Source organism: Nicotiana tabacum, chromosome 1 (genome assembly GCF_000715075.1).
Source record: "Nicotiana tabacum cultivar K326 chromosome 1, ASM71507v2, whole genome shotgun sequence".
NCBI lineage: Eukaryota > Viridiplantae > Streptophyta > Magnoliopsida > Solanales > Solanaceae > Nicotiana > Nicotiana tabacum.
Genome location: NC_134080.1, coordinates 150487485 through 150559573, shown reverse-complemented (window position 1 = coordinate 150559573; position 72089 = coordinate 150487485).

Genomic DNA, 72089 nt, shown 5'->3' with positions numbered 1-72089 from the left:
AATCACTCTAAATTAAAATAAACTAATATAATACTAAATACTAAAAGTGAAACAAATTTTTATATTTTTAAATGTTATAATACTATAAATATAAATATACTAATTTACTTTAACCTAAAGATGAATTTTTTTTTGTAACTTTTATTTTTTGTGATAAAAATAAAGTAAAAGAGTCAAAACTATCTAGAATAGCGATACTAAACCTAAATTAAATATTTAGGCTAAAATGTGTAAAATTTGGGTTTGGGTCAAAAATTACATGTCTACAGCTGCCCCCTCTTTGACTAGAAATGCGAAGAGTTTTCAGACAAAGAACGACGAGATAGGTTTTTAAACCCGACTCTTATTTAGAGATACCAAAAACTAAGAGAAAGGAGAATGTGACCGAGCCCTGGTATCTGAACTGCCTACATATCCTTGGCTATAAAGAAATCAGGCCACATGTAGTTCAGAATTAGGAAGAGTGATGGAGTACCGAGGTGGAGAGCTGATTGAGGTACCATCCCGTTGAGGTTCCGGTCCGCGATCCCGTTATTACATCAAAATCAAAATTAAAAAGACTATCTAAGCCTATCATCTACGAGTTACAAGATTCCTATCTATGAGTCTTCTGAAGCTTGATCTTGAGTCTTGGTTGGTTCTTCGTGCAGACATTGATCTGAATCTGGATGCTTGTTAGATGCAGGTGCCGGTTCTTTCCTTTTCCAACTTCTTCGGATCACGACTGGACATGTAGCGCTCGTTACCTCAACAACGTCTTCAGCAGTTCACATCTTTTTTCTGCTTCTGCATTTTGGATTCGTTTCTTTTTTTCTTTTTTTTTGGATTGAGACTACTTTTGTTGGTCATCTCGGATTGTTGACTCGCATACTTGCCGCGAGCTTCTGCTACTTCTAACTTGAATTGAATTCTGAAATAGCTTCCCTTGTTCTCCAGGTGGGCGCCTGCTACTGTCTTGAAACTTGAAATAATTTCGAAACCAATTCCCTTGTTCTCCAGGTGGGAGCCTGCTACTACAACAAACTAGACAAAACAAAAGAATCTTTTTTGCCCCAATTTGCACTAGGAAGATTTGTGAGTTGTTAGCAGAACTATAAATTACTTACGCTATTGTTTAGAGTAAAATTGAAGACTTGACTAGGATGTGCATCTCCTGTGAGTAAAACCAAGAAAATTTCGACTAGCAAATGTGTCTGCTAAAAAAACCTAGATGACCCAGACTAGGAAGTGCGTCTCCTAGATTTAAGATTGAGTTTGCGGAAAACTATAAACTAAACTTGATTAGAGTAAAAACTGACCCTATTCTCCAGGCGGGACCCCTGATTTTACAAAAAATAAAGATTAATAACTTAAGAAAACTAAAAATTGACCCTTTTTTCAAGTCCAGACTTCCTTCTTTTTTAAAAAAATTAAATTATTATCCTAGGAGAAAATTCATCAGACTAGGTTTTCAATCTTAGGAGAAAGATTCATCAGACTAAGATTTTGATCGTAGGAGAAAGTTCATCAGACTAGGTCTTTTTTTTGGTATCTTAGGAGAAAGATTCAACAGACTAAGATTTTTATCATAGGAGAAAGTTCATCAACTAGGTCTTCTATCTTAGGAGAAAAATTCATCAGTCTAAGATTTTTATCATAGGAGAAAGTTCATCACACTAGGTCTTCTATCTTAGGAGAAAAATTCATCAGACTAAGATTTTTATCCTAGGAGAAAGTTAATCAGACTAGGTTTTCTATCTTAGGAGAAAGATTCACCAGACTAAGATTTTGATCCTAGGAGAAAGTTCATCAAACTAGGTCTTTTTTTTTGGTATCTTAGGAGAAAGATTCATCAGACTAAGATTTTTATCATAGGAGAAAGTTCATCACACTAGGTCTTCTATCTTAGGAGAAAAATTCATCAGACTAAGATTTTTATCACAGGAGAAAGTTCATCACACTAGGTCTTCTATCTTAGGAGAAAAATTCATCAGACTAAGATTTTTATCCTAGGAGAAAGTTAATCAGACTAGGTTTTCTATCTTAGGAGAAAGATTCATCAGACTAAGATTTCGATCCTAGGAGAAAATTCATCAGACTAGGTCCTTTTTATCCTAGGATAAAGTTCATCAGTCTAGGTTTTTTATCTTAGGAGAAAGATTTATCAGACTAAGATTTTGATCCTAGGTGAAAGTTTATCAGACTAGGTCTTCTATCTTAGGAGAAAGATTCATCAGACTAATATTTTCTATCCTAGGAGAAAATTCATCAGACTAGGTTTTCTATCTTAAGAGAGATTCATCAGACTATGATTTTGATCCTAGGAGAAAATTCATCAGACTAGATTTTCTATCTTAGGAGAAAGATTCATCAGACTAAGACTTCTACATCCTAGGAGAAAATTCATCAAACTAGGTTTTCTTATCTTATGAGAAAGATTCATCAGACTAAGATTTTGATCTTAGGAGAAAATTCAGCAGACTAGGTTTTCTATCTTAGGAGAAAGATTCATCAGACTAAGACTTCTATATCCTAGGAGAAAATTCATCAGACTAGGTTTTATTATCTTAGGAGAAAGATTCATCAGACTAAGATTTCTATCCTAGGAGAAAGATTCATCAGACTAGGTTTTCTTATCTTAGGAGAAAAATTCATCAGACTAAGATTTCGATCCTAGGAGAAAAATTCATCAGACTAGGACTTTTTATTCTAGGAGGAAAAATGTGAAGAGTAATGGCAAAATTTATGCACATTAGCAAGACAGATAAAGGCAAAGATTTAAGAAACTTCCCTTTGTCGGCTATTCTCTTCTCTTCTTTTTCTCTTTTTTTTCTTCTTTTTTTTTCTCTTTTTTTGAAACCAGTTTCCTTGGACTGCTTTGTTCCTGTTTCAAACAATGAAAATTTTGTCAGTTTTAAAAGTGGTGGTCGGTTTGTGGCCTTGAGTCTTGGGCACTTTGGCTTCTGCTCAATTAGCCTAAGTCGGTTTTAAGCGACTTTTGCTCTGCATCAACCCTAATTGTTTCACACCCAGTACCATTTGTATTTGTGGCTCGATCAGTCTTATCCCAATTGGAGATCTTTTCTTAGGTGACCTTTTCTGATATCTTGAATGACTTCCTATTTTTTGAGCAATTTGTCTGTCAGAGAGAATCACCAGTAATCTTTGCTTGCGCCAAGTAGGCTGACAAGAGTCTTTTGGGGGGGAGCCTTTGCATGAATCCTCAAGGCATGTTGGAAGTAACAACTGAGTGTGATGGCTAAATTTACTTTATGCAACTGAAAAGCTGGTAGCAAATTTTGAAATCTTTTCTTGTTTGTTTTGATAAGGACTGACTCAGAGTAAATGACACAATGATGCAAAGAAACAAGTATTAATAAGAAATGCCCATGTCGAGAAGGACAGTGGAAGAATTTTCTTTTTTTCTCCTCTCTTTTTTTTCAATAACTAGCCTTAATGATCATGACATGCATTTTGGACTTAACGGCTGATCTACAAAACTAATCCAATCTTCTCTTTTACCATTCTTATGACCTTTGAAGTCGGGTTTGTTCGTGACAATCCTTTGCATCAGCTTCATGACTCACTTTCGACTAGTGATGCCCCGAGGGATTTTTACCAACAAGCCTCTCTTATTTATTCATCTCTACTTATAGTCACCTTATAGTGCCCGTGAGTGTATTCACTAGCAAGACTCTCTCATTTTCTTTTATTTTTCTTTTCCTTTTTTTAATTTTCTTTTGTGAGCAACTTGACATTGTTCTATGTCGCGCAATGGTCGTTGCTCAAAGCATGTTTCTCTTGGAGTTCTCGAAGGCATGTCGGGAGGTCTTTATTTGGAATATTTTTGGATAGGGTTGGAAAGAAGGGTCAGCATGAAGGCTCAAAATAGACTCAAAATAAGGGGTTGTAGACTTACAATTCTTGGAATCAACTCTTTCAAAAAACTAAAACAAACTCATGCCCCAGTTTTAGATATTGTGGATTTTTTGGATTTTTTTTTTGAATTCTTATTTGGTTGGACCGAACCGTGAGGCTTCCTACGTATCCTTTTTTTTAAGGAATCAAGTCGAACATAGTTAAAATATCTAACCTAACTATTTTCCATCTTTCTTTATGTTTATTTTTTTTTCTTTTTCTTTTGTTTTCAAAACAAGTCGCCCCGGCTTTTATTTTTTAGGGGCATGAACTTTTGACTATTCTTTTCTTCTTTTTTTTTCACTTGAACTTTCTAAGAACTGTCCTAGTTTGTACTCTTGTGGCATGGACCTTTATTGTTATTATTTTTTCAATTTTGTTTTTGACTTTTCACTCTAACCCTAATTCCAAAAGAGGGTGGTCAAAGAAAATAACACAGGCTCAAAAGGGGTAACAAAGGGTATAAAGTGTTTGGGTAGCAAAAAAAGGGCCTCCCAACCTCGAGAATGCTAATTATAGTATCCTTTCGCAATCATGGCATTGATGAACATGTTTATCTTCTTGGTGTATCGTGGTAACAAGACACTTTTCATCCCTTAATGTCAAACTTTCCAACAGACTTCAATTGATTCTTCCTTAACTCGATCTTCACAATGTTTTTGAAGGTAAAGATTCTTAACCTCCACGGGTCTGACTATTCTAGTTCCACTTGAATTTTACTCGGGCTTAATTCCAAGGTATTTCAACTGTTTTTCATCCTCAAAAGTGCCTTTTCCTCAGTTGTCCAATTCAAGCTTAAATCAATTTTCTAAGATCTAGCCAAAAATTCTGCATGCATGTCATGTCACTAAAACTAGCGTGAAAAGAATTATGCACAAAATGGACACAAAATGACTGACTGCTTTTTATTGAATAAAGGATAGCAGGGTCCGATAACAGCAAAAGAAGAAGAAAAAGCGACAAAATAAGTTACCATGGCTAAAGGAGGAGTGACATTCTAGTTACTAAGCGACATCTTAGCCACATATTCGCACATCAGCATTACTACGGAATTTGACCATTTTAATTGCTTTGGATTCAACACTCAAATTGACAATCGTCCCGAGCAGCCCATGTCCTATTGCTCAAATCGGGTAAAGTCAATCCCACATTTGTCTCCATTTTTTATTTTTCACCGCCAACTTGCCTGCTTGCCTTTTTATGACCTTGGATCAACAACAATGGTGCTTGTTCCATTGGTTGAGAAGATGCATTTATTTCCGAGAAATCTTGGATTGCTTTTGTGACATGCCATTGCAAACCAACAAACCGACCACCCTTGACTACCTTTTCTTCCAAAACAACAAGCATGTTAGAATAAACACTCCCTTTCTTTTTTTCCTTTTCTCTTTTTTCTTTTTCTTTCTTTTCTCTGTTTTTTTTAACCATTCGAACGAACCGGATGTGGGTTGCCTACGTATCATATGGGAACATGAATCAGATCTTGCGTAGTTCGGGAAGATTGGGAATAAAGTAAATAACCTAACTCTTTTTTATGATTTTTTTAAATTTCCAAAAGAAATACTTATAAAGAAGAAATAAAATATTTTTGGATTTAGATTTGTTTGTTTTTTTTTAGAATTTTTTAAAAGAAGGACTTCTAAAGAAGAAATTGTTTTATTTTTATATTTCGACTCTTTTTTTTAGAATTTCAAAAGAAAAACTTCAAAGGAAATATTTTTTGGATTTTTGGACTTTTATTTTAAATTTATGAAGGAAAGACTTCTAAAGAGAAAAGAAATTATTTTTGAATCTTGAATTTTTCTTTTCAATTTTCAAAAGGTGAACTTCTAAAGAAGAATGGAATTATTTGGATATTTGGAAGAAATTCAAAGAAAATTTTTTTGGATTTTTTTTAAAAAAATTGGGGTCTAAAAGAAAGACTTTCTAAAGAAGGAAGTAAAAGAAAATATTTTTGGATTTTTGAAAATTGTGGGCCAGAAGCGATGAGGTTTGCCTACGTATCTCACATCCGGTGAGAATCAGACCCGCGTAGTTCGTCAGTTTTGACGCAACAGGAAAATATGACTTATTTTGAAATGACTTTTCCTCTTCTTCTTTTCTCAAAATTTCGGCAGAGTTTCAGGATAATACAAATACCTACCTCTCACTCTATTTTCTTTTTTCTTCTTTCTTTTTTTTTTTGATTTTCTTTTTTTTCTCTTTTTTTCATTTTCTTTCCCTATTCTAGAAGCCAGTCAACATGCAAGTCGAAATAGACAGATATGCAAGTAGCACGTAAGATGCATTAGGATGGTCTTTTAATTTGGGTACACCTGTCCTAGACGGACCCAACCCCTATGTTGAGTCCCCAAAGTCAAATGCACGTGATGCAAACAAGCGTTCCTACTAGGGATCCGGCATGACGCTATGTTATTCTAGGTTTAAAACCTGGGTGTATCGTTCTAGATCTGGCTTACCAGAGCGTATAACTCGAGCCAGGGGGGGCAGCATACAGTAATCAAAAGATCATCCAGCTTTGCAACTTGTCCGAACTTCGTTCTAAATTAGGGTATGACAATAATAGAAAAGAAGTCAAGCCAGCGTGCACTTCCCAGAAGATTAGAAGAGAAGGGTTTCGCATCATTTTATATACAGTTCAAATAATATCAAAGCGGTAAAAAGTGACATTTAATACATTAGGCCCAAACATGTAAAAGTCAGATAATAAATAAAGCCAAGTATAACAGTTATTCTAATCTCAAATTCTTGAACTCTGAACCAAAAGTTCTGGGTTCTTTGTCCCCAGCAGAGTCGCCAGAGCTGTCACATCTCCTTTTCACCAAGGGGGTTAAGGAGTTTTTCCAATTTAAGTGACATTATTTGATATGGGATTATTTATTTAATCAGAGTCGCCACTTGGGATATTTAGTATTGTGTCCCAAGTCACCGGCTTATTTTAAAAATCCCAAATCAAGGAAAATTTGACTTTATTTAAAAGTCTGCGAAACCAGAAAACTAGGTAAGGAATTTTTGTGACGACCCGCCCGGTTGTCTTAAGAATTTACGCAGCGATTCCCTATTAACTACTTTCCCCGTGTTTATTTATACTATTTTGATTTGTCGGGATGTTCGGTTTTGAGTTTCAGAGAGTTTTAGGACACTTAGTCCCTTAATGAGAGCTTAAGTTTGGGAAAATTGACCGTAGTCGGACCAGTGTGATGACGGCCTCAAAATAGATATATGATGGTTCTGTTAGCTCCATTGAGTGATTTTGGACTTAGGGGCATGATCAGATTGTGGTTTGGGGGTCTATAGCTAATTTAGCTTTGAAATGCCGAAAGTTGAATTTTTGAAGTTTCCGGTTCGATAGTGACATTTTGATACGAGGGTCGGAATGGAATTTCAGAAGTTAGAGTAGCTCTGTAGTGTTGAATGTGATGTGTGTACAAAATTTCAAGTCATGCGAATGAGGTTTGATAGACTTTTTGATCGAAAGCGTATTTTGAGAGTTTTTAAAGTTCTTAGGATTGAATCCGATGCTAAATTGGTATTTTGATGTTGTTTTGAGCGTTTCGAAGGCTGGAACAAGTTTGAATAATATTATGGGATATTTTTGTAGGTTTGGTTGAGGTTCCGAGGGCATCGGGTGTGTTTCGGATGCTCAACGGGCCATTTTTGGAACTTAGGAAATTGCAGAAAATGTTGCAGTAATCAGTTCTAGTTTCGTTCTTCGCGTTTGTGAGTGGGGTCTCGTGTTCGCAAAGTGGAGTTGGGGCTGGTGAGGAATTTATGCTTCGCGTTCGCGAAGTGTCTCCCGCATTCGCGAAGCTGGGTGTTCTATACTTATACGTTCGCATTGGTCTTCCCGCGTTCGCGTTGGAGGAGAAAGTTTTGAATCGCGTTCGCAGTGAAGAAATCTGGGCCCAAGTGAAATTGTGCTTCGCGAACATGAGGGGCCTTCCGCGTTCGCGAAGAAGGAATATCTGGGCAGTATTTAAATAGCGCAGCCGCGATTCTTCTTCATTTTTCACCATTTTTGAACGGGATTTAAGCTTTTGAGGGTGATTTTTAATTGTAGAATCAGTTACTTAAAGTGTTATTTACATTATGGTGTTGAATTGAATAGATTTGGGCCATTTGGAGTCGATTACTCGTGGCAAAGACGTGGTTTTGGGTTGATTTTGAGCTAGTTTGAGGTAAGTGTCTTGCCTAACCTTGTGTGGGGGACTTTCCTCTTAGGATTTATATTGTGATAATTGAAATGCCTTGTACCTGAGGTGATGAGTGCGTACTTGTGCTAATTGTTAAAAATCATATTTTCATTAAGCAACATTAGTTGTGTTTTCCTTCCTATTTATTCTACTTGCACTTTTAAACCTGCTGATAGCTTAGAGAAGCATGTCTAATTGGCTTAATTGCTTTATTTGCTTTAACTGTCTTATATGTATTACGTGAAGCATGCTAGGTTAGAATTGCCTATGTTACTTTGGTATGAAGTTGAGTTTATTTGAGTATTTTTTGTGCCATTGTTGTGTGTTTTACTTTGGGACTATGGGACGACATTCTGGGAGATCCCCTGTATGCATTTATGATTTGAGCTTAAGTGTGGGATACCGAGAGATCCCCAGCACGTATATTGAGGATACCAAGAGATCCTCGGGATACCAAGAGATCCCTAGCATACATTGAGGATACCAAGAGATCCCTAGCCTACATTGAGGATACCAAGAGATCCTCGGGATACTAAGATATCCCTAGCATACATTGAGGATACCAAAAGATCCTCAGGATACCAAGAGATCCTCAGGATACCAAGAGATCCCTGGCATATATTGAGGGTAGTAAGAGATCCTCAGGAAACTGAGAGATCCCCGGTTATTATCTTTGTGAAGAGTGATATATCCTTGTGATTGTTTTGTCTCTGTTTCAGTTGTTGTTGTCCTTATTATCCTGTATTAATTCTTACTATTAGTTTTAACTGTACTGCTTCTCTTATTCCGTTATACATGATATTTCATTTAATCTCAGTAGGGCCCTGACCTTCCTCGTCACTACCCGACCGAGATTAGGCTTGGCACTTACTGATTACCGCTTTGGTGTACTCATGCCCTTTCTGCGCATGTTTTTGATGTGTAGATCTAGGTACCTCCATTCAGACTTATCACTCGTGAGACGAGGCGCTTGTAGAGACTCCAAGGTATATCTGCCACGTTCGCAGACCGAAGAGTTTCTTTCTACTCCACCTTTTTAGTATTTAGCTCTTCTGTATTTTCCTTTCTTTTGTTAGATATTCTGGAGTTATATACTTGTAGACATTCAAAGTCTTGTGATCATGAGATTTCGAGTTTTGGGAAATGTTCTTAGTTTTCAAAAGTTATTATTGTGTATGCCAAGCGGCACTTTAAATTAATATTTTATTTCACTTCTTCATTTTAAATTATTTCTTCCGCAAATTGGTTTATTTTTTCGCATTGTTAGGCTTACCTAGTCGTAGAAACTAGGTGCTGTCAAGGTGGTTCACGGAGGGAGAATCGGGGTCGTGACAATTTTGTTAACCCGGGAGAAGGTGTTGGGCATTCCCGGTTCCGTGGTTCTAGCATGGTCGCTTAACTATTAATAATTGGCCTAACTATCTGGTTATTACATATTTAAAACCTATGTGCATTTTATTCCTTTTCACTGCTTTTACCATTATTTACGAAATTTGTTTGAACATGTCGCGATGTCGCGCACTTGTTTGTTTTGTACACATTTCGAATTGCGTCACAAGAACCGTATACACAGTCTACAACATGTTTAATTTTATTATTATTCAAAATTATGGTCAGGTTACATGAAATGCACACCCGAATTTGAATTTATGTATCATGGTCATGCCACGGGAACCAATACTCATAGCCACGATGATTTTATTATTTATCGCACCTAAAGCAACTAGCGCATTTGAATTATTCTCCTAATCTCTGAGGTTGTTGTGATGCCAAATTTATGAACAAAATATTATTGGGGAGAAAATATGCTAGCTAACATGATTTATTACTTGGCCAGATTTCTTATGGCTCAAGACTCACCTTATGGCCCATTATTATTCCTTGCCAAGAAAGAAACAACTCCATTTTTTCATCTACCCAATTAAAAATATTTATTCAAAAGCCAAGACTACATACATCGCAATCGAAATAAAAACTAATTCAAACAATTTAAATGCAAAAACTAAAACATGCTACTCAAACAACGTAGAATCACAAATCAACCAACACACGCACCAAGCTATTGTAATAAAATGAAATGAGAATGAAAATTGAGAAATGGACCTTTTATTGATGAACAAAACTGAAAATTGCAAATCAACCGGGCAAAACAAGGCAACAATCCTGTGATTGAAACACCGAAATTACAAACCGAAACCTCAAATCGACATCGGAGAGCTCGAAACCCAAATCGACCTCAGATAAACTAGAACCTCCAAATATCTGACAAAGCAAACCATCCCTCGACATTTGTGCTCTTTAAAATTCTGTCTTCGGGGTGAAAACATGGATGGATTATACCATTCATATCAAGGTATAGATTATCATATTCAATTTTCTTCGGATTAGGTTTACTTGTATCCACTAGAATTTTCACGCATTCAATATTAGCGGCCTCTTTTTCTATCACATCCACAATAACCATTTGATATTTCTCACCTAACCATCGGTAAAATGCTGGAACTCCCATTGCTATGGGAATCTCAAATTCCCTTCAATTTACTTCACAATTAGAAGTCTTAAATTTAATGAAACTAAAATCAAGAACTGAACGAAATGAGAAGCAATTTAAGAAGCCAAACCCTAACCCTAGATAGGAGTAGGATGTGACGACCCAGCCGGTCATCTTAAGAATTAACGACCTGATCCCCTATTAGCTGCTTTCCCCATGTTTGTTTCTGCTATTGTGAGTTGCCGAGAGGAATTATTTGGAATTTCGGAGAGTTTTGGGATACTTAGTCACTAAATGATAAATTAAGGTTTGGAAATTTGACCGTAGTTGGAACCGTGTGAAGAAGGCCTCGGAATGGAATTATGATGGTTCTATTAGCTCCGTTGGGTGATTTCAGGATTAGGGCGTGTTCGGATTGTGTTTTGGAGGTCCGTAGCTAATATAGGCTTGAAATGCCGAAAGTCGAATTTTTATGTTTCTGGTTCGATAGTGAAATTTTGATCTGAGGGGCAGAATGGAATTTCAGAAGTTGGAGTAGTTCTGTAATGTTGAATGTGACGTGTGTGCAAAATTTCAGGTCATTCGAACAAGGTTTGATAGACTGTATGATCGAAAGCGTAAATTTTGAGTTTTTGATTTCGTAGGCTTGAATCCACAGATGTAGTGAGGGCACCGCAAAAGCGGCACCATATTAGCGATATGGTATTCGCAGGTGCGAATGTTCCCCTTTAAATGGGAAGTCGCATATGCGACCTTGGCTCCGCAGAAGCAAGACCGCAGGTGCAATCCTATGACTGCAGAAGCGGATTAGCTGGGCATAACATATAAATAGTTGCCTTCATGAATTTGAGTTATTTTCACCTCTTTTCAAACGGGAAGAAGCCTTGGGGAGTATTTTCAAGGGAGATTTTCAGAGGAATTCATTGGGGTAAGGTATTTTGTCCCTAAACTCATTGTTGAGGTGATTTTTATCATTATAAGCATGAAAAATTAAGGAAAATCAGTGGTAATTTGGGGGTTAGGGCTTGACTAATTAGAGACCTTTGAGTGATGATTTGAGGGACCAATTGAGGTCCAATTTTGGTACGTTTGGTATGACTGAACTCGTGAGAGTGTGAGGATTCTAGAAATGTAAATTTTACCCGATTCCGAGACGTGGGCCCGAGGGGCGTTTTGTTCTTTTTACCCAATTTCACTTATTAGCTTAGAATTTCTTTGTAGAATCAGTTACATGAAGTGTTATTTACATTATGAAATTGAATTGAATAGATTTAGGCCATTTGGAGTCGAGTACTCGTGGCAAGAGCATGGTTTCGGATTGATTTGAGCTGGTTCGAGGTAAGTGGCTTGTCTAACCTTGTGTGGGGGATATTCCCCTTAGGATTTGGTATTGTAGTAATTGAAATGTCTTATAAGTGAGGTGACGAGTGCGTACTTGTGCTAATTGTTGAAAATCCGGTTTTCACTTAAGTAGCTTTAATTGTGTTTTCCTTTCCTACTTACTCTACTTGAAATTTAAATCTGCTGTTAGCTTAGAAAAGCATGTTTAACTTACTTAATTGTTTTATTGCTTAAACTGCCATAAGTGTATTATGTGAAGCATGTTAGGTTAGAATTACTTGTTACGAAATTTAGCTTAATTGAGTATTGCTTGTGTTGTTGCTGTGTGTTTTACTTTGGGACTACAGGACGGCATCCCGGGAGATCCCATGTACATATTTATGATTTGAGTTGAGGTGCGGGATACCGAGAGATCCCTAGAATGTATATTGAGGATAATAAGATATCCTCGGGATACCAATAGATCTCTAGAATATATTAAGGATACCAAGAGATCCCCGGGATACCAAGTGATCCATGGCATATATTGAGGGTACTAAGAGATCCTCGGGATACTAGGAGATCCCCGGTTATTGTCTTTGAAAAGAGTAGTATTCCTGGTGATTGTTTCAACTGTACTGCTTTATCTTATACTGTCACACCTCATATTTCATTTAATCTCAGTAGGGCCCTGACTCTCCTCGTCACTCCTCGATCGAGGTTAGGCTTGGCACTTACTTAGTACCGTTGTGGTGTACTCATGACCTTTCTGCACATATTTATTATGTGCAGATCCAGGTACCTCCACTCAGACTTATCACGCTTGAGACAAGGCATTCATAGAGACTCCGAGGTATACCTACCGCGTCCGCAGACCGAAGAGTCCCTTTCTACTCTCCCTTTTCGTATAAGCCCATTCGTACTTTCGTTTCTTTGTTAGACATTCTGGAATTAGATACTTGTAGACATTCAAAGGCTTATGATCATGAGATTCTAGGTTTTGGGAAATGTATTTTTTTTCGAGAGTTGATTTTTTGTATGTCGAGCGACACTTTTAAATGCTGTTTTATTTCACTATTTCGGTTTTTATTATTTCTTCTGCAAGTTTGTTTATTTTCTGCATTGTTAGGCTTACCTTGTCGTAAAGACTAGGTGCCGTCACGATGGTTAACGGAGGGCAAACCGGGGTTGTGACAAGTTGGTATTAGAGCTCTAGGTTCATAGGAGTAATGAATCACAAGGCGGTTTATTAGAGTATCGTGGATCGCTAAGGAGACATCTATACTTATCTACGAGAGGCTATGTAACTGTTAGGAAAATTCCACTTCATTTGATTTCCTTGTTGTGCGAGATTTGATGTCATAATTCTAATCTTCTTTTTTCTATTCTCTCATAGATGGTGAGTACACGCGCTACCCGAGATAGTCAGGCACCCGTGCCCCTACTACAGCCATCAGAGTCTGAGGCCGGGTTAGAGGCCGAGGACGCGCACGTGGTACAGCAAGAGTACTTGTGTAAGCTGCCACCGAGGTACCACCAGCAGCTCCAGCCGGAGTCCATGCACTTGATACGCCTACTGCTACTAGTACTCTAGCACCTCAGGAGACTCTGGCGCAGTTCATGAGCATGTACACCACTTTGGCTCAGGCAAGGTTGATTTTCCTTGTTGCAGATACATCTCGGGCTGGGGAGGCGCACAGACTCCCGCCCCCCGCACTCCTGAGCAGCGAGTGCATGTCAAGCAGGTTCTCAAGATTATTCATGTACCTTCTGCAGTCTAAGGACAGGGCAGTGGTTTCCGTGGATGAGCAGCTAAGGCTTGAGAGGTTCAAGAAGTACAAGCCTCATATATTTAGTGGTCTAACATCGGATAATGCTCTGAGATTTCTAGATGAGTGTTACCATATTCTCCGTACCATGGGTATATTAGGATCGAGCGAGGTTTCCTTAACTACTTTCCAGCTTTGAGGAGCCGCCTATGAGTGGTGGCACACCTATGAGTTAGACAGTCCGGATGAGGCTGCATCACTGACTTGGACTCAATTTTTAGATCTGTTCCTGAGAGAGTATGTTCCTTAGAGCCTCAGGGACGCATGGTGCGCAAACTTTGAGCATTTGCACCAGAGTGCTATGACTGTCTCAGAGTATGATGTATGTTACACTAGTTTGGCTAGACATGCACCAGCCTTGGTCTCTACTGTTTGTGAGAGGGTTTGCCGGTTTATTAAGGGTATTATTCCTAGAATCAGGTCTAGTATGGCTCGTAAGTTGGAGATGGATATTTCTTATCAGCAGGTGGTGAGCATTGCTAGGAGGATTGAGGGTATGCATGCTAGGGAGAGAGAGGAGAGGGAGGCCAAGAGGTCTCGAGAGTCGGGCAATTATTGTGGTGCTCGTGCCCTAGCTGCAGGTCGTCATGGTAGGGGTTATATGATTCGCCTTGTTCATTCAGCTCTTCCAGCAGCCAGTGGTATTCTAGCTCCTCCTAGGCCTCTAGAGCCCTATTATGCACCTCTGATATCTAGCACGCCTCCTGCGCAGGGTGCTTTCAGAGGTCAGTCCATCAGATCTAGCCCGAGCCAGTCATAGCCGCCACATCCTCCTAGAGCTTGTTTTGAGTATGGTGACACATGCCATATGGTGAGGGATTACCCTAGACTTGGGAGGAGTGCGCTTCCATAAACGTTTCAGACACAGAGTTCTTAGGCTATGGTTACAACTCCAGTTACTACCCCACCTGCTTAGCCAGTTAGAGGTGGAGGTAGAAGTCGCCCTAAATGGGGAGGCCAGGCCCGATACTATGCCCTTCCTGCCCGTACCCAGGTTGTTACCTCTGATTCTGTCATCACAAGTATTATACTGGTTTGTCACATAGATACATTGGTTCTATTTGATCCAGGCTCCACTTACTCTTATGTGTCTTCTTATTTTGTTCCGCATTTGGGTGTACCTCAGGATTCTTTGAGTTCCCCTATTTATGTTTCTACTTCTGTGGGAGATTCTGTCATTGTGGACCGCATTTATCGGTTGTGTTTGGTTGCTCTTAGTGGTTTTGAGACCAGAGCCGATTTATTGTTGCTCAGCATAGTAGATTTTGATATTATCTTGGGCATGGACTGGTTGTCACCCCATTATGTTATTCTTGATTGTCACGCCAAAACCGTGATACTGGCTATGCCGAGTGTAATGCATGTTGAGTTGAGGGGTACTTTAGATCACACTCCTAGTAGAGTTATTTCTTTCCTTAAGGCTTAGCGAATGGTTTAGAAAGGGTGTGTCGCGTATCTAGCTTATGTGAGAGATGTCATTATTGATACCCCTTCAGTTGATTCAGTCCCAGTAGTACGGGATTTTCCTAATGTGTTTCCAGCTGAACTTCTGGGCATGCCGCCTGATAGAGATATTAATTTTTGCATTGATCTGTTGTCGGGCACTCAGCCCATTTCTATTCCTCCGTATCATATGGCTCCTCCTGAGTTGAAGGAGTTGAAGGATCAGTTACAGTAATTGCTTGATAAGAATTTTATTCGGCCTAGTTTATCACCGTGGGGTGCTCCTATCTTGTTTGTGAAGAAGAAGGATGGTTCTATGCGTATGTGCATTGATTATCGCCAGTTGAACAAAGTTACAGTGAAGAAACATTATCCTTTGCCTCGTATTGATGATTTGTTAGACAAGCTACAGGGTGCACGAGTGTTTTCTAAGATTGACTTGCGTTCAGGGTACCATCAGTTGAAGATTCAGGAGCCAGATATCCCAAAAACGGCTTTCAAGACTCAGTATGGTCATTATGAGTTCCTTGTTATGTCATTTGGGCGGATCAATGCCCCAGCCTTTATGCATTTGATGCATAGTGTGTTCCGACCATATCTTGACTCATTTTTCATTTTTTTATTGATGATATTCTGGTGTATTTCCGTAGTCGGGAAGATCATGAGCAGCACATAGGTTTTATTGATGATGTTCTCGAAATGAGTGTTTTGGTTGGATTCAATGGAATTCTTAGGCCATGTGGTATCGAGTGAGGGTATTCAGGTGGATTCGAAGAAAGTAGAGGCAGTGCAGAGTTGGCCAAGACCATCCTCAGCTATAGAGATACGTAGTTTTCTTGGCTTGGCAGATTACTACCGTCGTTTTGTGGAAAGGTTTTCATCGATTGCAACCCCTATGGCCAGCCTAACCCAGAAGGGTGCTCCGTTTCAGCAGACGGAAGAGAGTGAGGTGAGCTTTCAGAAGCTCAAGACAGCTTTGACTACAGCTCCAGTTTTGATATTGCCTACAGGTTCGGGGTCTTATACTATCTATTGTGATGCCTCGAGGATTGGCCTTGGAGTGGTTTTGATGAAGGACAGGAGGGTGATTACCTACCGTCCAGATAGTTGAAGGTTCACGAGAAGAATTATTTTATACAGGGTTCCCTGTGAGATTTATACTGATCATCGGAGCTTGCAATAGTTGTTCAAGCAAAAGGATCTAAATTTGTGCCAGAGGAGGTGGTTAGAGTTGCTGAAGGACTATGATATCACTATTTTGTATCACCCGGGCAAGGCCAATATGGTGGCCGATGCCTTGAGTCACCGGGCAGAGAGTTTGGGGAGTTTGGTTTATTTACCAGTAGCAGAGAGACCTATGGCGATGGATGTTCAGGCCTTAGCCAGCCAGTTTGTGAGATTGGATCTTTCGAAGCCCAGTCGGGTTCTAGCTTGCGTGGTTTCTCGGTCTTCCTTATTTGATCGTATTAGGGAGCGTCAGTATGATAACCCTCATTTGCTTGTCCTCAAGGACAGGGTTCAGCATGGTGATGCCAGAGATGTGACTATTGGTGATGATGGGGTATTAAGGATGCAAGTTCGAATTTGTGTACCCAATGTTGATGGGATACGAGAGTTGATTATAGAGGAGGCCCATAGTTTGCGGTATTCCATTCATCCGGGTGCCGCGAAGATGTATTAGGATTTGAGGCAGCACGATTGGTGGAGGCGGATAAAAAAAGATATAGTTGGATTTGTCATTTAGGTGGAGGCGGAGTTTGCCTACAACAACAGATATTAGTCCAACATTCAGATGGCACCATATGAGGCTTTATATAGTAGGTAGTATAGATCCCCAGTGGGTTGATTTGAGTAGGGTAAGGTCAGATTATTGGGCACAGACTTGTTTCAGGATGCTTTGGAGAAGGTTAAGGTAATTTAGGATAGACTCCGTACAACCTAGTCCAGACAGAACAGTTACGCGGACCGGAAGGTTCGTGAGGTTTCCTATATGGTTGAAGAGCGGGTTCTGCCTCGGGTATTGCCTATGAAAGGCGTTATGATATTCGGGAAGAAAGGATAGTTGAGTTCGAGGTTTATTGGTCCTATTAAGATATTGCGGCGTGTTGGGGAGGTTGCTTATGAGCTTGCCCTACCTCCCAGCTTGGTAGGAGTTCATCCAGTATTTCATGTTTCGATGCTCCGGAGATATCACGGCGATCCGTCGCACCTGATGGATTTCAGTTCAGTCTAGTTGGACAAGGATCTATCCTATATTGAGGAGCTAGTGGCAATATTGGACAGGCAGGTTAGAAAGCTGAGGTCAAAGAACAATGCGTCAATGAAGGTTCAGTGGCGGGGTCAGCCGGTCGACGAGGCGACCTGGGAGACCAAGCAGGATATGCGCAGCCATTAACCTCATCTTTTCACTACTTCAGGTATGTCTCTATGCTCGTTCGAGGACGAACGAATGTTTAAGTATAGAAGGATGTGATGACCCGGCCAGTTGCCTTAAGAATTAATGCCCTGATCCCATATTAGCTACTTTCCCCATGTTTGTTTCTGCTATTATGAGTTGCCGGGAGGAATTATTTGGAATTTCGCAAAGTTTTGGGACACTTAGTCCCTAAATGAGAGATTAAGTTTTGGAAATTTGACCGTAGTCAGAACCGTATGAAGACGGCCTCAAAATGAAATTCTGATGGTTTTGTTAGCTACGTTGGGTGATTTTGGTCTTAGGGGCGTGTTCGGATTGTATTTTGGAGGTCCGTAGCTAATTTAGGCTTGAAATGCCGAAAGTCGAATTTTTAAGTTTTCGGTTCAATAGCGAGTTTTGATCCGAGATTCAGAATAGAATTCTGGAAGTTGGAGTAGCTCCGTAGTGTTGAATGTGATGTGTGTGCAAAATTTCAGGTCATTCGGACGAGATTTGATAGACTTTTTGATCGAAAGTGTAAATTTAGAGTTTTGGAGTTCTTAGGCTTGAATTCGTGGTTGATTCATCGTTTCGAAGTTGTTTTAGATGTTCTAAGGATGGGTATAAGTTGGGATAGTGGTATATGACTTGTTCGTTTTTTTGGTTCAGGTCCCAGGGGCCTCGGGATGATTTCGGATGTTTGACGGAACGGTTTGGAGATATAAGTTGCAGCTGAATCTTTAAGTCTGCTGTCATAATCGCACATGTGGCTTGGGGACCGTAGTTGCGAGGCCACAAAAGTGGTCTAGCAACCGCAGAAGCGTTTGATGCAAAAAGGGAGTTGATCGAAGATGCGGTCAGGGCACCGCAGAAGCGGCACCGCATTTGCTGTAAGGTAGTTGCAGGTGTGGATGTTCCCCTTTAAATGAGAAGTTGCAGATGCGACCTTGGCTCCGCAGAAGCGGGACCGCAGGTGTGGTCCTTTGACCTCAGAAGCGGATTAGCTAGGCAGAACATATAAATGTTGCCTTCGTGAATTTGAGTTATTTTCACCTCTTTTCCAACGGGAAGAATCCTTGGGGAGCATTTTCAAGGGAGATTTTCGGAGGAATTCATTGGGGTAAGGTCTTTGGTCCATAAACTCGTTGTTGAAGTGATTTTTATCATTATAAGCATGAGAAATTAAGGAATATCAGTGGTAATTTGGAGGTTAGGGCTTGATTAATTAGAGACCTTTGAGTGATGATTTGAGGGACCAATTGAGGTTCGATTTAGGTACTTTTGTATGACTGAACTCGTGAGAGTGTGAGGATTCTGGAAATGTAAATTTTACCCGATTCCGAGACGTGGGCCTGAGGGGCGATTTGGTCTATTTATCTAATTTCATGTACTATTTTAGAATTTCTTTGTATAATCAGTTACTTGAAGTGTTAACATTATGAAATTGAATTGAATCGATTCGGGCCATTTGCAGTCGAGTACTCATGGCAGGAGCGTGGTTTCGGATTGATTTGAGCTGGTTTGAGGTAAGTGGCTTGCCTAACCTTTTGTGGGGGACATTCCCCTTAGGATTTGGTATTGTGGTAATTGATATGCCTTGTACATGAGGTGACGAGTGCATACTTGTGCTAATTGTTAAAAATCCGATTTTCACTTATGTAGCTTTAATTGTGTTTTCCTTTCCTGCTTACTCTACTTTAAATTTAAATTTGTTGTTAGCTTAGACAAGCATGTTTAACTTACTTAATTGCTTTGTTTCTTAAACTGTCGTAAGTGTTTTATGTGAAGCATGTTACGTTAGAATTACCTGCTTTTACATGGTACGAAATTTAGCATAAATGAGTATTCCTTATGTTGTTGTTGTGTGTTTTACTTTGGGACTATGAGACGGCATCCCGGGAGATCCCCTGTACGTATTTATGATTTAAGTTGAGGTGCGGGATACTGAGAGATCCCTAGCACGTATATTGAGGATACCAAGAGATCCTCGGGACACCAAGAAACCCTTAGCATATATTGAGGATACTAAGAGATCCCTGGCATGTATTGAGGGTACTAAGAGATCCTCGGGATACTGAGAGATCCCCGGTTATTGTCTTTGAAAAGAGTAGTATTCCTGGTGATTGTTTCTGTTTCTGTTTTGGTTGTATTTATCCTAATTATCCTATATTGATTCTTATTATTATCTTTCAACTGCACTCATTTATCTTATATTGTCGCACCTCATATTTCATTTAGTCTCAGTAGGGCCCTGACCTTCCTCGTCACTACCCGACCGAGTTTAGGCCTGGCACTTAATGAGTACCGTTGTGGTGTACTCATGCCCTTTCTGTGCATGTTTTTCATGTGCAGATCCAGGTACCTCTACTCAAACTTATCACGCTTGAGGCGAGGCGTTCGTAGAGACTCTAAAGTATATCTACCGCGTCCGCAGACCGAAGAGTACCTTTCTACTCTCCCATTTTTATTAGCTCTTGTATACTTTCATTTCTTTGTTAGACATTCTTGAATTAGATACTTGTAGACATTCAAAGGTTTGTGACCATGAGATTCCGGGTTTTGGGAAATGTATTTAGTTTTCAAGAGTTGATATTGTGTATGTCGTGCTGCACTTTTAAACCCTATTTTATTTCACTATTTCGGTTTTTATTATTTCTTCCGCAAGTTGGTTTATTTTCCGCATTGTTAGGCTTACCTAGTCGTAGAGACTAGGTGCTGTCACGATGGTTAACGGAGGGTGAACCGGCGTCGTGACAAGTTGGTATCAGAGATCTAGGTTAATAGGAGTCATGAATCACAAGCCGATTTATTAGAGTCTCGTGGATCGGTACGGAGACATCTGTACTTATCCGCGAGAGGCTATGTAACTGTTAGGAAAATTCCACTTTATTTGATTTCCTTGTCGTGCGAGATTTGATGTCACAATTCTAAACTTCTATTTTCTATTCTCTCATATATGGTGAGGACACACGCTACCCTAGATGATCAGCCACTCGCGCCCCCTGCTACAGCCGTCAGAGGCTAGGGCCGAGGTAGAGGCCGAGGACACGCATGTTGTGCAGCCAGAGCACCTATGCGAGCTGCCACCGATGTGCCACCTACAGTTCCATCTGGAGTCCATGCACCTGATACGCCTACTGCTACTACTACTCCAGCACTTCAGGAGACTCTGGCGCAGTTCATGAGCATGTACACCACTTTGGCTCAGGCATGGTTGTTTCCCCTTGCTGCAGCTACATCTCAGGCCGGGGGAGGAACACAGACTCCCACCGCCCGCACTCTGAGCAACGAGTGCATGTCGAGCAGGTTCCCGAGATTATTCTTGTACCGCCTGTAGCCCGAGATCAGCCCGAGGAAAGGGCAGCGGTTTTTTGAGGATGAGCAGCTGAGGCTTGAGAGCTTCAAGAAGTACAAGCCTCCTATATTCAGTGGTCTAGCCTCGGATGATGCTCTGGGTTTTTTAGATGAGTGTTACCATATTCTCCGTACCATGGGTATATCAGGATCGAGCGGGGTTTCCTTCACATTTGAGCTGCCGCCTATGAGTGATGGCACACCTATGAGTTAGACAGTCCGGATGAGGCTGCTTCTCTGACTTGGACTCAGTTTTTAGATCTGTTCCAGAGAGATTATGTTCCTCAGAGACTTAGGGATGCATGGCACGCAGAGTTTGAGCATTTGTACCAGGGTGCTATGACTATCTCAGAGCATGCTGTCTGTTACACTACTTTGGCTAGACATGCACCAGCCTTGGTTTCTATTGTTTGCGAGAGGGTTCTCTGGTTTATTGAGGGGCTTTTTCCTAGCATTAGTTCTAGCATGGCTCGTGAGTTGGAGATGGATATTTCTTATCAGCGGGTGGTGAGCATTGCTAGTATGATTAAGGGTATGCATGCTAGGGAGAGAGAGGAGAGGGAGGCAAAAAGGTCTTGAGAGTCGGGCCATTATTCTTGTGCCTGTGCCCTAGCTGTAAGTCGGCATGGTAGGGGTTATATGAGTCACCCTGTTCATTCAGCTCTTCTAGTAGCCAGTGGTATTCCAGCTCCTCCTAGGCCTCAGGAGCCTTATTATGCACCTCCAATATCTAGCACGCCTCCTGCGTGGGGTGCTTTCAGAGGTCAGCCCAGCAGACCTGGACAGAACTAGTCACAGCTGTCACGTCTTCCTAGAGCTTTTTTTGAGTATGATGACACACACCATATGGGGAAGGATTTCCCTAAACCTGGGAGGAGTGCACCTCCACATACTTCTCAACCACAGCGCGCACCGCAAAGTTCTCAGGATATGGTTATAGCTCCAGTTGCTACCCCACCTGCTCAGCCAGTTAGAGGTGGAGGTCGGGGACGTAGAGTTCGCTCTAGAGGGGGAGGCCAGGCCTGATACTATTCCTTTCCTGCCCGTAACGATGTTGTTGCCTCTTATTCTGTCATCACATGTATTATACTGGTTTGTCACAGAGATGCCTCGGTTATATTCGATCAAGGCTCCACTTACTCTTATGTGTCTTCTTATTTTGCTCTGCATTTGTGTGTACCTCGAGATTCTTTGAGTTCCCATGTTTATGTTTCTACTCCTGTGGGAGATTCTGTTGTTGTGGACCGCATTTATCGGTCGTGTTTGGTTGCTCTTAGTGGTTTTGAGACCAGAGCCAATTTATTGTTGCTCAGCATGGTAGATTTTGATATTATCTTGGGCATGGACTGGTTGTTGGCCCATTATGCTATTCTTGATTCTCACACCAAAACCGTGAAGCTGGTTATGCCAGGTGTACCGTATGTTAAGTGGAGGGGTACTTTAGATCACACTCCTAGTAGAGTTATTTATTTCCATAAGGCTTAGCGAATAGTTGAGAAGGGGTATGACGTGTATCTATCTTATGTGAGAGATGTCAGTATTGATACCCCTTCAGTTGATTCAGTCCTAGTAGTACAGGATTTTCCTAATGTGTTTCCAGCTTATCTTCTAGGCCTCCTGATAGAGAAACACTCAGCCCATTTCTATTCCTCTGTATCGTATGGCTCCTCTTGAGTTGAAGGAGTTGAAGGATCAGTTACAGGAATTGCTTGATAAGGGTTTTATTCGGCCTAGTGTATCACCGTGGGGTGCTCTTATCTTGTTTGTGAAGAAGAAGAAGGATGGTTCTATGCGTATGTGCATTGATTATCACCAGTTGAACAAAGTTACAGTGAAGAACCGTTATCCTTTGCCTCGTATTGATGATTTGTTTGACCAGCTACATGGTGCACGAGTGTTTTATAAGATTGACTTGCTTTCAAGGTACCATCAGTTGAAGATTCGGGAGCCAGATATCCCGAAGACTGCTTTCAGGACTCGGTATCGTCATTACGAGTTATTTGTTATGTCATTTGGGCTGACCAATGCCCCAGCAGCTATTATGCATTTGATACACAGTGTGTTCCGACCATATCTTAACTCATTTGTCATTATTTTTATTGATGATATTCTGGTGTATTCCCGAAGTCGGTAAGATCATGAGAAGCACCTGAGGACAGTGCTTCAGACCTTGAGAGAAAATAAGTTATATGATATGTTCTCGAAATGTGAGTGTTGGTTGGATTTCGTGGCATTCTTAGGCTACGTGGTATCGAGTGAGGGTATTCAAGTGGATCTGAAGAAAGTAGAGGCAGTGCAGAGTTGGCCCAGACAATCCTCGGCTATAGAGATCCGCAATTGTCTTGGCTTCGCGGGTTACTACTGTCATTTTGTGGAGGGGTTTTAATCGACCGCAACCCCTATGACTAGCCTGACCCAAAAGGGTACTCCGTTCCAGTGGATGGAAGAGTGTGAGGTGATCTTTCAGAACCTCAAGAAAGCTTTGACTACAGCCCCAGTTTTGATATTGCCTATAAGTTCGGGGTCTTAAACTGTCTATTCTAACGCCTCGAGGATTGGCCTTGGAGTGGTTTTGATGCAGGCCAGTAGGTTGATTGCCTACGCGTCCATAAAGTTGAAGGTTCACGAGAAAAATTATCCTATCCATGACCTTGAGTTAGCTGCCATTGTTCACGCCCTGAAGATCTGGCGTCATTATTTGTACGGGGTTCCTTGTAAGATTTATACTGATCATCGGAGCTTGCAGCACCTGTTCAAGCAAAAAGATCTAAATTTGCGCCAGAGGAGGTGGTTAGATTTGCTGAAGGACTATGATATCACTATTTTGTATCACTGGGCAAGGATAATGTCGTGGTCAATGCCTTGAGTCACCGAGCAGAGGGTTTGGGGAATTTGGCTTATTTACTAGCATCGGAGAGGCCTATGGCGATGGATGTTCAGGCCTTAGCTAGCCAGTTTGTGAGATTGGATCTTTTAGAGCCTAGTTGGGTTCTAGCTTGCGTGGTTTCTTGGTCTTCCTTATTTGATTGTATCAGGGAGTGTCAGTATGATGACCCCCTTTTGGTTGTCCTCAAGGACAAGGTTCAGCATGGTGATTCCAGTGATGTGACTATTGGTGATGATAGGGTATTGAGGATGCAGGGTCGGATTTGTGTACCCAATGTTGATGGGCTTCGGGAGTTGATTCTAGAGCAGGCCCATAGTTCGCGGTATTCCATTCATTCGGGTGCCGCGAAGATGTATCAGGATTTGAGGCAGCACTATTGGTGGAGGCGGGTGAATAAAGATATAGTTGGATTTGTAGCTCGGTGCCTCAATTGTCAGTAAGTGAAGTATGAGAACCAGAAACCGGGAGGGTTGCTTCAGTAGATAGAGATTCCGAAGACTTTGTAGTTGGGCTCCCACGGACTTTGAGGAAGTTTGATTCCATTTGGGTGATTGTGGATCAGCTGACCAAGTCTGCACACTTCATTCCTGTGTGTACTACCTATTCTTTGGAGCGGTCGGCGGAGATTAATATTTGGGAGATTGTACGTCTCCATGGTATTCCAGTTTCTATCATTTTAGATAGAGGTACTCAGTTCACTTCACAATTCTGGAGGGCCGTTCAGCATGAGTTGGGTACTCGGGTGGAGTTGAGTATAGCATTTCACCCTCAGACGGACTTACAGTCCGAGCGCACTATTCTGATTCCTGGGGATATGCTCTGTGCGTGTGTGATTGAGTTTGGAGGGTCTTGGGATTAGTTTTTGTCATTGGCAGAGTTTGCCTACAACAACAGCTATCAGTCCAGCATTTAGAGGCACCGTATAAGGCTTTATATGGTAGGCAGTGTAGATCCCCGGTGGGTTGGTTTGAGTTGGGTGAGGCCAGATTATTGGACACAGACTTGGTTCAGGATACTTTGGAGAAATTTAAGGTGATTCAGGATAGCCTATGTACAGCCCAGTACAGATGGAAGAGTTACACAGACCGGAAGGTTCGTAATGTTTCCTATATGGTTGGAGAGTGGGTTCTGCTTCGGGTATCGCCTATGAAAGGCATTATGAGATTTGGGAAGAAAGGAAAGTTGAGTCCGAGTTTTATTGGTCCTTTTGAGATATTGCAGCGTGTTGGGGAGGTTACTTATGAGCTTGCTCTACCTCCCAACTTGGCAGGAGTTCATCCGGTATTTTATGTTTCGATGCTCCGGAGGTATCATGGGTGATCCATCTCACGTGTTGGATTTCAGTTCAGTCCAACTAGACAAGGATCTATCCATGTTGAGGAGCCAGTGACAATATTGGATAGGCAGGTTAGAAAGTTGAGTTCAAAGAACATTGCATCAGTGAAGGTTCAGTGGTGGGGTCAGCCGGTCGAGGAGGCGACCTGGGAGACTTTCCCCGTGTTTGTTTCTGCTATTGTGAGTTGTCGGGAGGAATTATTTGGAATTTTGGGGAGTTTTGGGACACTTAGTCCCTAAATGAGAGCTTAAGTTTTGGAAATTTGATCGTAGTCGGAATCACGTTAAGACGGCTTCGGAAAGGAATTCTGATGGTTCTGTTAGCTTTGTTGGGTGATTTCGGGCGTAAGGGCATGTTCGTATTGTGTTTTAGAGGTCCGTAACTAATTTAGGCTTGAAATGCCAAAAGTCAAATTTTGAAGTTTCCGGTTCAACAATGAGATTTTTATCCAAGGGTCGGAATGGAATTCCTTGAGTTGGAGTAGCTTCGTAGTGCTGAATTCTGATGTGTGTACAAAATTTCAGGCCATTCGGACGAGGGTTGATATACTTTTTGATCAAAAGCATAAATTAGAGTTTTGGAGATATTAGGATTGAATCCGTGGTTGATTCGTCATTTCGATGTTGTTTTAGGTGTTCTAAGGATTGGTATAAGTTTGGATAGTGGTATATGACTTGTTCGTGCTTTTGGTTGAGGTCCTAGGGGCCTCGGGATGATTTTGGTTGGTTGACGGAAAGGTTTGGAGTTGAAAGTTGCAGCTGAAGCTTAAAGTCTGCTATCATAACCACACATGCAGCTTGGGGACCGTAGGTGCGAGGCCGCAGAAGTAGTTTAAGGCAAAAAGGGAGTTGATTGCAGATGCGGTCAGAGCACCGCAGAAGCGACACCGCATTTACGGTAAGGTAGTCGCATGTGCAGATGTTCCCCTTTAAATGAGAAGCTGCAGATGCGACCTTGGCTCCGATGAAGCGGGACCGCAGGTGTGGTCCCATGACCACAGAAGCGGATTGGCTGGGCAGAACATATAAATAGTTGCCTTCGTGAATTTGAGTTATTTTCACCTCTTTTCAAACGGGAAGAAGCCTCGGGGAGCATTTTCAAGGGAAATTTTCAGAGGATTTCATTGGGGTAAGGTCTTTGGCCCCTAAACGCGTTGTTGAGGTGATTTTTATCATTATAAGCATTAAAATTTAAGAAAAATCAGGGGTAATTTGGGGGTTAGGGTTTGATTAATTAGAAACCTTTGAGTGATGATTTGAAGGACCAATTGAGGTCCGATTTTGGTACTTGTGGTATGACTGAACTCGTGAGAGTGTGAGGATTCTAGAAATGTAAATTTTACCCGATTCTGAGATGTGGGCTTGAGGGGCGTTTTGGTCTTTTTACCTAATTTCGCATATTATTTTAGAATTTTTTTGTAGAATCAGTTACTTGAAGTGTTATCTACATTATGAAATTGAATTGAATTGATTTGGGACATTTGGAGTCGAGTACTCGTGGCAAGAGCGTGGTTTCGGATTGATTTGAGCTGGTTCGAGGTATGTGGCTTGCCTAACCTCGTGTGGGGAACATTCCTCTTAGGATTTGGTATTGTGGTAATTGAAATGCCTTGTATATAAGGTGATGAATGCGTATTTGTGCTAATTGTTGAAAATCTAATTTTTACTTAAGTAGCTTTAATTGTGTTTTCCTTTCTTGCTTACTCTACTTGAAATTTAAATCTGTTGTTAGCTTAGAAAAGCATGTTTAACTTACTTAATTGTTTTATTGCTTAAACTGTCGTAAGTGTATTATGTGAAGCATGTTCGGTTAGAATTACCTGTTTTTACTTGGTATGAAATTTAGCTTAATTGAGTATTCCTTGTGTTGTTGCTGTGTGTTTTACTTTGGGACTACGGGACGGCATCCCGGGAGATCCATGTACGTATTTATGATTTGAGTTGAGGTGTAGGATACCGAGAGATCCCAACACGTATATTGAGGATACCAAGAGATTATCGGGACACCAAGACATCCCTAGCATATATTGAGGATACAAAGAAATCCTCGGGATACCAAGAGATCCCTGGCATGTATTGAAGGTACTAAGAGATCCTCGGGATACTGAGAGATCACCTATTATTGTCTTTGAAAAGAGTAGTATTCCTGGTGATTGTTTTTATTTCTGTTTCGGTTGTAGTTATCCCGATTATCCTATATTGATTCTTATTATTATCTTTCAACTGCACTGCTTTATCTTATACTGTCGCAACTTATATTTTTTTTAATCTCAATAAGGCCCTGACCTTCCTCGTCACTACCCGACCGAGGTTAGGCTTGGCACTTACTGAGTACTGCTCTGGTGTACTCATGCCCATTTTGTGCATATTTTTCATGTGCAGATCCAGGTACCTCCACTCAGACTTATCACGCTTGAGATGAGGCGTTCGTAGAGACTCCGAGGTATATCTGCCGCGTCCGCAGACCGAAGAGTCCCTTTCTACTCTCCCTTTTGTATTAGCCCTTCTGTACTTTCGTTTCTTTGTTAGACATTCTTGATTAGATACTTGTAGACATTCAAAGGCTTGTGATCATGAGATTCCAAGTTTTGGGAAATGTATTTAGTTTTCGAGAGTTGATATTGTGTATGCCGAGCGGCACTTTTAAATACTATTTTACATCACTATTTCGGTTTTTATTATTTCTTCCGCAAGTTGGTTTATTTTTCGCATTGTTAGGCTTACCTAGTTGTAGAGACTAGGTGCCGTCACGATGGTTCACGGAGGGCGTACCAGGGTCGTGACAAGTTGGTTTTAGAGCTCTAGGTTCATAGGAGTCATGAATCACAAGCCAGTTTATTAGAGTCTTATGGATCGCTACGGAGATGTCTTGTCACGACCTGGATTTCCCACCCTCGGGAGTCGTGATGGCGCCTACTCGTGAAAGCTAGGCAAGCCGCGTATTATAGGATCACTAAATAATTTACTAGCTCTTTTCAACAATTTAATCTAACATGTGATTAACAATGAAATATTAACGATAAATAACTACAGGCGGAAGACTTAATCTGATAAATTAACCATAACAGTACGACAATGCCAACATACATCTCTACCCAGAATCCGGTGTCACAAGTTCACGGACTGTCTACGAATACTACATACAAATGTCTGAAAAGAAAGTACAATATGTCTCGAAGCAAATGAAAACAGAATACATATAAAGATAGAAGAGAACGCCAGGCCTACGGACGCCTGCAGGACTACCTTGGGATCTCTAGCTGGACTGAAGGTAGCCACCCAATGCTAAGGTCCAAAAGATGCCGCTCCGGGATCTGCACATAGTGCAGAGTGTAGTAGCAACACAACCGACCCCACATGCCTAACCCCGGCGAAGTAGTGACGAGGCTAGGACCGGACTACCAAATAAACTTGTGTAGTTATATAAAATGCAACGGAAAAAAATAGGAATAAACAAGTAAAGATGGGAGGGGGTACATGTTTTGGGGGAATATCAGTACAATTAGTAAATTAAGAGAAAAGCATAAGAACAATTTAGAATTTATAGCAAAACAATAAGGAACTCGTAACCAATCTATAACACTTCGTATTATCAATTGTTGCGGAGCGCAACCTGATCCCAAAATATAATAACTTTTTTGCAGCGTGCAACCCGATCCATATCATTTATCACTGTGGCGTGCAACCCGATCCAATTATATTATTTTTGTGGCATGCAACCTGATCCAAATATAATATTGTTGCAGCGTACAACCCGATCCAAATATAATATTATTGCGGCGTGCAACTCGATCCACATTTACATTTCAACACCAATCACAACAAGAGTCCCGGCAAGAGATCAAAAAAGAAGCAACACCATCCCGGTAAGGGAATCGATAGTATAAGTAAATACGTCCCGGTAGGGAAAAATCAGCTATAACCAAACTTGTTCCAACATCTAACTACCTAAACTAGAACCAATACTCAATCATAAGTAATTTCCACAAGGATAATCATAATCCTTATTCAACTTAGAGAATCCACAACTTAGGCATTCGTAGTATTTATTCAGAACACAACAATTTCAATTTAAGACTCACGGTCATGCTTGACACCAACGTATAGATACTCGTCACCACGCCTATACGTCGTACTCAACAAGTAACATGTAGCAAATAGGACTCAACTCTTAATCCCTCAAGCTAAGGTTAGACCAAACACTTACCTCGATGCCACGAACACAATTCAAGTCTCTAATATCGCTTTACCTCTTGATTCTACCACCAATTCACTTGTATCTAGCCACGAGTTACTTAATTACGTCAATAAATGTTAAATAAATCAATTCTAATGCATGAAAATGAGTTTTCTAAAGTTTTACCCAAAAAGTCAAAAATCACCCCCGGGCCCACATGGTCAAAACCCGAGGTTCGAACCAAAACCCGATCACTCATTCTCCCACGAACCCAAATATATAATTTGTTTTGAAATCGGACCTCAAATTGAGGTCCAAATCCCCAATTTTTGGAAAAAACTAGGTTTTACCCAAAACACCCAATTTCCCCTATGAAAATCCTTGATTTTGAGTTGAAATTATGTGAAAAAATGTTAATGATTGAAGAAAATGAATTAAAATTGACTTACAATCAATTTGGAAAAGATGTTGCCTTTGAAAAATCGCCCAAGAGTGTTTTGGTTATGAAAGAGTGTGAAAAATGAATGATTTTCGGCTAAATTATAAAATTGCAGGTCAATTGCGAACCCAGACTTCTGCTAAGTTCGCATTTGCGAAGAAGTTCTCGCATTTGCGAGTTGGGAATTGCGAACAACTTGTCGCATTTGCGATGACTGGCTAAAACTGGGGGGATTGCATTTGCGATAGAATCCTTGCAATTGTGAGGTAGACTGGCCTGGGCTACATTTTGCAATTGCGACATGGCCCTCGCATTTGCGAGCCATGTGAAGCCTGCAGGCCAGTTCTCCAAGTCTAAAATCCACCCCGTAGCCTATCCAAAACTCATCGGAGCCCTCGGGGCTCCAAACCAAATATGCACACCAACCTAAAAACATCATACGGACTCGCTCGTGCATTCAAATCACTAAAATAACATCAACAACTATGAATTTAGCATAAAAATCATGAAATTTCTTAAGAACTTCAAATTTTCCAATTTTCTCAAATACGATTCGATTCACTTCATCTCAAGTCCGTTTATTACCAAATTTCACAGACTTATCTTAAATCACATATAAGACCTGTACCGGGCGCCGAAACCAAAAGCCTGATACCATCAAGTTCTAAACACGTATCATTTCCAAAAACTCAATAATATTCCAGAAAATAATTTTCTTTAAAAATTCATTTCTCGGACTTGGGACCTCGGAATTCGATTCTAGGCATACGCCCAAGTCCCATATTTTCCTACGGACCCTCCGGGACCGTCAAATCATGGGTCCAGGTCTGTTTACCCAAAATGTTGACCTAAGTCAACTTAAATCCATTTTATAGTCAAAATTTATCATTTTTCACAGATTTTAACATAATGGCTTTCCGGATACACGCCCGGACTATGCATGCAAATCGAGGTGATGTCGAAAGAGATTTTTAAGGCCTCGGAATGCAAAATTCTTTTTACAACAAGTGATGACCTTTTGGGTCATCACATTCTCCACGTCTAAAACAACTGTTTGTCCTCGAACGGACATAAGAAGGAAGTACCTGAGTCGGGGAAAAGATCGGGATAACGGCTCCACATATTGGACTCGGATTCCCAGGTAGATACCTTAGCAGGCTGCCCTCTCCACTGAACACAAACAGAAGGAAAACTCTTCGATCTCAACTGACGAACCTGCCGGTCTAGAATAGCTACCAGCTCCTCCTCATAAGACAAGTCCTTGTCCAACTGGATAGTGCTGAAATCTAACACTTGGGATGGATTGTCGTGATATTTCCAAAGCATGGACACATGAAACACTGGATGCACGGCTGATAAGCTCGGTGGCAACGCAAGTCTGTAAGCCACCTCTCCCACTCGATCAAGAATCTCAAACGGGCCAATGAACCTAGGGCTAAGCTTGCCCTTCTTCCCAAATATCATTACGTCCTTCATAGGCGACACTCGAAGCAATACCCGCTCACCGACCATGAAATCAAAATCTCGAACCTTGTAGTCGGCATAGCTCTTTTGCTTGGACTGAGCTGTATGAAGCCTATCCTGAATAATCCTGACCTTGTCCAAGGCATCCTGAACCAGATCTATACCCAACAACTAAGCCTCCCCCGGCTCAAACCATACAACCAGTGACCGACACCGCCTACCATACAAAGCGTCATAAGGAGCCATTTGGATACTCGACTGGTAGTTGTTGTTGTAGGCAAACTCTGCTTAGGGCAAAAACTGATCCCACGAGCCTCCAAAGTCAATGACACAAGCTCGGAGCATATTCTCCAAAATCTGAATGGTCCGCTCGAACTGCCCATCTATCTAAGGATGAAACGTTGTGCTCAACTCAACCTGTGTGCCCAACTCTCACTGAACTGCTCTCTAGAAATGGGAGGTAAACTACGTACCTCGATCCGAAATTATAGACTTGGGCACACCATGAAGACGAACAATATCCCTAATATAGATCTCAACTAACCTCTCGGAAGAATAGGAGACTGCCACAGGAATGAAATGTGCTGACTTGGTCAACCTATCAACAATAACCCACACTACGTCGAACTTCCTCTGAGTCTATGGGAGCCCAACAACGAAGTCCATAGTGATTCGCTCCCACTTCCACTCGGGAAGCTCAATCTTCTGAAACAAACCACCAGGCCTATAATGCTCGTACTTAAACTACTGACAGTTCAAACACCGAGCCACATATGCAACAATGTCCTTCTTCATTCTCCGTGACCAATAATGTTGCCGCAAATCCTAATACATCTTAGCAGCTCACGGATGAATAGAGTACCGGGAGCTATGGGCCTCTTCTAAAATCAACTCTCGGAGTCCATCCACATTAGGCACACAAATTCGACCCTGTAATCTCAAAATTCCATCATCACCTAAGCTAACTTGCTTGGCACCTCCATGTTGCACCGTGTCTCTAAGGACACACAAATGGAGATCATCATACTACCGATCATGGATACGCTCCAATAAAGAAGACCGAGCGACCATGCAAGCTAGCATACGGCTGGGCTCAGAAACATCCAACCTCACGAACTGATTGGCCAAATCCTAAACATCCAAAGCAAACGGTCTCTCACTGACTGGAATATAAGCAAGACTTTCCATACTGGCTGACTTCTTACTCAAAGTATCGGCCACCACATTGGCCTTTCTTGGATGATATAAGATGGTGATATCATAGTCTTTCAACAGCTCCAACCACCTTCTCTGCCTCAAATTCAACTCCTTCTACTTGAACAAGTACTGCAGACTCTTGTGATCCGTGAACACCACATAGGCCATACCATACAGATAATGCCTCCAAATATTTAAAGCGTGAACAATGGCTGCTAACTCCAAATCATGAATCGGATAGTTCTTCTCGTGAATCTTTAACTGCCGTGAAGCATAGGCAATGACCTTGCCATCCTGCATCAACACCACACCAAGTCCAATACGAGATGCATCACAATAAACTGTATATGGCCCTGAACCTGTGGCAAACCCAACATTGGTGCCGTAGTCAAAGTTGTCTTGAGCTTCTTAAAGCTCGCCTCATACTCATCTGATCATCTGAACTGGGCAACCTTCTGGGTCAACTGGGTCATCAAGGCTGCAATAGATGAAAACCCCTCGACAAACCGACGATAGTAGCCTACCAAACCCAAGAAACTCCGGATCTCTGTAGCTGATACTGGTCTAGGCCAGTTCTTGACTGCCTCAATCTTCTTCGGATCAACCTGAATACCCTCTACGGATACAACATGCCCCGGGAATGCAACTGAACTCAACCAGAACTCACACTTTGAAAACTTGGCATACAACTGACTATCCCTCAGAGTCTAAAGATCCACTCTAAGATGTTGCTCGTGCTCCTCCCGGCTGCGGGAGTAGATCAAAATATCATCAATAAAGACTATCACGAACGAATCCAAGTAAGGCCTGAACACTCGGTTCATCAAATCCATAAAAGCTGCTTGGGCATTTGTCAACCCGAATGACATCACCAAGAACTCATAATGCCCGTACTGAGTGCGGAAAGCTGTCTTAGGGATATCGGATACCCTAATCCTCAATTGAGTGTAGCCTGATTTCAAGTCAATCTTCAAAAATACCTTGGCACCCTAAAGATGATCAAACAAATCATCAATCCTCGGTAATGGATACTTATTCTTGATTGTAACCTTGTTCAACTGACGGTAATCAATACACATTCTCATCGATCCATCCTTCTTCTTAACAAACAACATCGGCGCACCCCAAGGCAAAACACTAGGTCTAATGAACCCTTTTTCAAGCAAGTCTTGCAGCTGCTCCTTCAACTCTTCCAACTCAGGCGGGGCCATATGATACGGCGGGATAGAAATGGGCTAAGCTTTCAACTCAGGTAGGGACATACAGTACGACGGGATAGAAATGGGCTGAGTGCCCAGAGCCACATAGAAGGAAACTCACGAACAATAGGCATAGAATCAATAGAAGGAACCTCGGCACTAGAATCACGAACATATGCCAAATATGCCAAACACCCTTTCTCGACCATACGCCGAGCCTTTATATAGGAGATAACACTACGGGTAGAATGACCAGGAGTCCCCCTCCACTCTAAACGAGGAAAACCCGGCAAAGCTAAGGTCACAGTCTTGGCATGACAGTCCAAGATCACGTGGTAAGGTGATAACCAGTCCATCCCCACTATGACATCAAAATCAACCATGTCTAGAAGAAGCAAATCTACACGAGTCTCAAGACCCCTAATCACAACTATACATGAACGATGGACTCGATCTACCATAATAGAATCACCCACCGGTGTAGACACATAAATGGGAGCACTCAAGGAATCACTAGGCATGACCAAATACAATGCAAAATAAGATGACACATAGGAGTATGTAGACCCTAGATCAAATAAAACTAAAGCATCTCTGCCACAACCTAGTACAGTACCTGTGATAACTACATCGGAAGCCTCGGCCTCGGTCCTGGCTAGAAGAGCATAACATCGGGGATGGGCCCAACCACCCTGGACTACATCTTTAGGAAGGCCTGCAACTGGCTGGTCTCCACCTCTAACGGTCTGAGCTCCACCTCTAACACCTCTACCTCCACCTCTAGCACCTCTACCCCCACCCCTAACTGGTAGAGCAAGCGGTGTAACACCTGGTGCCTGAACCATAGCACAGGAACACTACTGCTGCGACTGAGTACCCACTAATCTCAGACAAGCCCTCCGGATATGACCATACTCGCCGCACATATAGCACCCACCTGAATGTTGCGGCTGAGGAAACTGAGGCTGACCCTGGTAACCTAAACGACCACCCCGAAAACTCTGGAGCAGCGGTGCACTGATAGAAGTTGGTGGTGCATTGTAGGGCTGTTGATCAGAATACTGCATGTGAGAACCATGGCCACTTGAAGCACTATGAGAAACCTGAATAGCTAACTGAAAAGGCCTAGGAGGATGGCCTCTACCATACGAATCTCTGCCTCCAGACGAGGTACCACCGAATCGGCCTGAATGACGAGGCCTCTTGTCAGACCCCTGACCACCTCCCTACGATAGAACCATCTCAACTCTCCTGGCCACATTGGCCGCTTGTTGGAATGAAATCTCACTCCATGTCTCCCTAGCCATCTGAAGTCAAATCGGATGAATAAGTCCCTTAATAAACCTCCTCACCCTCTCTCTCTCTCTCTCTCTCGGTGGGAAGTATGATAAGAGCATGACGATCCAAGTCGATGAATCTGGTCTCATACTGGGTAACAATCATAGAACCCTGCTGGAGATGCTCAAACTGCCTCCGATAGGCCTCTCTCTGAGTGATAGGGAGAAACTTCTTCGGAAATAGCTGAGTAAACTGTTCCCAAGTCAAAGCTGGTGATCCGGCTAGTCTAACCAAGCAATAATCTCTCCACCAAGTCTTGGCGAACCCAGATAATCAAAAAGTAGCAAAATCGACCCCATTGGTCTCCATTATCCCCATGTTCCTGTGAACCTCATGATAGCTGTCTAGATAATCCTAGGGATCCTCAGAAGATGCACCACTAAAAGTAGTAGGGAAGAGCTTGGTGAACCTGTTCAATCTCCACAAAGCATCGGCAGACATTGTTGCTCCCTCACCGGTTTGAGCTACCACACTCAGCTGAACTGCTCCAACTGGCTGAGTTGCTGGAGTTTGAAACAAGGGATCCATCTGCTCTGGAGTGCGAGTAGCTAGAGTCTGCCAAGGTGACACTCTCCGTAAGGCCCACTAGACTGACCAGAGCATCCTGGAGTACTGGGGTAGCAATAAATCCCTCTGGGACCTGAGCTGGGCCCACCAAAACTGTCTGGGCCGGAACCTCATCATCAAAGTCAACCTGAGACTCCGCCGCTAGTGCTGCTACTCTGGGCAAGGTGACACTCTCTGTAAGGCCCACTAGACGGACCAGAGCATCCTAGAGTGTTGGGGTAGCAATAAACCCCTCTAGGACCTGAGCTAGGCCTACCGAAACTGTCTGGGCCGGAACCTCATCATCAAAGTCAACCTGAGACTCTGCCGCTAGTTCTGCTGCTCTGGGCTGAGCTCTGCCCCTACCTCATCCTCTAGCACGGCCTCGCCTCGCTCTCTGCCCCTCGTGGGAGCTGCTGTTGGGGGCTCGGGCTGCTAATCGGTGGATGAGAAAGCACGTGTTCTCGCCATCTGCAAAAGAATAGAGTAGAAATTCAATTAGCATTGAGAAACCAAATCACACGACAAGAATGAATAAATGTGAAGTTTTCCTAACTCTATAGCCTCTGTGGGATAAATACAGACGTCTTCATACCGATCCCTCAAACTCTACTAAGCTTGTCCGTGAATTGTGAGACCTATGTAACCTACAGCTCTGATACCAACTTGTCACGACCCGAATTTCCCACCCTCGGGAGTCGTGATGGTGCCTCCTCGTGAAAGCCAGGAAAGCCGCGTATTATAGGATCACTAAATCACTTACTAGCCCTTTTCAACAATTTAAACTAACATGTGATTAACAATGAAATATTAACGATAAATAACTACAGGTGGAAGACTTAATCTGATAAATTAACCATAAATAGTACGACAATGCCAACATATATCTCTACCCAGAATCCGGTGTCACAATATCACGGACTGTCTACGAATACTACATACAAATGTCTGAAAAGAAAGTACAATCTGTCTCGGAAGCAAATGAAAACAGAATACATATAAAGATAGAAGAGAACGTTGGGCATGTGAATGCCTGCAGGACTACCTCGAGATTTCTAGCTAGACTGAAGGCAGCCACCCAATGCTACGGTCCAAAAGCTGCCGCTCCAAGATCGGCACATAGTGTAGAGTGTAGTATCAGCACAACCGACCCCATGTGCTCGTAAGTGCCTGGCCTAACCCCGGCAAAGTAGTGACGAGGCTAAGACCAGACTACCAAATAAACATGTGCAGTTATATAATATGCAGCGGAAAATAAAATAGGAATAAACAAGTAAAGATGGAAGGGGGTACATGTTATGGGGGAATATCAGTACCAACAGTAAATTAAGAGAAAAGCATAAGAACAATTTAGAATTTACAGCAAACCAATAAGGAACTCATAACCAATCTATAACACTTCGTATTATCAATTGTTTCGGCGCGGAACCCAATCCCAAAACATAATAACTCTGTTGCGGCGTGCAACCCGATCCATATCATTTATCACTGTTGCGGCATGCAACCCGATCCAATTATATTATTGTTGCGGCATGCAACCCAATCCAAATATAATATTGTTTTGGCATGCAACCCGATCCAAATATAATATTGTTGCAACGTGCAACCCAATATAAATATAATATTGTTGCGGCGTGCAACACGATCCAAATATAATATTGTTGCGGCGCGCAACCATAGCCACATATAAATTTCAACACCAATCATAACAAGAGTCCCGGCAAGGGAACAATAAAGAAACAACACCATCTCGGCAAAGGAATCGATAGTATAAGTAAATACGTCCCGACAAGGGAAAATCAGCTATAACCAAACTTGTTCCAACATCTAACTACCTCAACTAACACCAATACTTAATCATGAGTAATTTGCACGAGGATAATCATAATCCTTGTTCAACTCAGAGAATCCACAACTTAGGCATTAGTAGTATTTATTCAGAACACAACAATTTCAATTTAAGACTCACGGTCATGCTTGACACCAACGTATAGATACTTGTCACCATGCCTATACGTCGTACTCAACAAGTAACATGTAGCAAATAGGACTCAACCCCTAATCCCTCAAGCTAAGGTTAGACCAAACACTTATGTCGATGCCACGAACACAATTCAAGTCTCTACTATCGCTTTACCTCTTGATTCCACCACCAATTCTCTCGTATCTAGCCACAAGTTACTTAATTATGTCAATAAATGCTAAATGAATCAATTCTAATGCATGAAAATGAGTTTTCTAAAGTTTTACCCGAAAAGTCAAAAATTGCCCCCGGGCCCACATGGTCAAAACCCGAGGTTCGAACCAAAACCCGATCACCCATTCTCCCACGAACCCAAATATATAATTTGTTTTGAAATTGGACCTCAAATAGAGGTCCAAATCCCCAATTTTTGAAAAAACCTAGGTTCAACCGAAAACACCCAATTTCCCCCATGAAAATCATTGATTTTGAGTTGAAATCATGTGAAAAGATGTTAATCATTGAAGAAAATGAGTTAAAATTGACTAACAATCGATTTGGAGAAGAAGTTGCCTTTGAAAAATCGCCCAAGAGTATTTTGGTTTTGAAAGAGTATGAAAAATGAAAGATTTTCGGCTAAGTTATAAAATTGCAGGTTGCAGATGTCGCATTTGTGACCAGGGTTTGCAATTGCGAACCCAGACATCTGCTAAGTTCATATTTGTGAAGAATTTCTCGCATTTGCGAGTTAGGAATTGCGAACAACTTGTCGCATTTGCGACGACTAGCTAAAATTGGGGGGATCGCATTTGCGATAGAATCCTCGCAATTGCGAGGTAGGCTGGCCTAGAATACATTTCGCAATTATGACATGGCCCTCACATTTGCGAACTCGCATTTGCGAGCCAAGCTTCCCAAGGCCTGCACTGAAACAACTGAAAACCTGCAATTCTCCAAGTTCAAGATCCACCCCGTGGCCTATCCAAATCTCACCCGAGGCCTCGGGGCTCCAAACCAAATATGCACACCAACCTAAAAACATCATACGGACTCGCTCGTGCATTCAAATCACTGAAATAACATCAATAACTATGAATTTAGCATAAAAATCATGAAATTTCTTAAGAACTTCAAATTTTTCAATTTTCGCAAATACGATTCAATTCACGTCATCTCTAGTCCGTTTATTACCAAATTACAGAAACTTATCTTAAATCACATATAAGACATATACCGTGCACCAGAACCAAAATACAGGCCCTATACCATCAAGTTCTAAACATGTATCATTTCCAAAAACTCAATAATATTCCAGAAAATAATTTTCTTCAAAAATTCATTTCTCGGGTTTGGGAGCTCGGAATTCGATTCCAGGCATACGCCCAAGTACCATATTTTCCTTTGGACCTTTCGGGACCGTCAAATCACGGGTCCGGGTCTATTTACCCAAAATGTTGACCGAAGTCAACTTAAATCCATTTTACAATCAAAATTCTTCATTTTTCATAGATTTTCACATAATGGCTTTCCGGATACGTACCCGAAATGCGCACACAAATTGAGGTGATGCCAAAAAAGGTTTTTAAGGCCTCGGAATGCAGAATTCATTTTAAAACAAGTGATGACCTTTTGGGTCATCACACGTATGTACTTATCTGCGAGAGGCTATGTAACTGTTAGGAAAATTCCACTTCATTTGATTTCCTTGTCGTGTGAGATTTAATGTCCCAATTCTAAGCTTCTATTTTCTACTCTCTTATAAATGGAGAGGACACGCTCTACCCGAGATGATCAGGCACCCGCTCCCCCTACTGCAGCCGTCAGAGACCAAGGACGGGGTAGAGGCCGAGGACGTGCGCGTGGTGTAGCTAGGGAACTTATGCGAACTGCCACTGAGGTACCACCAGCAGCTCCAGCTGGAGTCCAGGCACCTGATACGCCTACTGCTACTACTACTCCAGCACTTCAGGAGACTCTGGCGCAGTTTATGAGCATGTACACCACTTTGGCTTAGGCAGGGTTGCTTCCCCTTGCTGCAGCTACATCTCAGGTCAGGGGTGGAGCACAGACTCCCGCCGCCCGCTCTCCTGAGCAACGAGTGCATTTCAAGAAGGTTCCCAAGATTATTCATGTACCTCCTACAGCCCGAGATCAGCACGAGGATAGGGAAGCGGTTTCCAAGGATGAACAGCTAAGGCTTGAGAGGTTCAAGAAGTACAAGCCTCCTGTATTCAGTGATCTAGCATCGGATGATGCTTTGGGATTTCATGATAAGTGTTACCGTATTCTCCGTACCATGGGTATATCAGGATCGAGCGAGGTTTCCTTCACTACTTTCTAGCTTCGAGGAGCCACCTATAAGTGGTGGTACACCTATGAGTTAGACAGTCTGGATGAGGCTGCCTCACTGACTTGGACTCAGTTTTCAGATCTGTTCCTCAGAGAGTATGTTCCTCAGAGCCTCAGGGACGCATGGCGCGCAGAGTTTGAGCATTTGCACTAGGGTGCTATGACTGTCTCAGAGTATGTTGTTCGTTACACTAGTTTGTCTAGACATGCACCGGCCTTGGTTTCTACTATTTGCGAGAGGGTTCGCCGGTTTATTAAGGGGCTTATTCCTAGCATCAGGTCTAGCATGGCTCGTGAGTTGGATATGGATATTTCTTATTAGTAGGTGGTGAGAATTACTAGGAGGATTGAGGGTATGCATGCTAAGGGGAGAGAGGAGAGGGAGGCCAAGAGGTCTCGAGAGTCGGGCTATTATTCTGGTGTTGGTGCCCCAGCTGCAGGTCGTCATGGTAGTGGTTATTGAGTCGCCCTGTTCATTTAGCTCTTCCAATAGCCAGTGGTATTCCAGCTCCTCATAGGCCTTAGGAGCCTTATTATGAACCTCTAATATCTAGCATGCCTCCTACGCGGGGTGCTTTCAGAGGTCAGTCCAGCAGACCTGGCCTAGACTTGGGAGGAATGCGCCTTCACAGACTTCTCAGCCATAGCGCGCCCCGCAGAGTTCTCAGGCTATGGTTATAGCTCTAGTTTCTACCCCACCTACTCAGCCAGTTAGAGGTGGAGGTCAGGGAGGTAGAGGTCTCCCTAGAGGGGGAGGCCAATCCCTATACTATGCTCTTCCTGCCCGTACCGAGGTTGTTACCTCCGATTCTATCATCACAGGTATTATACTCGTTTCTCACAAAGATGCATCGGTTCTATTCGATCTAGGCTCCACTTACTCTTATGTGTCTTCTTATTTTGCTCCGCATTTGGGTGTACCTCGGGATTCTTTGAGTTCCACTGTTTATGTTTCTACTCTTGTGGAAGATTCTCTTGTTGTGGACAATATTTATCAGTCGTGTTTGGTTGCTCTTAGTGGTTTTGAGACCAGAGCCAATTTATTATTGCTCAGTATGGTAGATTTTGATATTATCTTGGGCATTGACTGGTTGTCGCTCCATTATGCTAGTCTTGATTGTCACACCAAAACCGTAACGCTAGTTATGCCAGGTGTACTGCATGTTGAGTGGAGGGGTACTTTAGATCACACTCCTAATTGAGTTATTTCTTTCCTTAAGGCTCAGTGAATGGTTGAGAAGGGGTGTGACGTGTATCTAGCTTATGTGAGAGATGTCAGCATTGATACCTCTTCAGTTGATTCAGTCCCAGTAGTACAGGATTTTCCTTATGTGTTTCCAGCTGATCTTCCGGGCATGCCGCCTGATAGAGATATTGATTTTGGCATTGATATATTGTTGGGCACTCAGCCAATTTCTATTCCTCAGTATCGTATGGCTCCTCTTGAGTTGAAGGAGTTGAAAGAGTTGAAGGATTAGTTACAGGAATAGTTTGATAAGGGTTTCATTCGGCCTAGTGTATCACCGTGGGGTGCTCATGTCTTGTTTGTGAAGAAGAAGGATGGTTACATGCGTATGTGCATTGATTATCGCTAGTTGAACAAAGTTACAGTGAAAAACCATTATCCTTTGCCTCGTATTGATGATTTGTTTGACAAGCTACAGGTGCACGAGTGTTTTCTAAGATTGACTTGCATTCAGGGTATCATCAGTTGAAGATTCGGGAGTTAGATATCCCGAAGACTGCTTTCAGAACTCAGTATGGTCATTACGAGTTCCTTGTTATGTCATTTGGGCTGACCAATGCCCCAGCAGCCTTTATGCATTTGATACACAGTGTGTTCCGACCATATCTTGACTCATTTGTCATTGTTTTTATTGATGATATTCTGGTGTATTCCCTTAGTCAAGAAGATCATGATCAGCACCTGAAGACAGTGCTTCAGACCTTGAGATAAAAGAAGTTATATGCTATGTTCTAGAAATATGAGTTTTGGTTGGATTTCATGTCATTCTTAGGCCACGTGGTATCGAGTAAGGGTATTCAGGTGGATCCAAAGAAAGTAGAGACAGTGTAGAGTTGGCCCAGACCATCCTCAGCTATAGAGATCCATAGTTTTCTAGGCTTGGCAGGTTAATACCGTCATTTTGTGGAGGGGTTTTCATAGATTGTAACCCCTATGACCAGCCTGACCCAAAAGGGTGCTCCGTTCCAGTGGACGGAATAGTGTAAGGCGAGCTTTAAGAAGCTTAAGACAGCTTTGACTACAGCCCCAGTTTTGATATTGCCTACAGGTTCAAGGTCTTATACTATCTATTTTGATGCCTCGAGGATTGGCCTTGGAGCGGTTTTGATGTAGGATGGAAGGGTGATTGCCTATGCATCCAGACAGTTGAAGGTCCATGAGAAGAATTATCCTATCCACGACCTTGAGTTAGCTGCCATTGTTCATGCCCTGAAGATCTTGCGTCATTATTTGTACGGGGTTCCTTGTAAGATTTATACTAATCATTGGAGCTTGCAGCACCTGTTCAAGCAAAAGGATCTAAATTTGCGCCAGAGGAGGTGGTTAGAGTTGCTGAAGGATTATGATATCACTATTTTGTATCACCTGGGCAAGACCAATGTGGTGTCTGATGCCTTGAGTTGTCGGGCATAGAGTTTGGGGAGTTTGGCTTATTTACCAACATCGGAGAGGCCTATGGCGATGGATGTTCAGGCCTTAGCCAGCCAGTTTGTGACATTGGATCTTTCGGAGCCCAGTCGGGTTCTAGCTTACGTGGTTTCTCGGTCTTCCTTATTTGATCGTATCAGGAAGCGTCAATATGATGACCCTCATTTGCTTGTTCTCAAGGACAAGGTTCAACATGGTGATGCCAGAGATGTGACTATTGGTGATGACGGGGTATTGAGGATGCAGGATCGACTTTGTGTACCCAATGTTGATGGGCTTCGGGAGTTGATTCCAGAAGAGGCCCATAGTTCACGGTATTCCATTCATCTGGGTGCCGTGAAGATGTATCAGGATTTGAGGCAGCACTTGGTGGAGGCGGATGAAGAAAGATATAGTTGGATTTGTAGCTCGGTACCTCAATTGTCAGCAGGTGAAGTATGAGCACCAGAGACCTGGAGGGTTGCTTCAGCAAATAGAGATTCCGGAGTGGAAGTGGGAGCGGATCACTATGGACTTTGTAGTTAGGCTCCCATGTACTTTGAGGAAGTTCGATGACATTTGGTTGATTGTGGATCGGCTGACCAAGTACGCACACTTTATTCCTGTGTGTACACCATATTCTTCGGAGCGATTGGCGGAGATTTATATCCGGGAGATTGTTCGTCTACATGGTATTCCAGTTTCCATCATTTTAGATAGAGGTACTCAATTCACTTCACGATTCTGGAGGGTCGTTCAGCATGAGTTAGGTACTCGGGTGGAGTTGAGTACAGCATTTCACCCTCAGACGGACGGACAGTCCGAGCGCACTATCAGATTCTTGAGGATATGCTTCGTGCATATGTGATTGAGTTTGGAGGGTCTTGGGATCAGTTTTTGCCATTGGCGGAGTTTGCCTACAACAACAGCTATCAGTCCAGCATTCAGATGGCACCGTATGAGGCTTTATATGGTAGGCAGTGTAGATCCCCGGTGGGTTGGTTTGAGCCAAGTGAGGCCAGATTATTGGGCACAGACTTGGTTCAGGATGCTTTGGAGAAGATTAAGGTGATTCAGGATAGACTCCGTACAGTCCAGACAAAAGAGTTACGCGAACCGGAAGGTTCGTGATGTTTCCTGTATGGTTGGAGAGCGGGTTCTGCTTCAGGTATCGCCTATAAAGGGCGTTATGAGATTCGGGAAGAAAGGAAAGTTGAGTCCGAGGTTTATTGGTCCTTTTGAGATATTGCGGCGTGTTGGGGAGGTTGCTTATGAGCTTGCCCTACCTCCTAGCTTGGCAGGAGTTCGTCTGGTATTTCATGTTTCAATGCTCCAGAGGTATCACGGAGATCCGTCGCACATGTTGGATTTCAGTTCAGTCCAGTTGGACAAGGATTTATCCTATGTTGAGGAGCTAGTGGCAATATTGGACAGGTACCGTGCAGGATATGTGCAGCCGTTACCCTCATCTTTTCACTACTTCAGGTATGTCTCTATGCTCGTTCGAGGACGAATGAATGTTTAAGTATAGGAGGATATGACGACCTGGCCGGTCGTCTTAAAAATTAAAACCCCAATCTCCTATTCGCTGCTTTCCCCTTGTTTGTTTCTGCTATTGTGAGTTGTCGGGAGGAATTATTTTGAATTTCGGAGTGTTTTGGGACACTTAGTCCCTAAATGAGAGTTTAAGTTTTGGAAATTTGACCGTAGTTGGAACCGTGCGTAGACGGACTCGGAATGGAATTCCGATGGTTCCATTAGCTCCGTTGGGTGATTTCGGGCTTAGGGGCGTGTTCGAATTGTGTTTTGGAGGTCCGTAGCTAATTTAGACTTGAAATGCCGAAAGTCGAATTTTGAAGTTTGCGGTTCAATAGTGATCCGAGGGTCGGAATGGAATTCCGGAAGTTGGAGTAGCTCCGTAGTGTTGAAGCGGCACCACATTTGCGGTAAGGTAGTCGCAGGTGTGGATGTACCCCTTTAAATGAGAAGTCGTAAATACAACCTTGGCTCCACAGAAGCGGGACCTGACCGCAGAAGCGGATTAGCTGGGCAGAACATATAAATAGTTGCCTTCGTGAATTTGAGTTATTTTCACCTCTTTTCAAACGGGACGAAGCCTTAGGGAGCATTTTCAAGGGAGATTTTCAGAGTAATTCATTGGGTTAAGGTCTTTGGTCCCTAAACGCGTTGTTGAGGTGATTTTTATCATTATAAGCATGAAAAATTAAGGAAAATCGTGGTAATTTAGGGGTTAGGGCGTCATTAATTAGAGACCTTTGAGTGATGATTTGAGGGACCAATTGAGGTCCGATTTTGGTACTTTTGATATGAATAAACTCGTGAGAGTGTGAGAATTCTAAAAATGTAAATTTTACCCGATTCCGAGACGTGGGCCCGAGGGGCATTTTGGTCTTTTTACCTAATTTCGTGTATTATTTTAGAATTTCTTTGTAGAATCAGTTACTTGAAGTGTTATTTACATTATAAAATTAAATTGAATAGATTTGAGCTATTTGAAGTCGAGTACTCATGGCAAGAGCGTGGTTTCAGATTGATTTGAGCTGGTTCGAGGTAAGTGGCTTGCCTAACCTTGTGTGGGGAACATTCCCCTTAGGATTTTGTATTGTGGTAATTGAAATGCCTTGTATATGAGGTGATGCATACGTACTTACGCTAATTGTTGAAAATCCAGTTTTCACTTAAGTAGCTTTAATTGTGTTTTCCTTTCCTGCTTACTCTACTTGAAATTTAAATCTGTTGTTAGCTTAGAAAAGCATGTTTAACTTACTTAATTGCTTTATTGGTTAAACTACCTTAAGTGTATTATGTGAAGCATGTTATGTTAGAATTACCTGTTTTTACTTGGTAAGAAATTTAGCTTAATTGAGTATTCCTTGTGTTGTTGCTGTGTGTTTTACTTTAGGACTACGGGACGGCATCCCAGAAGATATATAAAAATACGTATTTATGATTTGAGTTGAGGTGCAAGATATTGAGAGATCTATAGCACGTATATTGAGGATACCAAGAGATCTTCGGGATGCCAAGAGATCCCTATCATATATTGAGGATACCAAGAGATCCTCGGGATACCAAGAGATCCCTGGCATGTATTGAGGGTACTAAGAGATCCTCGGGATACTGAGAGATCCCCGGTTATTGTCTTTGAAAAGAGTAGTATTCCTGGTGATTTTTTGTGTTTCTGTTTCGGTTGTAGTTATGGTGATTATCCTGTATTGATTCTTATTATTATCATTCAACTGTACTGCTTTATCTTATAATGTCGCACCTCATATTTCATTTAATCTCAGTAGGGGTCTGACCTTCCTCGTCACTACCCGACCGAGGTTAGGCTTGGCACTTACTTAGTACCGTTGTGGTTTACTCATGCCCTTTCTGTGCATGTTTTTCATGTTCAGATCCAGGTACCTCCACTGAGACTTCTCACGCTTGAGATGAGGCGTTCGTAGAGACTCCGAGGTATATCTGCCACGTCCGCAGACCGAAAAGTCCCTTTCTACTCTCCCTTTTGTATTAGCCCTTCTGTACTTTCATTTCTTTGTTAGACATTCTGGATTTAGATACTTGTAGACATTCAAAGGCTTGTGATCATGATATTCCGGGTTTTGGGAAATGTATTTAGTTTTCGAGAGTTGATATTGTGTATGTCGAGCGGCACTTTTAAACATTGTTTTATTTCACTATTTTGGTTTTTATTATTTCTTCCGCAAGTTGGTTTATTTTCCGCATTGTTAGGCTTACCTAGTTAGAGACTAGGTGCTTCCATGATGGTTCACGGAGGGCGAACTGGGGTTGTAACATAGGAGAGGCGTTAAGGGAAAAGAATATGCGAATAAAGATGGGGCTTCCGATTTTTTGGGGATTTTTCTCAACTTTTTTTTGATAAGTAATTTGTTTGAGTGAAGAACGTAGATGGGATTGTATTGCAGGATCAAACAGTTGCAGCTCTCTTTTTTTTTGTGTAGGGATTTTTCTTAGCTAGGTCTAGCTTGTCAAGAAGAAGAAGGGTCCTTTTAAAGTGTTAGGGTTTTATGGGTATTGGGCTTGGATCTATGGGTTAAGGGTAATTAGGTTTGGATTTAGGGAATTGAGTTGGACTATGTCTTTTTGGGTTTGAATCTAGGCTAGGAAGAACAAATAGTACAATGTATCTATAAAATTTAAAAATCACTCTAAATTAAAATAAACTAATATAAAACTAAATACTAAAAGTAAAACTTATTTTTGTATTTTTAAATGTTATAATACTATAAATATAAATATACTAATTGACTTTAACCTAAAGATGAAAATATTATTTTTTTGTAATTTTTTATTTTTTGTGTTTAAAATAAAGTAAAAGAGTCAAAACTATTTAGAATAGCGATACTAAACCTAAATTAAATATTTACGCTAAAATGTGTAAAATCTTAGGGATGGTCAAAAATTACATGTCTACACTTATGACGATGCCCTACCAAGAGAAGATCCTTCTTCAAAACGTACGACCCTTTTATAACAACTCCATCGGTTTCAATTGCCGTTGGATCCAGAACTACACATCGCCTGATTTTCTTAATACCAGGGATATGTAGGCAACTCATGAACCAGGGTTCGGCCCCCATTTTTAAAATACTTCATCCTCGTCGACAATTCTTTCATCATTTCCGGGTAAAGAGGGGTAGCTGTTGTTACCCAATTTTGCCTTCATATTTTATAAAGTGCCTCATATAAATATAAAATATCATTTTTCAATATTACCCAACTTATGCGGGTCATATAAGTAATTTCTATAGTTTTCAAAGCTTTTTAATTTGATTTCTAGCATTTTTAATTATTCAATATTTATTAATTATTCCCAAAATTATTTTGAGTAATTTAAATTAATTATTTATATCCACAAGCATATTTTATAATATTTTACTTTATTTTATATGATTATATTTGTATTCTTATTCTTATTTACAATATTTGCAACAATAGCCTATACTATACAATTTATTGAGTTTATTATTTATTCGGGGTCAAAATAATATTTTTATGTTCTTAAAATCATCAGTTATTATTTTAAAAATATTAAGTTGCATAAATAGTATTTTTATATTTATTTAATTATTTTATTAGTTTATTTTTTCCTTACTTTCATTTATTTAAAATCCGATCCAAACCATGCCAATTTTCGGGCCAGCTACCAGGCCTTGATCCCCCAAATCCTAGCCTTCATTTGAGATCGATATGAAAATCTTTCATATTTTCTTTCCCTTTATATACACACAACGATTCTTTCCATCTCCTCAATATTATTGTGCATTTTGTACCGAGTTATTTATGGAAGCTAATCAATGGGCATTTGTTCGACTCCGATTCGGTATGATCGCCATGTTGTTGACTTGATACATTCATAACAAGGCCATATGGGTTTGATTCAATGAGATGTTTAACCATTTTTAGTCTTTCGTCTGGAATTAGGGTTTGTTCGATTGAGCCTTAATCCGATTCAAAATCGATTTGTATGAGATTCTTTCCTTATTTTAGTAATTCAACTGATGTTTTCCTTTTAAATCTAGGTAATTCAAACACTATATAAAGCCCTCACCAATTCCCCTAAAACAGACCTTAATGACTACCTATCTCTCTCACTCTCAATCACTCGATATTGTTCTAAAACGATTGGTTCTTGGCCGGCTGAAAGCCAATGCCGCAGAAATTTGCTTTATCAACCTCCCCAATTTGAGCACTGCTAAAATTTGATACGCTCAAATTACACTTTAATAAATAGCGTAAGGTAGTCGGTGTCAAATATAATAACCCAACAAGGTTGGGGTCGAATCCCATGGGGAATAGGTGTGAAATGGTTACTCAAATAGTGTGTTACTTGACTAAAGTCGTAATTCTATTTAGTTAATGGTAACAAGAGTATGAAATGATTTTGGTTTGAAGTAATAGCTAATTTTCGAGTTGAGAATGTAAATAATTTGATTAAAGAAACCAAGGTTGTGTCCCCTTTAATGAAGTGTAATGCTATCAGTGTTAATATAATATATTTCTAATGGAAGGTCCTTTTGATATGCAAATGATGTCTAAATGACTACCCAATATTTTCCAATAGTTGGGTAGTATTTCCTCTTTATGATTTTTCCAAATATAAAAGAGTTGCAATTAAGAACAATCAATATATGCCAAATAAAACTCACTTATTCCTAAGCGATTCTATTAAACAAGATTTAAAGCCTTGAGTCTTTGATATTTACTTCTACCAAATTCTAACCCACTTTCCCAAGCAAAGCAAGAATTTAATGGCACTTGTTAATGTTTGCAACCACCAACAATAAATGAAGAATGAGAAGTAAATAAATATCAATCAACCATTATATATATATTCAATGTTAAACACCCATTAACATAACATCCATTTAGGGTCCACAACCTTAGTACTTAAAGTTAGCTACACATGCAAAAATACAAAAGGAAGAGAGTATTTAATGTCATAAAGCTTACAAAGTGAAAGATTCATGACCCAAAAGCTTCCAAAAGAGAGGAATATTAAAGCCTTTTATTGTAGTTGCAAAGTTAGACAAGATGAGCCCATAAAATCACAATAAATCTATTTATAGAGGGCCAAAAGTCGAGACAGAAAATGGACAAAAATGCCCTTTCAAGTCAAATATGCGACCGCATTTCTGTCGCATAACAGATATGCGGTCCGCATTCTCTTCATGCCCATCGCACTTTAGAACCCTAGTTTCCACGTTATCGTCGCATTGTGGATTTGTGGTCCGCATTCCAGATATGCGATCGCATTCTGCATCGCATTTTCCACCATTAGCATTTCTCTCCATGAGTTTGCGATCCATTGTGCGGTCCGCAAACCTGTTATGTGATCGCATTCTGGACCGCATTTCTTGCACTGGACTTCGGCCAACATTCTATTTTGGTTTGCGATCCTTTGCACATTATGCGGCTCGTATTAGGATTTGTGATCGCATCATCTTTCACCGCATTTCTACATGTGTGCTGCATTTTGCTCTTTTCTTGTCTTTTTGTGGCCTTTTGCTTTCAATTCCATGATCTTGGGTCCTTAAGCCTCATGTACTGCAAAAACACTAAAATTACATAAGTAAAGGAGATAAATGCATTCAAAACAAGCTAAAATCTGAGCAGTTTGTATTGAAATGTGCCGAAATTCTCCGACACATCAGCACCCCCAACTTAAACTCTTGTTTGTCCTCAAGCAACTAAAACAACACTATCCTATTCAAGACTCCATCTAAAAGACATGAAACAATAGTGACCTTGGATGGTGTTTGTTGTTAGTACTTCAACCATGCATCTTCGATTGTTTTACCCTTCCTGAACCATCAATAAATACAAGGAAAACTAATCAACTTGTGAAACTTTGAGCCTCGACCAATTTGACAAAATGTTACCCTCAGCTGAGTGCACTTACATTTGATTCAAAAACTCAACTTCTGTCCAACATCACAGTTCATGTGCCCTCACTAGAAATAAAGTCCCAAAATCACAATATTTACAATGACAACAAGAAGGGACGAATTCACAAATACACTCACTCTCAAAAAGAGTTTCAAGTGTTGCAACACACCATACCATAGGCTTGCCCATATTTTAATTCGTCGCTTAATTCTAAGAACGCTCGGTTGGAGATCCCACAAGGATTTTTTAAGCTTGTAATGTAGGTTTAGGGAATGGTCGGATAAGCATTTAGGTACAAGTGACTACACCCTCCTTGAACACTAATCACATTTTCTTTCGTGTTGCTCTTTGCTTCTTTTCTAACCATATAGCCTTCATTAGCTTCAACTTTTCCACCATTTAGCCGCCTCAACTACCTCTTATACCCACAACTCTTATATATTTTTTTTCTTCTTTTTCTCTTTTTTTTATATAATGCTTTTGGAGCATGAGTAGTTTCACATTTTGAGGTTCACTTTCCTACGCTCATTGTACAATCTTGCCGATTTCCGACTTTACACCACACCCCCAACTTAGGATTTTAGCCTCATTCACAATGCTCAAGAAGGGACAAGTTCAAAAGAGGGAATTATTTCACAATAAGGGAAAGGTTTGTAATGAGGTAGCCAAAGAAAAGGTTCAACGCTCAAATGGGGTGACTAGTGATACTATCTGTACAATGGGTGGCTTGAAAGGCTAACTGGTTTTCCAAAAATCACAGTCTACCTAAGGTCATTTCTCCAACCAAATGTAATTATTATAAGCATCGAAAAACCAACAAGGAAAGTTTTAGATGGCAGAAGCAAACATAAGAATTATTTATACAAAGAACTCACACACATGGCACACGAACTATTTGGCTCACATAGTTTGAAGCCCTCGAGTCAACACTTGGCAACTCACAGCTTTCATTATATATACATGTATAACTCTAGGTAGACATAGAGTCACGTAGCGAGCCTCAAGTTCACACAGTTGATCTCTTTTTTTATTATTATTAATGGAAGGGTATAGGCTATATACAGACACACATGCTTGAGACTAGACAATTGCACCAAACTGGTCAACATGTTTCATTCTATTGTCCTGGTTCTATTATAACACCCTTGGAAAAGAACCTGGTGAAGAAAAACCAAGGGAATTCATTTCTAATTACTAAAGATAGACAACTATCTACTTGTTTTTGTTGTTTTGTTGTGTTTTTTTAATATGCATAAGGATAACATAACTTATGTATGGAGATCACAAAATACTAATATATACACAATCACGGATTACACAACACAACCTATGTACGGAAATCACAACATTGATATATATAGAACCACAAGATACACATGGATACATAAGTCTATTTGTAGCAAAAAAAAAGAAAAAACATCAATACGTACAACAATTGTCAATGTCATTCAAGTCTAGTATTCACAACCAAAAGTATATACAAGGCTACCACCCCCAATTAAAAAGCATGCATTGTCCCCAACGCATAAGAACATAGAGTAGAGTTTAAGGGGATCCTTGAGGTGCACTAAGCGCTATGGGAGTCGGCAACCAGCTGAGTGATGGTAGGGTCACCCTATGATACTGAAGCTGGGATCGATGAGATCTCAGCCTGATGAGTGACTTCCCCTGATGAAGGAGGGATCTCTGGCTGGCCCAGTACTGGAGCTAGGGCTTGTGAGCTACTAGCCTCGCCCGCCGATGGCTGAGTGGCCGATGGATCTGCAGGGGCGGCCATATCTGCTAGCGAATGTTGTATTGCCATCTGAATGTTTGCTTGCTCCTCGTCCACAGCTGTAGGAGCAGCAATCTACTTGCCCTTCTCTTGAGGGCCATCATCATCTGTGGACCATGAATCCTCCTTATCCTCGCCCTCATCAGCCTCCTCACCCTCGGACTCAGTAGAGCGTCCAAAAACCTCTTAATCAGTAATATCAATACGTACAGGAGGAGCTAGAGGATGGGAAGCCTCGGCAGTTGGAGGTGTGAAGTCTGTCATCAAAGTGGTGAAATCAAGACCCAAATCAGGTGTTGTTGTGTCTGCTCCCTGCTCACCTTCCTTGGGCAGGAGGGATGATATATCGAACTCCAAAGTCTGCATCTTATAGAGCTCAGTCTTTATAGTGGCAACCTCCTCCCGTAGCTTAGGCAAATCACTCACGTTACCTCGCTCAATTTTCTCAACCCTCACTTCAAGCTATTGCAGGCGATCCCCATACGTTGCTTGTTATTGTTGGAGTGTTGTCACTGTGGATTGTATAGGAGTCAGGGCTTGTTTGATGAGGTCGGGCAAGGTCTTCAAAAGCTGGTCTACCTTAGCATTGGCATGTTGAGCAATGAGAACAAGCCTCGAGATAGCTGGCAATGCATTAGGAGGCTGAATAGTGGTAGACTGAGAAGCGGGCTGTGCAGTGGAAGTGGATGCAACCGGAGCCTGAGGGGACACAGGAGCCTGGGTCTCTAAGGGCTCTACATCAACTGACATTGGAGTCTGAACCTCTGGGGCAGTAACATCATCACTGATGCGCGTGATTTCAATATCTTTCAGCACGTTCCTTGTCTTGTCAGAGTGGGACATAAGTGGGACGTTCACAGCCTTGCAGAGGGCTGTGATCAAACAGGGGAATGGCAGTGAAGTGGCTGTTTGCCTTGCTCGGATCCCTAACTCTTGGAAGATAAGCACACCCACATCGATTTTGATTTCCGTTATAATGCAGGTAATGAGAAGAGCCTTCTCCATGCTGATGTCAGTTTCATTTGTTGAAGATATCAGTTGAGAGGTGATGAAACTGAGCCAAAATTGACCCTGATTCTACAGAAAACCAAAGCCTAAAATGTGATCACAAATTCCACTGCAAAGTAGGAAATGTGATTGCAAAATGGTCGCAAAAATCATGTTGTGAAACTGGGTGCACTATCTCAGTATGCGGTGAGTTTGTGGTCCGCATATCAATTATGCGATTGCAAACTCACCGCATTTTAGCATCTTCCTCAGCCAATCTAGGGTTCAATTGTGCGGCAAAAATGCGGACCGCATTTTGATTTTGCGAGCCGCAAAGTTTATCATCCCAAACGATTAAACTAACCCTCAATAATGGCGGTCCAAATTCGTACTACCCAGTACCCCAGACACATTTCTACCCAAAAACTACCACGATATGGGAAAATAACTACTAAAAATAACACAATCAAAAATAAAGAAAGAAAATAAAGAAAGAAAATAAAGAAGAAACACATGAGAGACAACGTGAAATTGAAAATAGAAAATTAGGGCAAGGACACATACCAGTGAAGATGAGTACGAACACTATGGAGATTGTGAATTGGTGTTCGTCCTTTGTAAGATTCCACTAGCCGTTGTTTTTGCCCCTTTTTCGGCCGTTGTTTGCCTCTCTTTTCTTTTCGTTCTTTTTTTTTTTTTTGTTTTCTTCTGTTAGAAAATTTTCTTGTTTTTATTTTGTTTTAAGTGTGTGAGAGACGTACTTGACCATTTTGCGGTGGGTAAGTTACCACATAACATACTATGCGACCGCATAAGTGTTATGCGGTAGGTTCAAGTGACTTGCTGAAGGGCAAAGAATGCGGTGCACAATGAGATCGCATAGTTGAAATGTGGTCCGCAAAGTGCACCACCTTGTCGCATTCTGACCAACAATATTAGCCAAACTCACTGTTTTTGATTTGCAACCAAAATGCGATCCGCATTGCAAAAATGCGACCGCAGATTTGCAGCAAACTTCACACGGTGATTTTTCTTCCCTTTCTTATGCATTCCTACCCAATGTTATGATCGTTTGAATCCGCTGCACTCTAACACACACTTTAAATTTCTCAAGTAAATCTATCTATCAAAGATTAAAAATTTAAAGAACAAAAAGGGTGTTAACACATGGGTTGCCTCCCATGAAGCGCTTGATTTAACGTCGCGGCATGATGAAGTTGGCGTTTCTTTTCACTCATTTGTCAGGCATGGACCATCTTGGAGAGCCAACTGTTCAACTGAATGTTTTTCTCCATCTGTTCCCAAGTAGTGCTTGATTTGTTGGCCATTGACTTTGAATGTCCGGAGCCCATCTGCCGATGCTAGTTCCACAGCTCCAAAAGGAGAGACATTGACCACTTTGAATGGACTGGACCATTTTGATTTGAGCTTGCCCGGAAACAATTTGAGCCTTGAGTTAAAGAGCAAAACCAAGTCACCCGACTTGAACTCCCTCTTCAAGATCTTTTTGTCATGGATGAACTTCATCCTTTCTTTATACACAGCTGCACTCTCATATGCATGGAAACAGAATTCCTCCATTTCATTGAGTTGTGTTAACCTCAAATTTGTAGCTTCAGCCCAATCCAAGTTCAACCTCTTCAAAGCCCACATGGCCTTGTGCTCCAGTTCCGCAGGTAGATGACAAGCTTTGCCAAAGACTAACCGATAAGGAGAAGTACCAATAGGAGTCTTGTATGTTGTGCGGTATGCACACAATGCATCATCTAGCTTCCTTGACCAATCGGTCCTATTTGCATTAACAGTCTTTGCTAGAATGTTGTTGATCTTCCGGTTGGACACCTCAACTTGACCACTAGATTGGGGATGATAAGATGTGGCCACCTTGTGCTTGACACCATACTTCTCTAGCAGTCCCGTGAAATCCTTGTTGCAGAAATGAGACCCACGTCACTAAGAATGGCCCTAGTAGTGCCAAATCGAGTGAATATGTTTTTCTTCAAGAGTGCGGTCACACTTCTTGCTTCGTTGTTTGGTAATGAAATTGCTTCCACCCATTAGGACACATAGTCCACAGCTACCAAGATATATTTCATCCCACAAGAGCTCACAAAGGGACCCATAAAATCAATTCCCCACACGTCGAAGATTTCTATCTCCATCACAAAGTGCATTGGCATCTCATGCCTCTTGGAGATTGATCCTCGCCTTTGACATTGCTCACAAGCCTTCACTATTTGATTGGCATCATGATAGATTAACGGCCAATAGTAACCACATTCAGGCACCTTAGCCGTCGTTCGATTTCTTCCATGATGACCTCCAACCGGTGAGTCATGGCATGCCTTTAGAATTGGCATAATCTCTTCTTCTGGAATGCACCTTCTGATAATATTGTCAGCACAAACACGGAACAAGAATGGTTTGTCACGCCCCAACCTCGGGAGGCGCGACCGGCGTTCAATCTAGTAAACCCAGTTGAGCAAGCCTTATCAAATACTTCCTACCCAACTCGATACGAATAAGGAAACCATGCTTTCATTCATTTGCTTAGATGAGGAAGGATAGTGCATTCTACAGAGTTAGTTCATTTTAAATCACAACATTAATCTGTAATTAAGTTCCCAAGATTACATACAATTACACTTTAGCAGAATGAGAATTTTAATTACATCATAGTTCATAGACCCATCTAACGCCCGTACATAACCTACACATATGTCTACGGAGCCTCTAAGGATACCCAAGACAGCGATAACAACTCCGGCGACAAGGCCCCGGCTATACCTCAAAAAAGACATCTATAACAAAAGGCAGGTCACAAAACCCCTAGAAGGAGGAAGGGTCTCAATAAGAGTTTGAGAAGAGGATGCTCCGCTACACACGATCGGCACTATCCGCTATGGAGCCACCTACATTCATAAAAAAAATGTAGCGCCCCCAGCAAAAAGGACGTTAGTGCTATCGAATAGCACTAGTATGTATAACTAAACACCATCAAATTAGAAAGAACTTTCATGCAAGAATAATAAATCACAAGTATAACTCAAAACTTTAAACGATCACCACATTATCAAATAAAAGAATCATACAACTTCCACATCATTTTCCCATAGCTTTTAGTTAGGGCATTTCACAGTATTCATTATTTGTTCACAATACCACCGCTATCTTGAGCGGAGTCCGATCTCGACCTGATCGGCTAGGTTGCCTCATTTGAGACATATGCTTCAATCACAATCTCATTTTCCTTCTTTCCTAGAATTCATTCACAATACCTTTCCAATACCACCGGTATCTTGAGTGGAGTTCGATCTGGACCCGATCGGCTAGGTCGCCTCATCAAGGCATTCTTCCCTTCTCATAAATCAATTCATTTCTCATATATCATTTCATAGGCACTTGGGGCCACGACTTATCAAATCATTCTTGGCACTAGGCCGCATTTTACATCGTTCCCAATTTTCAATATTAGCTCTGCCAATTAGGACCGTAGGTGCACGCAAGAGCAATTTAAACAGTAAACATAGATAAGATTTCACGTAGATAGCACAATATATTCAGCTACAATCTCAATTTAAGGTCTAAACATTTCCAATACATAATTCATACATTTGCCCCTTTCAAGCTGTTAAGATAGCACGTTGATTATGTTGGGACACATTTTTCACACACATAGGGTTACAACACCAACTCATGTAAAACAATAAGCAATGCAACAATTCAACTTTAATCTTGCCATGCCCACACAAATACCGATGAAGCTCAATTTCTAAAAGATGGGGTTTTAGCCATACATACCTCAATAAAGCTTTCCTTATTCCTTACAAAATTCCGGAACTTTTAGCACTTCGATCTATTGTGTAAGAATTACAAATTAAATCGAGAATTAGAGACGAGATTGAGATTCTAGCTTGTTTTGAGCATACTATCAAACACTAAAGGTGCATTGTGATCTTAGGCCCTTTTGAGAGAAATTTCTATCATTTTATACCCCTCTTGCTTTCTTTTTAGTTCGCTACCTCCCAATATTCTATGGTGCGATATGCATGCAAGAAATTCATTCTTATACCCATGAATTACTTCACTAGTGATCCCTTATTGCTAAGCATAGGAACAAGAGCTGAGGTAATGAAATCTTACCTCTTGGGATGAAAATTTAGGTGCCCTCACTTGATTATCTTCAAAGATTTGGCAAGGTTTCATAGACTAATTTGATAGGAAGAACTTCCCTCTCTAAGACCCTCTCTCTCTCTCTAAAATCATCAAGAAATATGCTCAAAATAAGCTATAATACAGAATATGTCGATAAGGGGTCGGGTTTAAAATTTAGAAAATTGGAGTCCCGAATCAGGTCTGCGATCGCATTTGCAATCGCAAAGTGGAAATGCGGCCCGCAGAATGGACCGCAAAAGTGCTCCTAAAATCTGAACACACTGCCTGGGTATGCGGCAGAAATGCGGTACGCATACCCGTTCTGCAGTCGCATAATGCACTGCAGAACTGCCCCTCACAAAAATCCCATGGGAAATGTGCGACGACTATACGGTCCGCATATCGGTTATGCGATCGCATACTTGACCGCATAGTTGACCTCAAATTTGACCAACACACTGACTCACTTTGCAGCGATTATGCAGTCCTCATACCTGATATGCGACCGCATTCTCGACCACAGAATCGTATTTTCTGGAAAACATTATTTCTAGACTTTTTATATCATAGATCAGTCCAAAAAGGTTCGAACCGCGGATGCATCTCTAATGCATGATCCTAACTTGGCACCACGGGATTCGGGGTTCTGAGTAGGAAATTCACGGGGCCTTACATCCTCCCCCAAAAAGGGGACAATTTTACATAGATCAAGTCTAAAGATAAGAGTTCATAGGAGCTAAATGCATAAAAGCTGTTACATGACTATTCAAACAAATGTGGATACTTCCTTTTCATTTCATCCTCAGCTTCCCAAGTGGCTTCCTCAACTTGCTGGTTCCGCCATAATACTTTTACGGATGCAATTTTCTTATTTCTCAATTTCCGAACCTGCCTATCAATAATGGCAACTAGAACTCTTCATATGACAGTTCTTCATTTACCTCAATAGTTTCAACTGGCACAATAGTGGACGGATCTCCCACTACCTTCCTCAACATGGGCACTTGAATGACCGGTGTACTAATGATATTTCGGGTGGCAGCTCGAGCTTGTATGCCACCTGACCAATCCTCTGAATGATTCCGTATGGTCCTACATACCTTGGACTCAATTTTTCCTTCTTTCCAAATCGCATGATACCCTTCATAGGGGAAACCTTCAAAAATACCCAATCATCTTCTTTGAACTCCAAATCTCTGCGACGAACATCTAAGTAAGACTTTTGGCGACTCTGAGTAGTTTTCAACCTCTCCTTAATAATCTTGACTTTCTCCATGGCCTGATGCACGAGGTCCGGCCCTATCAATTCTGCTTCTCCAACCTCGAACCACCCAATGGGAGACCTACATCTCCTACCATACAGTGCCTCGAATGGTGCCATTTGGATACTAGCATGGAAGTTGTTGTTGTAAGCAAACTCTATGAGTGGAAAATGGTCATCCCAACTACCCTTGAAATCAAGAGTACAAGCGTGAAACATGTCTTTAAGCGTCTGAATAGTCCGCTCTACTTGACCATCAGTTTGTGGATGAAAAGTTGTGCTAAGATTTACCTGCGTACCCAAACCTTGCTGAAACTTCTTCCAAAAGTTGGTTGTGAACTGAGCCCCTCGATCTAAAATAATTAAGACTAGAGTGCCATGTAACATGACTATTTCTTTGATATACAACTGAGCATACCGTTCCGCTGTGTCAGTAGATTTGACTGGCAGGAAGTGCGCTGACTTTGTGAGTCGATCAACAATCACCCAAATTGATTCGAACTTGCGAGGAGTGTGTGGTAACCCTACCACAAAATCCATGTTGATCATCTCCCATTTCCGTATTGGAATTTCTATGCTTTGAGCCAATCCACTGGGCCTTTGGTGTTCGGCCTTTACTTGCTGAGAATTTGGACATTTTGCCACAAAGTCTGCCACATCTTTCTTCATGTTATTCCACCAATAAATTTCTTTGAGATCATGATAAATTTTCGTGGAACTTGGGTGCAAGGAATACCTGGAAGTGTGAGCTTCTGCCATGATCCTTTCCCGAAGACCGTTAGTATCAGGAACACATAAGCGGTCTTGGTACCATAGGGTACCATCATTCATGCCAAAGGAAAAAGTTGTGGTTTTGTGTTTGAGAATCCCCTCTTTTAGTTGTGCTAACAACAGATCCACGAATTGCTTCTCTTTCACCTCTGCCAGAAGCGATGATTCAGCCCTATTCTGCACAATTACCCTTCCTTCATTAGAGTCCGCAAGGCGAACTCCCAAACTAGCCAACTGGTGAACCTCCCTGGCCAACGGCCTCTGATGGGCCTCCAAATGAGCTAAACTTCCCATGGATTTTCGACTAAGTGCATCTGCTACAACATTAGCCTTTCCCGGGTGATAGAGAATATCAATGTCATAGTCCTTGAGTAACTCTAGCCATCTTCTTTGCCTCAGATTCAACTCTTTCTGCTTGAAAATATATTGAAGGCTCTTATGATCCGTAAATACATCCACATGGACCCCATACAAATAATATCGCCAAATCTTTAGCGCAAACACTACTGCTGCCAGCTCTAAGTCATGGGTTGGATAGTTTTTCTCATGATTCTTGAGTTGCCTAGAAGCATAGGCTATAACCTTGTTGTGTTGCATTAACACACACCCAAGCCCGACTCTCGAAGCATCGCAATACACTACAAACCCCTCTGTACCCTCTGGCAGGGCTAACACCGATGTTGTTGTCAATCTTGACTTCGATTCTTGGAAACTCTTTTCACAAGCATCGGACCACTGGAATTTAACTACTTTCTACGTCAATTTAGTCAATAGAGAGGCAAGAGTAGAAAACCCCTCCACAAACCTCCTGTAGTACCCAGCCAAGCCTAAGAAACTGCGAATCTCAGTTGGAGTGGTAGGTCTAGGCCAATTCTTCACTGCTTCAATCTTTTGAGGATCGACCAGAACTCCTTCCCTGGAAATGACATGGCCCAAGAATGCGACATATTCAAGCTAGAATTCACATTTTGAAAATTTTGCATACAATTGATGTTGCTGAAGAGTCTGTAAAACTGCCCTGAGATGGGCAGCATGGTCCTCCCGACTTTGGGAATACACGAGGATATCATCAATAAACACTATCACAAAGGAGTCTAGAAAGGGCTTGAAGACTCGATTCATAAGATCCATGAAAGTTGTTGGGGCATTTGTTAGCCCAAAAGACATTACCATAAATTCAAAGTGCCCATACCGAGTTCTGAAGGATGTTTTTGGAATATCCTCCTCCCTTATCTTCAATTGATGGTACCTAGACCGCAAGTTAATCTTTGAGAAACATGTAGCACCTTGAAATTGATCAAATAAATCATCTATTCTTGGTAGAGGGTATTTGTTTTTGATTGTGACCTTGTTGAGTTACTGGTAGTCAATACACATCCGCAGCGATCCATCTTTCTTTCTTACAAACAAGACCGGTGCACCCCATGGCGACATACTCGGCCGGATGAAACCCTTCTCTAGCAAATCCTTCAATTGCTCCTTTAGCTCTTTCAATTCTGTCGATGCCATTCTGTGAGGTGGAATGGATATAGGTTGCATGCCTGGTATCACATCAATCCCAAAATCAATCTCCCTATCCAGTGGAATCCCAGGGAGTTCATCTGGAAAGACGTCCGGAAATTCATTCACCACTGGTACAGACTCAAGGCTAAGAGCCTCGGCATTGGTGTCTGTGACCCAAACTAGATGATAGATACACCCCTTCTTGATCATCTTCGCGGCCTTAAGGTAGGAAATAAACCGACCTCTAGGCACTACATTATCTTCCTTCCATTCAATAATGGGCTCATTAGGAAATTCAATCCTAATGGTTCTAGTCCGACAATCAAGTTTGGCAAAGCATGAATAAAGCCAATCCATTTCCATTATTACATCAAAGTCGACCATCCCTAACTCAATAAGATCGGTCGTGGTATCCCTACCCCGTACCGTAACAGCACATCCCCTATAAACCTGAGCAGCTGTAATAGACTCACCAACTAGGGTAGACACCAAAAAGGGCTCATGAAGCTGATCTGGCTCTATCCCGAATCCCATAGCAACAAAAGGGGTAACATAGGACAAGGTTGAACCAGGGTCAATAAGTGCATACACATCATGAGATTGGACAGTCAAAATACCTGTAACAACATTTGGAGAAGCCTCGGCAGTCTGGCGACCACTCATGGCATAAAACCGGCTGGGTCCTCCTGAACTCTGCGCACCACCCCTAGCTACACCATGCCCTACGGGTGCTGGGGTACCTCGAGCTGGAGAGGGGGCTGAGGATGTAGCAGCTGCTGGACCGGGTGGCTGAGCTGTGCCCCTACCCGCTCTCTGGTGGGGTACAAGATAATGTCTCTGAATATGACCCCTCATCCCATATCCATAGCATATAGGTAACTCTATATAGCAAATTCCCGAGTGCATCTTCCCGCACCTGGGGAACGGGGACCTTTGCTGCTGCTGGAACCTCCCTCCTAACTGACCCTGCTGATGGGATCCCTTGTTGCCCTGACCGGGCCTGAAATGACTCCACTACTGCTGGTTGGGCCCTCATGGCGGTGCACAGACTGAAGACTGTGCAACAGACTAGGAAGGCCCTGATGATCCTCCCTTAAAAGCTGATCTTCCCCCACCTAGTGACTCTCCCATGTTGCCCATAGACAGGGCCTTGCTGTTACCCTCTCTCTCCATTATGTTCTTTAATTTACGGTTATCTATAGCCTGAGCAAAAGCTACCATATTCCCATAATTCATGTCGGAATTCAATGTAGCCATAGAAGCCTCATTAATTGTCAAAGAATTAAGGCCCTGAACAAACCGACGCACCCTGGCTTCCATTGTGGGCAACATATGAATGGCATACTTGGACAAGCGAGCAAACTCCATGTGGTACCCCCACACGCTTCTGTTACCTTGCCTCAAATTCTCAAATTCTGTTGCCCGGGTTGCCCTTGTCTCAGCGGGCAGAAAATGATCAATGAAGGCATCATCAAACTTGCTCCACCTCGCCGGAGAGGTCCCCTCCCCACGGGAATCTTCCCACAACCCAAACCATTAATAGGCCACCCCTTTCAGACGGTAGGCAGCCAAATCTACTCCCTATGTCTTAGTCGCACGCATAACCCTGGGGGTCTTGTGCATCTCATCAATAAAATCTTGAGGGTTTTCTTTTGGATTGGCACCCGTAAACACTGGAGGATCTAACTGAAGAAATCTGTTCACCCTAGAACTAGTAGAATCCCCTTGTTGGCTGGATGAACTGGGTGCAACATTTGACCTCTGGGCCTGAGAGGCCACTAGCTGGGTCAACATCTGAATAGCTCCCCTAAGATCCCCATCCAAAATACCAGAACCGAAAGCTGGAGCTAGAGGCAGGACAGGAGTATCAACGGGAGGGATAGTGGTACCCTCCATAGGTGTAGGAACTGGGGTACTCTGCTCCGGAGTAGAAGAATCCAGTAGAGCAATAGCAGGGTGGCTACCCTCACCCGCATCATCAAGCAGGGGATCATCAGCCACTCTTGTGGTGGCATTAGAATTGGCTTCCTAGCCAATTTTCGCTTTCTTCTTAGGTGCCATATTTTGAAAGATAGAGCAACGCGCTTAAATAGGGAGGGAATAGTTTCACCGCACGATCCAGAATATCAAAGAAGGGTGTTATTCCTAAATGCCCAAATAGCCCCCAACTTATAGATGTGGTCAACTTCGCACTGATAAGAAGGACTCTACCAGACACGACTCCGAGACATCCTAGGGCACTTTAAAACCTTAGGCTCTGATCCCAAGTTTGTCACGCCCCAACCTCGGGAGGAACGACCGGCGCTCAATCGAGTAAACCAAACTGAGCAAGCCTTATCAAATACTTCCTACCTAACTCAATACGAATAAGGAAACCATGATTTCATTCATTTTCTTAGACGAGGAAGGATAGTGCATTCTACAAAGTTAGTTCATTTTAAATCACAACATTAATCCGTAATTAAGTTCCAAAGATTACATACAATTACACTTTAGCAAAACGAGAATTTGAATTATATCATAGTTCGTAGACCCATCTAACGCCCGTACATAACCCACACATATGTCTATGGAGCCTTTAAGGATACCCAAGATAGCGATAACAATGCCGGCGACAAGGCCCCGGCTATATCTCAAAAGAGACATCTATAACAAAAGGCAGGTCACAAAACCCCTTGAAGGAGGAAGGGGCTCACCAAGAGTTTGAGAAGAGGATGCTCTGCTACACACGATCGGCACTATCAGCTATGGAGCCACCTACATTCATAAAAAAAATGTAGCGCCCCCAGCAAAAAGGACGTTAGTTCCATCAAATAGCACTAGTATGTATAACTAAACACCATCAAATTAGAAAGAACTTTCATGCAAGAATAAGAAATCACAAGTATAACTCAAACCTTTAAACGATCACCACATTATCAAATAAAATAATCATACAACTTCCACATCATTTTTCCATAGCTTTTAGTTGGGGCATTTCACACTATTCATTATTTGTTCACAATACCACCGCTATCTTGAGCGGAGTCCGATCTCGACTCGATCGGCTAGGTTGCCTCATTTGAGATATATGCTTCAATCACAATCTCATTTTACTTCTTTCCCGGAATTCATTCACAATATATTTCCGGTACAACCGCTATCTTAAGCGGAGTCCGATCTCGACCCGATCGGCTAGGTCACCTCATCAAGGCATTGTTCCCTTCTCATAAATCAATTCATTTCTTATATATCATTTCATAGGCACTTGGGGCCACGACTTATCAAATCACTCTTGGCACTAGGCCGCATTTTACATCGTTCCCAATTTTCAATATTAGCTTTGCTAGTTAGGATAGTAGGTGCATGCAAGAGCAATTTAAATTGTAAACATAGATAAGATTTCACGTAGATAGCACAATATGTTCAGCTGCAATCTCAATTTAAGGTCTAAACATTTCCAATACATAATCCATACCTTTGCCCCTTTCAAGCTGTCAAGATAGCACGTTGATTATGTTGGGACACATTTTTCACACACATAGGGTTACAACACCAACTCATGTAAAATAATAAGCAATGCAACAATTCAACTTTAATTTTGCCATGCCCACACAAGCACCGATGAAGTTCAATTTCTAAACGACGGGGTTTTAGCCATACATACCTCAATAAAGCTTTCCTTATTCCTTACAAAATTCCAAAACTTTTAGCACTTCGATCTATTGTGTAAGAATTACAAATTAAATCAATAATTAGAGACGAGATTGAGATTCTAGCTTGTTTTGAGCATACTATCAAACATTAAAGGTGCACTATGATCTTAGGCCCTTTTGAGAGAAATTTCTATCATTTTATACCCCTCTTGCTTTCTTTTTAGTTCACTACCTCCCAATATTCTATGGTGTGATATGCATGAAAGAAATTCATTCTTCTACCCATGAATTACTTCACTAATGATCCCTTATTGCTAAGCATAGGAACAAGAGCTGAGGTAATGAAATCTTACCTCTTGGGATGAAGTTTTAGGTGCCCTCACTTAATTATCTTCAAAGATTTGGCAAGGTTTCATGGAGTAATTTGATGCGAAGCACTTACCTCTCTAAGACCCTCTCTCTCTCTCTCTCTAAGAGCATCAGGAAATATGCTCAAAATGAGCTATAATACCGAATATATTGATAAGGGGTCGGGTTTAAAATTTAGAAAATTGGAGCCCCGAGTCAGGTCTGCGATCGCAAAGTGGAAATGTGGCCCGCAAAATGGACCGTGCTCCCAAAATCTGAACACACTGCCTGGGTATGCTACAGAAATGCGATCCGCATACCCGTTCTGCGGTCGTATAATGCACCGCAGAACTGCCCCTCACAAAAATCCCAAGGGAAATGTGTGATGACTATGCGGTCCGCATATTGGTTATGCGATCGCATAGTTGATCTCAAATTTTACCAACACACTGACTCACATTGCGGTGATTATGCAGTCTGCATACCTGATATGCGACCGCATTCTCGACCACAGAATTGCATTTTCTGGAAAACATTATTTCTAGACTTTTTATATCATATATCAGTCCAAAAAGGTTCGAACTATCTCATACGCATGATCCTAATTTGTCACCACGGGATTCGGGGTTCTGAGTAGGAAATTCACGGGGCCTTACATGGTTTTTCCCAATTGTATTGCCGGTAGTCTCTCAAGAACTTCTTCTTTTGATACGATTCCAATCCATCCGGAATAAGGTCAATTACCAAATAGTTAGCAATATCCGCATACCAAGGAGCAAAAGTGCTAGATAGTGCCAATATACGTTCATCCGGGAATGCGTCGTTGATTTCAAGAGCTCCCTTTGATCTCTTTGCCTATTCAAGCCTTGATAAATGATCCGCCACTTGATTTTGAGTTCCCTTGCGATCCTTGACCTCGAAGTCAAATTCTTGCAACAATAAGACCCATCGAATTAACTGAGGCTTTGCATCCTTCTTTTCCATGAGATAGCGAAGAGCAGCATGATTTGTGTACACTATCACCTTGGATCCCAACAAATAAGCCCAGCACTTCTCAAAGGCATAGACAATGGCAAGAAGTTCTTGCTCAGTTACCGTGTAATTCATTTGTGCCCCATTGAGTGTCTTGCTTGCATGATAGACCGGGTGGAGAACCTTGTTGTGACATTGGCCAAGCATTGCCCCAATAGCTACACCACTAGCGTCACACATGAGCTCGAAAGGAAGAGATCAATTGGGTGTGACAATAATAGGTGATGTGGTGAGCCTTTGCTTCAATTCCTCAAAGGCTTTGAGGCATTTCTCATCAAACACAAATTTGGCATCTTTCTCAAGGAGTTTGCACATAGGATTTGCAATCTTGGAAAAATCCTTGATGAAACGCCTATAGAATCCGGCATGCCCCAAGAAACTTCGAACACCTTTAACGGAAGTAGGTGGAGGAAGCTTAGAAATAATCTCGAGCTTTGCCCGGTCAACCTCTATGCCACGCTTTGAAATTTTATGCCCTAACATGATGCCCTCATCTACCATGAAATGACATTTCTCCCAATTGAGCACAAGGTTGGTCTCTTCACATCTCTTAAGCACTTGTCTAAGATTTTTAAGACAATGCTCAAAAGAATCACCTACCACCGAGAAATCGTCCATGAAGACTTCTAGAAAATCCTCTACCATGTCGGAGAAAATGGACATCATGCATCTTTGAAAAGTAGTCGGGGCATTGCATAAACCAAATGGCATCCGGCTAAAGGCAAAAGTTCCATAGGGGTAAGTGAATGTCATCTTCTTTTAATCCTCCAATGCTATGTTGATTTGGTTGTAGCCGGAATATCCATCAAGGAAACAATATAATGACCTTCACGCTAGCCAATCAAGCATTTGATCAATAAAAGGCATAGGGAAATGGTCTTTGCATGTGGCACTGTTGAGCTTCTGATAATCCATTCACACCCTCCAACTGGTCACCGTTCTTGTTGGGATGAACTCATTTTTCCCATTTTCAATTACGGTCATGCCTCCTTTTTTCGGCACACATTGCACCAGACTCACCCAAGAACTATCGGCAATAGGGTAGACTACCCCGGAATCCAACCGTTTGATGATTTCTTTCTTTACCACCTCTTGCATTGACGGGTTCAACCGTCGTTGATGTTCCACACTTGGTTTTATTTCACTCTCCAGTTGGATTTTGTGCTTGCAAATTCCTACGGGAATCCCACGGGTGTCCGCAATTGTCCATCCAATGGCTTGCCTATGCTCCTTCAAGACTTCCAACAATTTTTTTACCTGCACATCATTCAACAAAGAAGAAACAATTACCATTAAAGTATCATTTGAGCCAAGAAATTTATACCTCAAGTGTGGTGGAAGTGGTTTGAGCTCTATTTGCTGAGGTTCGATAATAGAAGGCTTTGCGGGTGGAGTGGCTCTATTCTCCAAGTCGAGAGAGAGATTTGCCGGAGCATAAGTGTAGGATCCAAGCCCCTCCAATGCATTTACCGATTCCACGTATCCCTCCATATCTTCACCATCAAAGTTCACCAAAATAGCCGCCAATGACTCGCTGAGGCATTGTTCTTCCATTTTCATTTCAACCGCATCCTCTACTTCATCAACAACATCGATCACTGAGATGCTTTCATACTCATGAGGTTCCTACCCTTGCTTGCTTGGAATGTAACCTCTTCATCATTCACACGGAATTTGATCTCATTCCGCTCCAAATCCATTAGTGCTCTTCCAGTGGCAAGGAATGGTCTCCCCAAGATGATAGGGATCTCTTTGTCAACCGCACAATCAAGGATTACGAAGTCGGTGGGTAAATGAAATTTTCCCACCTTCACAAGTACATCATCAACAATTCCCACCAGAACGATCGGCCATTTGCAATCTCATACTTGTTGGCCTTGGCATACCTAGTCCTGCTTTCTTGTAAATGGCAAGAGGCATCAAGTTGATGCTAGCTCCATTATCACAAAGGGCCCTTGCAAAATCATGTGCCCCAATAGTACAAGGAATGGTGAAAGATCCCGGGTCTTCCTTATTTTGAACGGTGGATGTTGCAATGATGGAACTAACCCGGTGAATCACATTCACCACTTCATTTTTGGTGGTTTTCTTCTTGGTGATCAAATCTTTCAAATACTTAGCAAACCCGGCATCTCTTGAAATGCTTCCACAAATGGAATATTCACCGATAATTGCTTGAGAATGTCATAGAACTTTTCGAGTTTGCTATTATCAACCTTCCTAGCGAGTCTTTGAAGGAATGGAGGAGGTCTAGGAATAGTTGGAAGAGTTTTTGGTGTCTCTTTTACCTTTTCCTTTACCTCTTCCCAGTTCTCTTTTTGCACTTGCACATGTTCCGGAATCTTCTCAATTTCGACAACACTTGGCTCTTCAACCCCAACCCCTTTCTCGAACTCTTCTACCTCAACCACTTGTTGTCCCTCTCCTTGTAGTACCTTCCCACTCCTAGTAGTAATTGCCATGACATGAGAAGTTAGGCCGCTCCCACTACCCTTTGGGTTCGCAATTGTGGCACTAGGGAGTGTTCCCTTTTGCTTTTTATTTTGTTCCCTAAAGAGGTCTCTCATTTGTATCTCTAATTTTTGAATGGATGCGGTATGGGAGCCAACAAGCTCGGTCATGTTCATCATAGAAATGTCGGATTTTTCTTGATTTTGCAACACCCGTTCAAGCATACTTTCCAACTTAGACTCACTTGAGGAACCTTGATTTGAATATTGACCCTTTGGGGGAACATAAGGGTTTGAACTCCGGCTTGAGAAGTTGTTGTTGTTGTTCCAATTTCCTTGGTTTGAACCACCTTGGTCATTTCACCATTGTTGGTGGCCTTGCCCTTGCGAGTTTGGCCTCCATTGATTTTGTTGTCCTTGACCTTGGTATTGTTGCCTTTGATAGCCTCCTTGAGAGTTGTTGACATAATTTTCTTCCTCAAAATCCTCCTTTGATATAGGTTGCACATCCTCAACCACATTTACCTTCTTCGTTTGGCTTTCGGTGAACATCTTTGTCAACACATTGACATTTGTGGCAAGCCCTGCAATCACTTGATCTCTCTCTTCATTTTCCTTGATCATGTTTCTCAAGGAAGGAGAACCATAGGTAATTCCGCCTGTGGTGTCCTCAGAATTCCATGCTTGATTATGCTTTGCCATTTTGTCAAGTATTTGTGTCACCCTTGCGAATGATTTGTCCATGAAAGATCCGTCAGCTGCATTCTTGGCTATATATTGGTTCATAGGATCCAAGCCCATATAGAATTTTTCCAACAAGATTGAATCTGGAAAACCATGGTTGGGAGACCTCGCCAAATATAATTTGAAGCGATCCCATGCCTCATGCAGATTTTTCTCGGTACTTGCTTGAAAAAGAAGATTTTATCCCGGAGCTCAGACTTCTTACTTTGTGGGAACCATTTAGATAAGAATGCTTGGACAAGTTTGGGCCAAGAATGAATGGAGTTTGGTGGGAGATTTTGAAGCCATTTCCTTGCGTCCCCAGCTAGAGAGTACTTGAAGCATCTCAACCTTAGGGCATCATCAGAGACATTGTTCTCCTTATGCATTGCACACACACCCAAGAAGTTTCTAAGATGTTGTGTCGGATCATCATCAGTGAAATTCCTGAAAAACCCCTCCGCTTTCAACATAAGGATTAAACCATGTTCCACCTTGAAAGTTGCAGCGCCAACGGCCAGAGGTACAATAGTATTTGTATCCTCAATGTACTCCTCGATGTCCGCAAAAGGATTTTCTTCCATTTCTGCCTCTATGTCTTCACCATATTCAGACATGTTTTCCTATCAACACCAAGCAAAACAAGCAAAGTGTGATGGAATAGAATAAGACGTAAAGCAAAGCACACACTAATTAGTAATTTCAAAACTGTATTCCCCGGCAACTGCGCCAAAATTTGATATGCTCAAATTACACTTTAGTAAATAGTGTAAGGTGGTCGGTGTCAAATATAATAACCCAACAAGATTGGGGTCGAATCCCACAGGGAATAGGTGTAAAAGGGTTACTCAAATAGTGTGTTACTTGACTAAAGTCGTAATTCTATTCAGTTAATGGTAACAAGAGTATGAAATGATTTTGGTTTGAGGTAATAGCTAATTTTCGAGTTGAGAATGTAAATAATTTGATTAAAGAAACCAAGGTTGTGTCCCCTTTAATGAAGTGTAATGCTATCAGTGTTAATATGATATATTTCTAATAGAATGTCCTTTTGATATGCAAATAATGTCTAAATGACTACCCAATATTTTCCAATAGTTGGGTAGTATTTCCTCTTTATGATTTTTCCAAATATAAAAGAGTTGAAATTAAGAACAATCAATATATGTCAAATAAAATCCACTTATTCCTAAGCGATTCTATTAAACAAGGTTTAAAGCCTTGAGTCTTTGATATTTACTTCTACCAAATTCTAACCCACTTTTCCAAGCAAAGCAAGAATTTAATGGCACTTGTTAATGTTTGCAACCGCTAACAATAAATGAAGAATGAGAAGTAAATAAATATCAACCAACCATTATATATATATTCAATGTTAAACACCCATTTAGGGTCCACAACCTTAGTATTTAAAGTTAGCTACACATACTAAAATACAAAAGGAAGAGAGTATTTAATGCCATAAAGCTTACAAAATGAAAGATTCTTCACCCAAAAGCTTCCAAAAGAGAGGAATATTAAAGCCTTGTATTGTAGTCTCAAAGTCAGACAAGATGAGCCCGCAAAATCACAATAAACTATTTATAGAGGGCCAAAAGTCGAGACAGAAAACGGACAAAAATGCCCTTTCAGGTAAAATATTTGACTGTATTTCTGTCGCATAACAGACATGCGGTCTGCATTCTCTTCATGCTCATCGCACTTCAGAACCCTAGTTTCCAGGCCGTCGTCGCATTGTGGATTTGTGGTCCGCATTCCAGATATGTGATCGCATTCTGCGTCATATTTTCCACCATCAGCATTTCTCTCCATGAGTTTGCGATCCATTATACAGTCCGCAAACCTGTTATGCAATCGCATTCTGGACCGCATTTGTTGCATTGGATTTCGGCCAACATTCTGTTTTGGTTTGCGATCCTTTGCACATTATACGGCTCGCATGTAGGATTTGCGATCGCATCTTTCACCGCATTTCTACATTTGTGTTGTATTTTGCTCTTTTCTTGTCTTTTTGTGGCTTTTTGCTTTCATTTCCATGCTCTTGGGTCCTAAAACCTCGTGTACTGCAAAAACACTAAAATTACATAAGTAAAGGAGATAATTGCATTCAAAACAAGCTAAAATCTAAGCAATTTGTATTGAAATGTGCCGAAATTCTCTGGCACATCACTCGGAGCTCATCTGAAGCCCATGTGAACTATGATGCATTGGGATTAGGGTCTTGTTGTTCTCTGTTTCTATTGATTTTTGAAGTATTGTTCAAAATTGTTCTTCTCATTTACTTGTTCATTAATTTTTACTAGTAAGTATCTTTGACTCTTGCAATTTCATCCTTTTTCTTGTGTTCATGCCATGTATATCTATGAGACTTAATCTTTAGTGAACCAATATGCTACTATGTCGTCTTTTCATGTGGTCCTATTTTCTTTGAAGTTGTCTTGCAGCTCTATGCTTTCTAGCAGTAGAACCCGCTTAAAACTCTAAGTTTGATGTATGGCCTCGATTTCTGACAATGTTAAGCCTGTTTAGCCTAGTATGATTATGTATGCCAGAATGATTATACATGATGTTTGTCATGGGTTGATCTCTCTACATGTTTCAGATTCGTTGTGATAAACTAGCTTATGCCCAGAATTTGTTCTAATGTATTACCTCATGCTGAGTCATTTGTGTAAAACTTATGGTAGATCCATGAATCATGTGATTTCTAAGTGCCAATATTGCCTGAACCTATAAACAAACATGATATGCTTTCCTGCTACTTGTAAACTTCAATGTTTGTTCCCTGACTTGTTCAAACCTTATATTCTTTAGTGCTGCCTAAGACTTCTAGAGAGTATCTTAATGTTCAGTTCCCTCCCCTACATGAAACAACTGGTGTTAATCTAGATGCATGCATGCCCTATTGATCCAAGTAACATGCCTCTTGGACTCTTCTAGTGTTATGACTGATGTTCATCATGTTAAGTTCCTCATGTTCAAACTAAGTAATTACTTCCCCATGTCCACTAGTTTGTTTGTTATTCTGCTTGGCTGCAGGTTAGCTATAATCATGTCTTTATTAGGCTCTCGTGTTTAAGGCTTTCTTGTATAACTGCTCCTCACTTGTGTTCATGATAATGACTCCTCTAAATTTCCTTGTTAAGACTCTTATGTCTAAAGTCCCCTTTAGGTTAATTATGAACCATACTCTATTTGGAAATTCTATTTAACTTTGGCTTGCTATCTCTTAACTTGTTCTCTGGGAAATATACCTTGTATCTATCTTTTGTATGCTATGCCTGCTAAGACCTTGTTTAATCCTGCATGTGTGTCTTTGGTTTGGAAAGCTTATGTTTCTCTATTAGCTATATCCCTAAGAGCTAAGTGCGTAATCCGCTTAGCAAATAGCTTGTCACTTGTATGGTTAATTTGATGGGTAAGCAAGGCATTGGTTTGGGCCTTATTGTTGGGACATATCTACAGCATATTGATAGCCAGCCAGAGTATGGGCCATCTTATCCTCATGAGGCTCCAAGTTTGGTTGAAATCCCAGAAGTGTCCTTCA